The following is a 72089-nucleotide window of genomic DNA, read 5'->3' as shown; positions in this document are numbered from 1 at the left end:
GCATTGTGGTGTTTTTGTTTTTTGTTTCATTTTGACCAGTGGAGTCATTTTTTTGGACTCTAGCCTGCTGCTCAAGGAGACTTGAAGGGCCTTGATTGACCGCACTGCCAGTTAACGTTGCATTCAGAGACATAAACTGTCACACACTGCACAGGAGAGCACCAGGGTTCAGTAAATGTTGCATAAGTATGCAGTGTTTAACCTTTCTGCTAGATGCTGAGTAATGTCTGAGACCATTCTATGTCTTTCTCAAACAGTTCAAACAAACAGAGCTTTAATGGCATCTGATGGAACAATGTGGCAGCTACATTTGATAATCACAGGTTTCCTGTTCTGACTGTAATGTTGATTTGTACAAAATGCATTGAAGTGTGAGGAACCCCCTTGACACGTCCACGACCCCTCACCCTCTTGTGTTGTTGTTGCCCCCTGAATGTCTGTTTTTATACATATATAAATATATTTTTATTTGAGGATGTGTAAAATAATTTTAAGGATGGAATATTTATTTAAAATGTGTAAATGTACATTAAAAGACAGATATTAAACTCTTGTTTGGTACATTCTTGTTTCGGCCCTATCTGTGAAACCCCGAAAAGACACACACAAATTTGCTGACCAGCCTTATCCTCTATGCATATGTACTTAGCTGTATGTAAATACATTTTAGCTTAGTGTTGCTTTGATAGCACTATAAGAGCCTGTAAGATGTATAAAATAAACACAATACATTTGTGCGCAGAAATTACTTATTTTGCTTATTGTTTGTATCAGCTTAATATGAAATAAATGACCATGGACAGTCTCATCTAAATAAGATGCTTGGATTTAATAATAAAATGTTTAAAGCTATGTTCTGTTAATTTCTGTGCACAAATGATTAATCCAAAGACACCACTCACTAATTATCTGTATATATGTATCTGTGTATCTGTGCACACTAATTATTAAATAGAGAGATTTGTTAATTTGTGTGCACATATTTTTCTTCCTGCCTGCCAGGCTCCTTACCTGTGCTCCAATTGCTTTGTGTGTTTTTATACCTGTTTTTAGTATAAAAAAGTTTATCTTGACACAGAGGCAAGAAACTGTTAGGGAAAAACTAAAAATCATTGTGAAATTAATTTCAATTACTATACCATTTCTTGACTATTTCTTGACAAACAACATCCATCCACCCAGTACTTATGCATGCAGAGTCTCCAGCGAAAAAGAAAGTTGCCAGATATGGCTGCTGAGCACAGGTTTTTGTCCACAGGCAATGACACCTATAATCAATCAAATGTCTGACGGCAATGGTACCTTGAAGGTATCAGTCCAGATACTGTGATGCGTTGAGGTACGAGATGCTGGCAGCAACACAAAGGACTGTTGTGTTTTTGGTGTTGTGCAATGTGCAGGGCAGTTAAATAAATGCGGCTGAGTGTTCAGCACTTTCCCAGTTGCTCCTCTTAGTTTGATGTCACGCAGACATTATATGGAGTCAGAACTGTTGCAGGTAACTGTAATGCATTGTCCAGGCCTGCTCACTCATTTATGCCATGGGCAGCAAAAATGAAAACATATTCAGCTCCTTGACGTTTTAAGAGGAGGAACAAAAGAAAGACTGCATTTAAGGAACCCTCCAGAATGATGAGCAAGATAAGGAAGGAGTGGTGTGTTTTTGGTGTTGGCACCAAACCTGGCACCTTATTTGTAATGACAAGACTTCAAACAGCTGTCTTGTCTGTCAATGCAGCCCCCCTTAAACAACAAAATATTGATTTTACATTTCCTCTTTAGTACAGATTAAACAAATAGACATGTTAATTAGTGATTTTTAGAGGTGTTCATGCAGTAGCTGGATCTTTGAACTTTGGGCAGGCTAGCTGTTTCCCCCTGCTTCCAGTCCTTCCGCTAAGCTAGACTAATTACATCCTGACTGCAGCTCTGTGTTTAGCACACACTGAAACCATCTTGTCATCTTCGCTCATTTTCATTCATCCAAAACATTGAATAATTGTGAAGACGGATAGCTGCAACTTTTTTCTAAACACACTTTTGTGACATGTGGATAAGTAGAACTGGGGACCAAACCCCCAAACCTGTGATCAGTGGATGACCTGTTTCTGAGCCACAGCTGCCCTATTATTATGCACTGAAAGCAAGTGATCAAATCAAAATAAAACATGAATACTTATCTATTCTGTGTAAATGAATAGATACGATTAACGCATTTATAGAATTTTTACATGTGTAGCTTTATGCTACCTTCTACCCTCTACCTATACCAACCCTAAGTCATGACATCTGTGTACAAGGCAATAGCAGGTTCACTGCTAGCAATGCTAACTATGCAAGTCTTAGCTGTTAAATAGTGCTGCATGCAGGCAACCCCTGCAAATTTGACACCACAGCGATCTACATCATGGCTAATTTATTTAGTGTTTACACAATGTCAGCATGATTGTTAGTTAGCTGTATGTGGTCAGCTATCCATCACTGTCTTCCTGTCTTCAGAAGTTGTAGTAGAAGACAGGAGCGGTGTATGCGCATTCTCATTAGAAGTCTTCACAGGTCTGAACATTTGTTCCAGGCTTGTAAATATTGTATCTGAAACAGAAGTAGTATAAAGATACAAGCCAAACTTGAACAGAGCAACAAGTAGACCACATCCTGGGGGCCACATGGATTCACTAGGACCATGTGACATTAAATTTCACCATCTGCCCATATCCATGAGTGTGTACATGCTGACAAACATATGTGTAAGCATGCATGTTTACACAGAAACCCAATGTGGTAAAGCAAAACCACATCTGTATTGCTGGACTATTACTGTTTTTGGCATACAACATTACAAAATGTTGATAATGAATGTATCAGCAAAATGTCCACTGAAAACATATTTCACTTGTTTTCTTACAATCAACCCTTGCAATGCCATATCCGCTCATACTGCACAAATGTTCAAAAAAGGTTTACCATGAAATTGTCTGAAAGTGGCTAATTCTTGGAAAGCAACCTCCAGACCAAATCAATCAGTAATTTCTTGCATTTTGCCTGAAGATGGAGTAGGTGTTGCTCATGTCAACCTCTTCACATCTCCAATCAAAATTTTGTACAGGCCCTGGACAGATGGCAATTCAAGTCTGCAATTGACTTTATTTCAAAACCCATTCTAAACCCCATCTTTCTACTAACTTCCTTAGAACATTATTGATAGGATTTTTTCAAGTTTTGTATTTTGTCTGGAGGTTTGCTAAGAAATAAACATGTGCTTCTTCTCTAGTGTTAACCTTCTTAAACCAGTACCTCTTAACTGAACAGAAAGGAAACACTATGGCCTTTGGTTTCTCCCCACATGAAATCTGACCAGGGAAAGCTAATAGGGAGGGTATTCTTAGTCTGATCCCAACAGGGATAACAAGGTCATTTGAAGTCATGAAGAAGACACCTCCCTCCCTTTTCAGGAGATAGCAGCATGTCAGTGTCAGAGTGCTTTGCTGTTGTGGGGATGATACCACTGTGTTTGTTTTTAAGCTTTAGCTTCCTTCAGGTTCTGTAACTCTCAGTATCTCCACTGTTATTCTTTCATCACCCACCTTTTAACACCCCAGCATTTAATCTGATTGGACAATCCCAGCAGGACATATTGACCTCTTTGTGGTCCAGTTAGTGTCATTATTCAACATTCATCATACTTTAACCTGAAATAATAACAGTCAGTCCAAGAAACAGCAGTTCTGTTGAGGAAAACCTCTGCTGAATCACTCTGTCTCTGTGTGTGTGTGTGTGTGTGTGTGTGTGTGTGTGTGTGTGTGTGTGTGTGTTTGTTTGTTTGTCTGACTTGTGTATGAGAGGGTCAGTTTTTCTGTCAGCTTTTCTGTTTGTTTGCCAGCAGGAGAGCAAATAGTTCCAGCACTGCTGATTGAAAGTTGGCCATAAATTTCCTTCAAGAGGACATTTGTTGCAAACTATCATTCTCCTATCTCAAACTGACCACATCGGAGCTCTAAGGAACCCCAGACTGGTAACTTATATGCTTGATTTTTGGTCAATTTTGGTGTTGATTACAGATCACGATTCCAAATCAAAAATCAATCAAACTATACTTTCAGCTTCTATAACTGAAATCAATCTTAGTATGGTACATTTCAGAAAAATAAATATGCCAGTGTTATATCATGTTTGATACTATGTCACTTATCTATCTTAAGAAGAATATGAAAAAAAAAAAAAATGGAAATGACAGTTGTCAGGGCATAAGACCAATCAAAACTCACATCGAATCATGGATGTGGAGAGTCATGACAATGAAAATTTGTCTGGCATTCATCTGTGATTATCTCCAAAGACTCTACTATCCAGGAGTTCATCAGTGTCCATCTGCAGACAGTCTCCTCTCGAGCTCCAACTCCAGCTCAAACAGTATCTATCTCTCCCAGCCCAGAGAGTCATTCAAACACAGCTTCCAAACCACAGCTGCCACTTCCAGAACATTATTCGGGGTCCTCAGGTGCCTGCCAATCCTTCCTCATCCAGTGCTCCCTTAACTTCTTGCTGCAGCCCTCTTTCTTCCCTACGGAACAGTCACAAGTAGTATACTTCATCTTGATTCATGGTCAATGCTATAAGTATCCTGATGGACCCTTCCAAGTAAGGGTAAGAGTGGCCTGTCCCTGACACCTGCAAGGACCTCCTGAAATTCCTGGGCTTTACCAACCTCTACCACTGTTTCATCTGGAACTACAGCTCAGCAGGAAATTGACAGGGTGAAAACATGCCATGCTGATTATCCTGCCTCCAGTGCCTGTCCTAATAATAATTTGTTTGTTCCTGCTAAACTCAGCTCTCACGTCCTTCAATGGGGGCACTCCTCACACCTTGCTTGCCACGGCAGACTCCCGGGCCTCATTCAAACCTTACCTGTTCCACACCATCTGTAGTCCCATAAATCGTTGCAGCTCATGACTGGACATTAACAAGTACACCAGCAAAGTTAACCCAAATAAGATTGAAAAGGTAGTTTTTAATTTCATTTGAAAAATTCTAAAGGAGCTAGCTGCTCTAAGAATTAAGAGAAAAAAAAAATCTTGTGGGACACTTTAGGAACTTCTAAAACAGCAGTGGAAAACCTGAGTCAGTGGTCCTCAGATGAAAAGAATTATGTCTTTGCAACCTTGTTGAAATGGCTAATGAAACTGACATTGGTGTTAAAACCCTCTTTATATGTTACATAAGACAAAGACCAGGCCAGAACATCAAATTCCATAGTCCTTGAGTCAGTAGTGTGACTGACATGAAAATACAATAGCCTTATCATAACTGGTAAGAACAAATGACATAAAATCAGAAAACTCAGATAAAGACTGTTGTGCTTAGGAGGTTGATAGATAGTCACAGTTAGTACAGACCGCTGAGCTTTAATAACCAAAGCTACATATTTTAAGCTTAAAAAAAGAACACCTGTCCTCACTGTTGCAATAGGTAATAATGGGAATTTGGATAAGTGATACTCACAAGTTGACTGACTATAGGAACCAACAGTAAAATCTGTGGATTGACTTACCCCTTTAAGACGGTAATGTGGTGGTGGATCATTCTTTCAAGTCTGCTCAGTTTATACCTTTGCTCAAGTTACCCTCTGCCAAAGAAACAAGAAATATCATGTAAAATCATGTGTTTTAACAGCACATGCTGCCCAGTGACATTGCTTCTGACTAGGGAGAGTCACAATCAATTATGATGACAATTAGTCATTTGGCAGATGCTTTTATCCAAAGCAATGTACTTATCCAAAGCAACATACTGGCATCAGCCTGTACTGGCATCAGCCTGTCCTCTGGATTCCATCCCCCATTCCAATGGGCAAACAGAACACAAGAACCAGAAGATGGAGACTACTATGTGCTGTCTCATGCAACTCCTAGTTCTGGTCCAAACAACTCCTCCAAATGAAGTACACAAACAGCATAGTTCAGCTGCTAGCCTCTCACCTTTCGAGCCACAACTGTTTCTGGAGCAGGAACGTGAAGCCAGTGTCTCATCTGTCCAGGCCTGCACACTTGAATGCAGGCCCGCTCAATTCTCCTGCACTCCTTTGACTGCTACCTACAAGGATCCAACCAACATCACCTTCTGGTACTTCCTTACACCCCTGGACAGAGCGTCTGGCTCTGAAGCTGGCTCAGGCGTTCATTGGTCTATTTCCCATCTCCAAGGTCATCAACCTCATGGCTGTCCTGCTCCATATTCTGTAACTCATGGAGGACCACCCTACCCTCCACCTCTCTCAAACCATGGGAGTCGGGGTACTGTCAAAACCATGGCCAGCTCTTAGTTTTGTTATTCATGTTTCTGTCTTCATGTCATATCACTAACTTTCCTGTCATTTTGATCCTGCCTGTCCACCTCATTCCCCTCACCTGGTTTTCTCACGCGTCTACTCACCTGCAGTTCACCTCAGTAGCATCTGTTTATATAGCCATTCAGTTAATTCACTCCCCGCCAGACTGTCTGTAGTGTTTTGTCTAGCTTTCCAGTGGTCATGTATTCAGTTCAATTAAATTTTATTTATATAGTACCAAATGACAACAAAAGTTATCTCATGACAGTTTTCATACAGAGAGCGGGGGGGGGGGGGGGGGGGGGGGAGAGACAGAGAGAGAGAGAGAGAGAGAGAGAGAGAGAGAGAGCTGCACAGCAATGGCAATAACAAGAACAACTACAATAATAATAATAATAATAATAATAATAATAATAACATATGTACATGTATGCGTTTGATAGTATATCAGTGTACTTATGTGTGATATATGTGTGTATAATAAATAATATGTATATAATAATAGATATATGACTAATAATAATAACAGCAGCAGTTGGCATCAAGCAGGACCATGGCACTAGCACAATCATGATCCATATTCCTGGCAACATCACAATCCTTGAAAATCTACAAGATAAGAAAGCACCAGGACTCAGGCGAAGAGGCCAAGTTAGTAACGTGTTCAAGGGACATGAATGCATACAGATGAAGAGGGAGAGGAGGAGAGAGGAGCCCATTGTATCATGGGAAGTCCCCCAGCAGTCCAAGCCTATAGCAGCATAGCTGCGGGCTGGTCCAAGGCAAGCCTGAGCCAATCCTGTTACTAAGTTACTAAGTTATCAAAAAGGAAAATTAAACCTAAAAAGGGTGTCTGCCTCCCGGACTGAAAATGGAAGATGGTTCCACAGGGGAAAAGCTTGATAGCTAAAGGCTCTGGCTACCATTCTACTTCATTCTGTTCTGCCTGACCTACGTGTTTGGAGCTCTGCTGATTACCCTGACTTCTGATTCCTCTTCCTGCTCTTTCTTGGATTTTTTAAAAATTTTTTTTAAAAGTAAACTGAACTTCCTTTGTGCATTAATCACTTTCTGTGTTTTGTTTTTGGGTTCTATTCTGCCATCTATCCTGAGACTTTACAGGTTTTGGCGAATAGATTCTGAAAGTAAAACACTGGTTTATGGTAACTGTAAAATTGAAGTTAGGCATCTCAACTAATGTTATGGAGGGGTCATGACAATGGAAAAAACCAAAATAAATGTAGCTCTGTAAAAGGACACTTTTCTGGTCTCTTTACTGTCTGCTTCACCAATTAAAGGACACTTCCTGTACTGACAATAAATGTTTTACCCAAAAGGAATCCAAAATGAATAGAACAAAACTAGAACAAAAAAAACAAAAAACAAAACAAAACAAAACAAAACAAAAAAAAAACAAGGAAAAAACAACGTAATAGAGCCCTTTGGCACTGGGGCATTTTTTTTTCTTTTTGTTTTTGCCTATCCTCCTCCATTGTTGCCATGTGTAGTTATATTTAGATTATGCAAAACTGGAAATCCTCCATATTACTGATATTTATGTACTGTATATAAGCAGTCTGGTACCATTCCTATGATGCACTCAGACTGAAAATCCTCATCTTCCCGTATTCATACATTGGCCTGTGTTTGCAATCTGTGGTCATTAGCCACAAACATCCAATGGATGTCAAAGTAATATTTGCTGTCCGACAAACATGATATGACTCCAGAGGCCAAATGTGTAAAACTATGTATATATTCAGGTCTATAAATCTATGCACACACAAAACAGAAAACATGCACACGCAGTCTTTTCATCAGATTTGTAAAACCCCACATACATCTATTCCTACAGGCTTGGTGTTATACATCTCAATCATCCTGAAATTGTGCACATAGGCACAAGCCTTCTGACCATCCCAACAATTTACTATAAATGGCTACCAAAACACCCCCACTTGCCTGGTTTGCATATAACGGCCCAGCATTTAATTTAATTTTGAGGGAAAATGGTGGAATAATTTAAGAAGAAATATTCTCAATACTCTGAGGGGGAATTAAAAAACATGGTCTGATTTCAAGTGTGAGGCCAAGAAATGCACTACTGTGCACAGTGATAGTGTGCTAGCCACATACTGTCATTTTAATGACCTGTTAATTGGTCACACTTGAAGGTGGTTATTCTTACTACCCAACTGGATAATAGTCCCTGTATTATTTATATAAAAGTCATTTATGTATTTATTTGTTTATTTATACATAGATTGTTATAATTCTAATTATTATAATGCATAGTAACAAATATATTTACTCAAGATATAACAAAATTACAGCTTGCCAAAAGGCTGTTAACCACTCACACATCACTATGCAATCATAGTGAATGTTTTGTAAACTATAGATTATACCCTAATGCAGTGTAGTGAAAAAAAGTTCTAAATAAAATCAGAACCAAATCTACACTTTTATAATCTTTTTTGTTGTAACATTATGCAAATTGGCATACAGGCTAAGCATGGTGTGAAAGATGTTTACCAGTGTGCACATTCTCGCCACCTGTGGATTTCTACATATTCAGAAACCTGTGTGGACAGTGGCATATGTACACTTTTCATGTCTGCACATGGTTTATACATTTGGCCCCAGGTGTGTGGAGAGTGACTGAGTTTATAGACTCTGTATGGGTTCTACTTGTGTACAGTCTGAACACACCTCTCAGTGGTCGTGGGATATTTGTCCTAAGGGTGGCACTTGAAAAAGCTATGGAATTATTCACTTCAAAAAGAGTTTTATCTTCTTGGACATATAAATGTCCTCAGCAAAGTTCAAATCATCCAAGTAGATTATGAGATCGTCAACAACTCCAGAGGACAAGGGGCAATCAAAGCTAATGCATCAAAGCAATTAGGAATCATGTTCTTTGATCCATGAATATCTCCAGCACACAACTTGGCAGTGTGGCCCTTAGTACAGGTACCTTGCTGTGGACCAAAGTGTTGGACATAGTGTACATACCAATATACTTAGACTGCTGTTCTTCAGCCCCATCACTAGAGGGACAAAAAGTGAATGCTGAGTAATCAGCCCATTACCAGATAGTAACACTTGAGGTAACTGTGTTATCAGCCCTAACTAGAAGAATTCAGAGCTCATCAATATGCAGAACCAAACAGACTTACAGTACAAAAAAAAAAAAAATCCCCATTCAAGTCAGTACTCTCCAACGACCCAGATACATGGAGCATGTTTTTTGATGTTTAACTGACCTAAGCATGTAGACCTGATTAGGGCTACAACTAATGATTCTTTTCATTATCATTTAATCCCAATTCTTTTCTTGATTAATTAATTGTTGGACTATTAAAAAATTCATATTAATTTTACAAAACCCAAGGTGACATCTTCAAACATCTTGTTTTGTCTGATATTCAGTTTGCTGGGGGAAAAAAAGAGAAACTATTCATGTTCGGGAAGACGAACCCAAAGAATGTCAGCAAAAAAACATGCTGACATTCTCTGGGTCCATCTAAAATTCAAATTCAAAGTCAAAATTGATCGTCAAAATAGCTGATAAAAACAGTTATTTTTCAATCGATCAACTAATTGATTAATCAACTAACTCACATAATGTATGAAATGCATAAGCAGCTCTACAGCTGATAACCCATTTGGATTTCTTCGGTCCATCATGCTGTTCTTTTATAAATGCAACAATTTGTTTGTCTGGTGCAAGATGGCGAATTTCAGCTTCCACCAAAATGATTATTAAACCTCTATGAGATTTTATCACAGTAAGAAAAATACAAAATAAAACAGACTGGTTTCCTAGAAACTCTACTATCTATAATGTCTTCTTGTATAGTTACAGTATGCTAAGGACTGGGGTTATCATAACCCAGTGTTTCAACAGCTTTACAAAAGACAGAGGACTGGTAGGTATTTGTAGCTTTGGGGTATTAAAGTTTTAACATCTAGTGCTGATTTTTTTTTTTTTTTTTTTTGCCTCATCCCTTGTTCTTAATGAAAGGTAACTGGGTACTTTCAGGTTTTTGGACATGACACTCTTAAATGTTGAAATTAAAAATTTGGAAGACTCATTGGTGCTCTTGTAATGTCTTCTGATATAGGAAATGATCGTCTTACCAACTGCATGCTACTCTTCATAGTTCATATATTATCATGGAAATCCAACTTCATCTAATCTCCATTAATGATCTTTGACATGATGAGAACATTTCGTAACCCCGCCCTTCTTTCCTGCTGAGAGGACACAGCTGAAAAATGGACGACTTCCTTCACTGGTTAATCCTGACGTATGAAAGGCTGTCTAACCCAAAGCACTGAATTAACTAGTCTTGACAATACTAGACAATAATCTGCTTAACTCCCTTCCCTCCACAGTGGATTAACAGAGGGATGTTTCCCTTAGGACTTCCTATGGAAACTCACAGACACCAGATCAATCAATTAAAGCCAGTGCTTTATGATAACTCAATGATGTAACCTGATAACAATAGAAAAATAGTGATAAAGTGTAGTTTGGGTATTTTTGCAGACCCTCTGGAAGGCCAGTAGACTTTGTGTAAATTAATTAAATTAGGGTCCAAGTCTGCCCTCTCCATTACACCCCCAACCCTCCAGTGTCTGTAAAGTCAAAACTGGCTTGTGGGAAAAGTCACACCTTTTGTGTCGCCAATGCTACCATGCAAATGTGGAGCAATTCCAGTGCAGAAAAACGGGGGTAACGCTTTCATCCATTTTATTGAGCCTCGACCATCATCCTTAACCCCGGATAAACAAACAGAGCTACCTTCTTCATTTGCTTAGGGAGCAATTTAACCCCTGCCTCGACCCCCCCGTGGAGGCCATAGAATAGCAGGGGTGACCAGAGAACGCGACCCTGCCTCACTAAGCAGCCTTGAATGCCACAAGCCAACACAGAAGCTGTCCCCATCAAAAAGCACTTACAACCTCCAGCCACTTGTGTATGCTCTGAAATATTCAGTAAGACAAGGATTTTCCAAGGGAGCAAACATCCCTGTTAACCCTGACAGACTGAGGTTTATGACTTGTTGATGCTGGGAGAGTCATATAGTAATCTGAATATCCCTAAGGATGTTTGTCAAGAATATTACTTGTCAGTTCATCAGTTATGGAGATACCTCCAAATTAAGTGCATCTGGAATTAATGTTTCCCCTTCAGATATAAAGTTATTGATCAATTACTAGCAATACGAGCACTCAGTCTTTGTGAATTTCCCTTGGGGATGAATAAAGTATCTATCTATCTATCTATCTATCTATCTATCTATCTATCTATCTATCTATCTATTACCAAGACGTTATTTTCTTTAACTAAACAAGTCTTTTTAAGTCTATTATTTCTTCAGAAAATAGATTTGCCAAACTGGTGTCAAGGGAAGTAGAGACTAACAGGTATTCACTGTGAAATTGGACTTTCTCAAAAGTATTTAGTCTTGAGCTGAGAAAAATCTCCAAATGTTGGGACTGCTGTTTGGAGGGCTGTGGAATCAAAGACAGGCTGTTATAATTTCAATTTGAAAAGAAACTGAACATGTAATTGTTAAATTGAATCACTAGTGAATACTTAAGGTTGAAATTTGAATATCAGTGGATTTATGTTAACATGTTTTACTTATCTGTCTGAATGTATGTGTTATGAATCTTCATCTGAACCTCTCTTTCTTGAATAATGCAGCAGACAGGACCTGATAGGACAGAGGATGGATCAGTTCAGTTCCTTGGTCGTCAAAGATGGTCAAATTTTTTTGATCCAAAAATTGACTTGAATTCTTTTTGGAATATTGGACACTTGACATGTGAAGTGTTTCTTTTTTTCCTCTTAAATTTCACAAAGAGTTTGCTGTATTGCTCATCTTCTTATTTTTTCTGCCCCTGTTGTTGATATAGTATTAGTTTTCTTTTTCTTTCTGTCTTTCTATCATATGTTCGTTAGTTTGTTGTACAGCTACTTCTTATATACATTTACACAGTGTGGGTTAAAGATCTCTGTGTGTGCATCATTGGTAACACTTCATTTCCAAATAAACTGCTCAATTATGACAAAAAAACATATTCTGTATGTAGTCTGAGGTGTTGAAAGGTTTTCTCATGCATCTCATTAGTCATGTAGTCTTGTCATTAGCAGCTTAAGTGTATGGTAGGTTTGTCTCAGCCCAGTACTTTTTTCATGTGTTAGTTTGCAAAACATAAAAAATGCACCCTCACAAAGCACACATGATATGAAAATAAAATCTAAAAATAAAAAAGGAATTTTTGTCCTATTTTTTCCACAAGAAATGTAATTCTGGTAGTGTAGAAAATACTTTGAAAGAACCATTAGACCGTCACACAGGGAGAAAAAACTTATAGGCTGGTGGCAAACTTTTCTCAGAGGGACTACGATTCCACTTAGGGCTCCTGTCCTGAACTCATGATTTTTAAAACCTGGCTAGACCAATGAATACTACAGCCACAATTCAGCATGTACTCAATATTGGCATTCCATACCCAACCCTTATGTTCTGAAGGGACAGTTATTGGGAATCATACAGACACTGTTCATTATGGCTAATCTAATATCATTATTCTATGCCCATGACTCACCTCACACATTTAACAGTAAGGAACTACAATTACTTGATATTAGTATTAATGAAAAAACAAATTTGCACAGTAATAGTAAAATTGGAAAATGAAAAGAGTAAATCCAGTATAAAAATAGTTTAACATTGGATTTGTCTTTCTGTAAGTGTGACCACCAGCAGTGACTTCATACTGTACCAACTGTCTGAGGATGTTCAGATGTACTGAGTATGAACACAGTAAGGTGGATGGATTCTCTATCAAAAATGACAGGCAGCCCATTAAATGCAAGCCCCTATTCAGCAGTATTAACAAAAGCCACCAGTCCAACCAGGCTGGATAATTGAAACGCAAACAACTGATCAAAGTGAAGTTCCAGCTCGACAGTTTCATTGTTTATGTACGGGCCTTATGCGAGACCTGTTGACTTTTCCAATTGGAGCTGTAAACTTCTGTTTGTCCATGCATTTCGAAGACTGATTGTCAGTCTGATCTGAACAATTACCAGCTAAATGTGTTTGCCAGCTCAGGCAGAGCCCCCTCCCTCTTTGCTGCCCTAAAAAGATCAAACGGAAAGACCCCCGTACCCCTCCCGCCCGCTTCATAGCTCCCTTGAAAACACCCCTGCCACAACCCCCAAACATCCCCTCTACTCCCCGTATCCCTCCTCCCAACCTCTTCATTTCCTTTTAGCCATGACAGTTCAGCTGGAAAGCCAACCATAAATGATTTTTTTCGACAGCCCAGTGTTTGGGACATGGCCTTGTAGAGAGAACAGCTTTCAACAAGGGGACATGTCTTTTAAAAAAAGAAAAAAAGAAAAACGATCTGCATATTTCAATTATGTGCAGCTGCGCTCAGCTGATCAAAGAGCTGCAGGGATGCTACTCGTAACTGAAGACTTGAGGACCCTCATGATGTGAATGAGCACAAACTGATGCTACTGATGCTAAATGGTTAAGCGCCTCACAAAATGTTATAAGGTCAATCAACTTTTGGTAGTCATTTGACCGTGACACAACCTTGGCAGTTTTAGTGGCTAAACAGGCCACAGGGCTGTGCTGGGCTGGTTTCCACTTTCCTTCTATTGCACATTGTCTGTAAAACGACATTCTGATCACACTCAACCTTGTGTCATTGTCTACTGAAATTATTCTCTGGGTTGTCATACACTGTAAAACATCATACTGGATTTTAGTTAAAATCAACTGAACTGTAAATAGATCAGCCAAATCAACTGAATGTAAACAGAGAAGCTGTGTAAATTTAAAGGATGACCTACTAGGATTGTCTGGAGCTTCCAACAACATGTCATGGTCTTCCTCAGAAAATAAAGTTTACTCAGTTGAATAGTGTGACAGTGCATGAGTGTAGTTGAAAGCCATGGAAATAGCAGACCCTTGAGTTAAGATGTTATTGCTTCTCACACTCACACTAACAACAACATTCTTTAGATTTGGGTGAGATGACCCTTTAAAACTTTTTCTCTTTCCAGAGCCATTATAGAATTTGAAATGATGAGTGAGTATCCTGCTTAGCATTCACAAAACTCAGTGTCTGTACAGTGTCTATAATAGTGAGTCTGAGAGTATGTGTGTCTTTCATATCGAAGACACTGAGCTTGATCCAGTTCTCCTCCTCCAGAGATCACAAAGTATTTGTTTGATGATTGTGTCTCTGTCAATTACAGTCTGTTGTGGCATCTGTTTTTCCACAATTTTAAATATACAATGCTGATTATTAGTTGGAATAGTCCTTTATGTGTGGAGGGCATCTTCTCTTCCAGTGGTCCATATTATGACTATTATGAGTTGTAGCTCACACTGAATGTGATTCCAAGGCCTTTAGATTTAATCCAGACCTCTTGTGATCTCTATTAGTCCATTAAAATTTGCTGCTGTGATTCATCTTCATTATAATAAATCACTAGACATTTTTGTTATTACATTACAGCTCCATGAAACTACAGCTCTCACAGGAAGTCTGCTAACAAATGTAAGCCACCAAACATCTCTAATGCTATTTTTTTTAATAATTTTATCACATCTGTGCCTTACATATCAGTTAAGTTTATATCCTTTTTTATATTTAAACCCCCAATGCTGAACTTTTGTCTCCCCCTTCTGGCTGTGTCAGTAATTACACAAACACAGTAAATGCGCTTATTATGCCATAGGCTCCGCCTTGTTCCTAGTTGCAGTAGCCTACTCCGTCACTGTGACTGCTCCCTCCTTCACCGCTGGCAAAGCAATCTTTGCTGGTTGGCGTAAGACATATTGCTACCGCCACAAACTCAGGCTTGATAGGCTTAATCAGCATTGTGTGAACTCATTTGGCAAGGGCTTGAATGTAATGGACCTTCATTTATATGTAAAAGTCCTGCACTGCAGGTTTACAATAATTACAAAAAAAACTTATTTTGCCAGTTAAATCACACCAGTTTATCTGTAGCTGTTGGTGTTCTGTAATAAAAAGCTCCATATAATAATTTAGAATAAGGGCCTTGTCTTGCTTTGCCTGTTTGTTTTCGCCATATGCTGACATGCTTAATCTATCACCATGTTCTACCACTCCTAATCCCCTATAGAACATAGAATTCTTTGCTTTAAGTCTCTTTGAGTTGCTTCCCTGGTTGTACCCCTTGGAAAGTGGACACACCTTTCAGTTTGATTATCGTTTTGTTGAGTGGAGGAAGAATGTTGACTATTAAAAAGGAGTTTGGATAGAATGATAGGATTGTTTTGTAATTAGCGTCTTTGTTTTTTGGGTTGTTTTTTTTTTTTACCACAGTTTGTTCCTGGTTCCACTTGCCTGCCCCTTGCCTGCTTTGTCCTCAGCGATTATCTTTCACCAAGCTCTGCCTTGAACTTCTTATCAAGAAACTGTATTTTCAATTGCTCTGCCTCTGAGTCCTGCTTTTGAGTCCGTGCGTCTATGGGTACGACCATTCAATTCGGCCAGTTTTGACTCCCCAGACCCCAACCCAGGTTCTTGGAAGTGCTCAAGGAGTAATAACTCAAGGGACACAAGGAGTGCTATTCACAGACACAGGCAGCAACTCATCTTGATCACAGATTGCCTCAGGAGATCTCTGCCATGATCATTTCCAGGAATCATCCACCTCCCACTCTCTCAACTCAAGGTACAGAACCACATCTCTTCAACCCTCTCAGTGTTTCTCCAAGGACTCTGGCTCTGCATTGACATCCAGAGAGTGACAGAGAGAGGAGGGGTCCAGTCAGGTGCCAAAGGGCAACCATCACCCATCTCCCTTCTTAAGCACTGTAGTTCCCTCACCTGGACCTGATCAATGCCTGCCTCCAAGACCTCTGGTGGCATAGGGAAATGCCAGGGCTGTCTCACAGGAGGTGTCTCTACTGTGGCCAGGTGGCGACTTCATCGTAGCCTTTCCAGTATAATGAGGGGATCACAGGCAAGAGGGCACTGGTGCACCAAACTCTCAGCCCCGAGTTCACCCTAAGTTAATTCTGTCTGGTCAACCCCTCACCATCTCTGTGTTCATGACAGTGTTTCATAGATAATGTGTTGGCAGAGCAGTTGGAAGTCCCTTCAAAGTCAGTGAAGTGGATGGATGAACAAACTGTTTGTTAAGGCCAAGAAGTGCGAGTTCCAAGTCCAAACAGTCTCCTCCCAATTCAAAGAGACTCCACCAAGGTCAGCACTGTCATCAAGTGGTGCCAGCAAGTGGCCTGCACCCAACAACAGCAAGCAGCTGCAGTGGTTCCTGGGGTTTGCTAATTTCTATAGACAATTCATCCATAACTACAGTTTCTTGCTACCCCACTGCATTCCCTTACCTCTTGTAGTTTGCTTTTCAGTGGTCCCAAGCTGACCATGCTTTCCAGACTCTCAAGTGGCACTTTACATCAGCTTCTATCCCAATCCTCCCAGATCCCAACTGGTAGTTCATTGTCAAGGTTGACACTTCTGAGGGAGTAGGAGCTGTGCTGCCCCAGCACTTGGCCACAGACCAAAAACTAAACCCCTGCCCATTAGGGTTAGGGTTAGCCTTTTCCGATGGTTTGACTGAGAGAGTGCTTTGAAAGACAACTGCGAAATCCTGCCTGTGTTCTGTGTCATCAGTACCATCCCTTGGGAAAACCAAGGGAAAGTTAAAGCAGCCCATAAATTATACCCCTGGCCCACCTAACTGCCTTTTTGCTCCAGTGTCCCTCCACTCCCCCGTCTTCCAGTGGGATTACTCCACCTGTCTCGCCTGTCATCCAGTGTATTCTGGCGTGTCTGAAACAGATAACACCAGGACTTTGGTTTTCTATCTGCTTTATAATTTTCTTATTGTCAATTCCATAAAAAGACCAAAACTAACAATGCTGTTAACAAATGTTACCCAAAGAGGAGTTGATAGAACATTTGTTGGGGACTATTTGTTGGGGATTATCTACATTTGGTGCTCCAGTGAGCATTTGGGCCTGTAGGATGGTGCATGTGGGATTGACTCAAAATAAATAGTGTGCATTCATGGTAATAAAGGAACATATCACCCACTGCAACAGTGTGGTTCACTAATGTGTTTTGATAGTTTTGGGTTGACAATGAAACTCTATGGCATAGAGGAAAAAGATATATCAGACTTTGATACACACACAATACTTATTAGCAGCATTTATTAACTGTTGGTTTGAATTTACACATGGGCTTTAATGACAAGAAGAAAAATGTAGAATATCAGCAGACATATTTGTTAAAGAATGTGGAACCTTGCTTATGATAAGCTGTAAACAGGACTGTTGGTTCTTCAGACTGTTGGTACTCAACAGGTCCATGGGAAGCTCTGTTCTCACACACAGCTCTGTTTCTCTGAGCACCACAGTCAGTTTGTTGAATAGGATGGGGTCACACAGCTACTTTGGCCTAAACCAAAAGCGTCACCTAGGAGTTGTATATTTATCAATCATAAAACCATAACCCTGATTAAATGAACAATCACACACTTCTCTAATCTACATCTCTTTATCCCTGTGTTTGTCCCACAAGCACCAGCTGTGTGTTTAAACTTCTTTCCACTCTCTGGTTTCTCTGTGCTGGACCATCGGCCATCCAACGACCTCTCCCTCCCCGTGCTGCTAGTGCCTCTTTCCAGATGTTTAGGATCTGGATCTTTGTCCTCAAGAGTCCAGAAGATTCACCCTCTCCTCCCTTGTTCTGTGTGTTTCTGTTCCATTTTGCTATGTGGATAAATGTTGTACTTGAGTTTTGGTTTTGTTTGTTTGTGTAGTCTGTAATCCAGGTTCCATGGTGGATAGGAAGTCATGTGGTTCAGGTCCTATCTGTTTGGTGACACCTGAAATTGCTCAATGTCCTCCCGCATCCACACTGTAATTTTACTATGTTTTCTGTACATGCAACATCTATTGCATATCTGTCTATCCTGGCAGAGGGATCCCTCCTCTGGTGCTCTTCCTGAGGTTTCTTCCTTAAAACGGTTTTTGGTGAGTGTTTCCCCAACCTAATTGAGGGCTTAAGGATAGAGGGTGTCATGTACTGTACAGATTGTATAGCCCCTTGTGGCAAATTTTGAGTTAATCCGAATATACTCCTTCAGATTTTAATCCTTATTCTACTCAGATTTTTAATCTACATTTTAATATTTTATTGTGTGATTTTATGCATCATCTTTATTTTTATTGTCATCCTTATCTCCATCTTATTTTACATTCATTTTTTTAGTAGTTTTTATGTCCATTCTGTTTTTTCTAGGTAAAGCACTCACTTTCTTTCTTGTAAAGCACGTTGAGCTGCAATTCCTATATGAAAGGTGCTATACAAATAAAGTTTCTTCTTCTTCTAATCATTATTATTATCATTTTTAGAATACTGTATGAAGAATGTGACAGTCTACAGGGTTTTAATAGAAGCAAGAACAGGCTACACTCTCTACCCAATATACAGCCACCTGCTGTCACATGACCAAAGTTCCATATATACTGTACATCATATGATAACACCTGAGCAATTTCCATCCACTAAGGACAGCCATGAGATGTAATTGGAAGTTCTGATAAAAGGTCACCTGTCATGTCTTTGCTCGATTTCATGTCTTTACTTAAAATAAAGGAGTCTGCTCACAATAAGCCGGTTAATATCTGACTCCAGCCTATCATGTGATAAGCTGTCTGAGGTAGTAAAATCACCCTTCAGCACAGGACATTAGTTAAAATTAAATCATTTTTGACAGGTTCTTATCTTTACAAAGTAGTCTTCATCTCTTCTCACTTGGATTACTGCCACTCTTTACTCTGTCCTCCAGCTCGTCCAAACTGCTGCTGCAAGGCAGTACAGTGACTCTCATTCTTGCGTCTTTACACGGCTCTGTAGTATCAGTAATAGACTGATTTAAATGCTGAAGCTTTTTTAGGCATTGATCAACTTCTGACGTACAGTGTTGAAAAGTTCATCTCCTGTGCAGTACAGTGCAGCCTGAGACATCAGGTCTCCAGTTGTTTAAACGGGCTGAGGGTAACAGCTTTGGAGCCAGGGCTAGTCAAATCTGTCTCAACCACCTGTGACAACCAACATTTTTCCTTTTTTAAAACTGTTTTGTTTTTATCTTGCTCTACTCTGGCTTGCTCTCACCGTATGTCATCATTTTAGTATGTTTCTTTGTTTCACTGTATTGTTTTATTGTGAAGTACTTTGTAACTTTGCTATTTATTGAAATAAGTGTTAAATGAATCGTTATTGTAACTACTTTTATTACTGAGAGCAAATCAGTTTGTGTGTGGGCACGCATGTGTGTTGTATAAGCTATAATGTGTTGGTTTTACCGTGTAGGTAGAAATAAGGCTTGCTCACAACTGATAAATTCATTAAAGACTCACCTCTTCATAATGAGGCTTCTCTGTTGAGCTATCTTTAAGCATTACGTGCCCTGGAATTAGTTTGCTCATACGTCATCACGTCCAGGTTCGTAGCGTCGTCGTCATCCGCTGTCAATTCTTTAGTGGAATGGCTTCCTGTTTCCTGTGTCCCGCTCTTCTCTGAAAGATGGAATATTGTTTACTTTCTTTAACACCCGTCTTTTCAAAGTTTCACCTCGTGCGGGGCAACACGCCGCCGAGACCCGGAGATAGAGAGTACGAGAAGGGCACAGCGGTGCTGTCAGGGCGCCCACCATGCTGTTAGCCCAGCTGCCAGAGGATGTTCTCTACCACATATTATCTTATTTGGACTACAAATCTCTCAGTCGTCTCTCTCAAGTTTGTAAAACCATTTACCACTTTGTAAATCGGGACGCTGTGTGGAGGAAGATTGCTAAGGAGTTTTTAAACACTGGAATTACTCGGAATGGGACGGACATGTAAGATAACAGTCGCACAGTGATTAGAGAGCTGCGGTGTATTTTTAGCTTAGCGTTAGCCTGACGGTGCTGTGCAGGGGCGGTCTGCGCTGAGCGCTGCTCTGTTCGGCCACATGCTGTGCGTGGGCCATTAGTGCCTAGTCGGTTTACATTCCCGAGTAAAGCCACAGGGTACTGGAGGAGACCCACCTGCAGTAGCACTGGCTTTACACCTGTGGCTTAGGCTCCATGAAATTTCGCTACAGGCAGTCTGAACAACACTCCCCTGGTAGTTGTATGTCAGTTTACAAGAACCAGTGAATATTGCTCATTTTAATTCAATCAAGAATTACTTTATAGACCAGATTTCCACATCATGAATAGTGACTGTGAGTAGGATCAAGTGGAGTATGAATATGTTGTTCGTTTCATCATGAGTGTTAGCTTTCAGGCTTCTCAACTTCTCAAAGGAATAATATACGTTGTGGAGCAGAGTTAATTAACTAATCTGTTAAAGGAAACCTGGGTTTATTATGACTTGGGTATAGTATTTGTAGATTTGTCACATCTGTCAGGTGTAGCATCTCATTCATCAACTTAATTTTAGAGATCTGAGAATGCACGGCTAAAAGAAGTCAGGATCAGAAACACAAGAAGCAGTCAGACAGTCACAGGTTTCTAAACAAAGCTCCAGGTTAGTCAGACTTATTTAGAAGATATAATGATGATCAGTAAAACTATTATCCAGACTGTCTATGAATTGTGATGAATGTTGTATAAACAGACCAATATTTCCGGTCCACTCACTTTCAGTTTGACCTCCAAATAAAATGGTCTACATAGTGTGGGTAAATAGTGGTCTTGTTTCGAGTCTGTCTGATTGTCTGACTGCTTGTGTTTCTTGACTTGGCGGAGCTGGTTTGGTCATGCCAACCAAATGATAGCAGTTAACCTGGTGGTTACTTTGTTGTTGTTTTTAAGGCATTTTATGACTTCATTAGAGAGCTGACAGTAGAGAGATGCTTGGAAATGAGGGGAGATAGAGACGTGGCAATGAAAATAAGAGCTATGTTGTTATAAACTGTTATCAATCCTTTATGTGTACTGAGCAGCTTGTGTGGGAATCATCCCTTTATATGTGGATGTGTCTTGACTCACACAGTCCAACCTGAGTCACACTGGCATCCCAGTTTCCTCCCTCAGGCCTCTCCTCCACCAGGTCAGACCTACGCTGGTTGCTCTTGTTGCAGTGTAATGGTAGTTGTCAACCTTGCAACGATCATGAGGGTTAGAAAATGAATAGAGGCAAAACTTCATAATATGTGACAGGTCCTATAACAAGCTGTGAGGCTTTTAGAGAACATGTCCAATGTCCTAAAACACTAAAGCAGCCTTGTATTGTACCACTACAACAAAGCTTCCATCTGACGCACAATAAATATAAATATATGTATGTGTGCTTGATCCAAACAGTTCTGAAGTTACGGTTTTGAAATATCTGCCGCTACTCCAATACAATTGAGCATTTAAGAGTGACATCGCGAAATGTGTGCGGACTACTGATTTGTTTGGGAATCCAGATTGTTCTTAAATTGGATATGAGTCATTAGAATAAGGAAACATCAGGCCTCAAAGTCAGGTATAAATGATATGATATCTGTGAAATCTCACATAACGAACAAATAAAACCTGAAGTGTCTGCATGGAGAGATATGACAAGAGGAAATGAGAAGATATGTTGCTCTGTTAATCAACCTGCCACATGTTTTCTGACATTGTAACACTTATTTCTGTGACTGATACATAATCCTTCAAAATTCCCCAATTTAACTAGGTTGAATACATAAGAGCCACTAACTACACATTCACACATGACTCCAATTTTTGGCTTTCCATCATTTCATAAACATGGATTCTAGGATTGGTCTGTTACATATTCATACTATAATCAATGCTCCTCCATAGCTGTGTCAAGACTGTCTAAAACTGTTTATTCACCATATCAGATTTTTCATTTAATCCTCATGAATTAATTCATACTTTAAAGAATTTGTTTCAGTTTGCCCTCTACCATTGAAACACTGAAGCTTTCATCCTAACTAACACTATGACATCCAGTCTTCAACATCCAGAGTTATCAAAGTAAAGTTATGTTAAACTGTCACTGTAATTGCAGATATCGTCACATCCCTCTGAAGGAGAGAGTGAAGATAGCACAAAACTGGTATGATGGGGTCTGCAAAAGGGCTGTTCCTCTCAAATGGAAAACAAAGTAAGTGAGTCAATTGTCTATACACTGGTTTAAAAGCAGACACACTTTGACCTCTTTTTACTCTGTCATCCAGACAATTTACAGTGTAATGTATGTGTGTTGTGCCCAAGGGCTTTGTGTATAGCTAGGTTAGCCATGGCCTGACTTCAACTTCATACTTGACGCACATACATGAGATTGATATCCATCTCTTTCTCTGTCTCATGGAAAAGAAAGCAAATAGGTGTATTTCCTCCAATGTTGAACTAAATTTATTTTTCTTCATCATGATAGTTTTATTGCAATAATTTTGCCATCACTTACATTTCTCTTAAATTACATATCTTGTCTTCAGACTACTGCCATGGTTGCAGCTGGATGGAGACAAACTCTTTCTGTCTCAGGCTGCTGATATTGGAGCGTACCGTCTGCACCAAGACTCTGGGAGGCTTCACTGTAAACCATTCGAAATCTACTCGGGGCACAAGGGTGATGTCTGTCGCTTTGTTGTGATGGACTCTCACCTGATCAGTGGTGGAAGGTAGTTCATACCCTGTTTGTTCTCCTTGTGACTTAATTTGGCATTGACAACAATATGTAACAATCAGGGATACTAAAGTAATAGATACCATTTGTGTCTTACTTATTGTCAAACAGCCTATAATCTCCACTGGCATCCTGAAGTCGTAGGAGAAATCAAAGCAGTCATTCACGGTTCTTGTGGTCCCCACACATGTAGCTACATTCTTTAGAAGGCTCATGTCATTTATGGCATAACGTACAGCGTTGTTTAGGTGGCTACAGAGTGTGTCAGCTCTGTAGCTACAACATAACTCCTAACTAACCTAACATAACAACCTCCAACTAGAAATCAACCTTGTGTTTGAAGCATACTGAGTGTGTTTGAAGGCATTGTTCAGACCGATACAGCGTTCTGACACAGAGGGATCAGGCAGTAAAACAGTCATTGAGCAAACAAGTTGAACCTGGCTCAACTTTTGTCACAATGTGATGCAGTGTTTCCAATAACATGTGTTGGTCAGTCAGTTAGATGTAAATGCACATTCCTGGTCCATTTCTTTGGAACATAAACGAATCATTTCTGCTGTTTGCCATGTGGCCATCAATCGTTGCTGTAATAACACCATTCCAGAATACTGTCATATAATATTATAAATTTGCTGGACAGTGTCTTGGTGTCTTATAAGCCTTCAGCCTCATGCATCCATTACTTAAACTGGACTTCCTGAGGCTGACAGGAGCATAGTCTGTAGATTGTAAGCATTCTTCATAAAAACCAATAGGAAGTGTTTGCTCAAGTTTGTTGGGTAACTCATAAGTGAAGATGATCCCGCTAAATGAAATTGCTAAACAATCAATTTAATAAAAATAATTCCAAGTTCCTTGTTGAGCAGTGGTTGACAAAATAATCTTAACTCAAAGTCCACTTACTTGCTTTTTGTGGGGATTTCAACCACATTGATCATCACAGTGATCATCAGTGAATTGAGTTTCCTCAGTTGTTGGTTCACTTGTCATCTTGTGACCTAGTAAGTATTGGACTTGTGTCTTATTAAATGATGATGAACTTAATTTGCAGATGAAGGTCATGAATTGTAGTTGACAGTTGGAATAGGCTGGTTATTTTGGCAAATTTTAACTGTGCTTTATTTGTCCCAGCCTATCTTACGAGGATTCCAGCAAATGGAGAAGCTTCCACGTGCTGATCACAGCTAAATATCTTCCATCATAGCGTTTGAAGATAGTAATGCTGTTTACATTGTTCATTGCTGTGCATGAAATTGCTGTGTAAGCAAGACTAGTTTTGGTCAAGGGAGAAGAGCAAGGACAAGACAGAGGAGAAGTCCTGATGATACTACAACTTATTTTTAAGGAAGGTTTACATCCTCCTCATATTTTGGACAGCTAAGATATCAGGCTGTTCCTAAAAATAACTCCCCTTTTTCTTTGTCAGTGATGGCAAGATCCTGGTCCACAGCAGGAGGAGTGACGTGTCGATGGAGTTATCAGGTCATGACCAGGAAGTCAACTGCCTGGATTCTAAAGATGGACTCATCATCAGTGGATCAAGAGACCGAACAACGCGGGTCAGAAGACCCCTACAAATCAAATTTATTAATGTGATGCACAGTGCCATGGTGTTTACAATCAACATTTTTTTTCACAAAGAATAAGACTGAAGAAGATAAACAGCATTACTTTCAGACATTTACAATTCTTCAGAACAAGAAAATGTTACATTTCCCTCCACATTCAGCTCTTTGTAAGCTTCACTGATGTTTCAGCAGCATGTCATATGTCATGTCTATATCATAGTATGTCTATTTATGCATACACTACAGAATAAGCTTACTGGTTACTTTTGTTTCTCTAGATTTGGACTTTGACTTCCAGCTGCCCGAGACACACCATTCCCATGTTCGATAGAGTATGGTCTGTTGCTATTAGTCCCACCTTGAGGTAAGCATTTGATCCGGGTCACTCCCAAAGTTAAGTTAACAAGAGCAACAAAGAGGTTGACTAATGTAGCTGTGATTAGTCACTCAGTTAAATTGGCTTTTCCCCAAGAAGAACTCTATTGGGTCAAGTGTGTGGATGGCGATTGTCAAACTTGAGCCTGATGTTGGATCTGTCTTGTGTCAAAGTCTATTTGAATAATGGTTCTTGTGGAGCTAACCTCTGAAGTTGGGGTTAGGGCTGAGGTTAGGTTGAGATTAAGATGAGGTGAAACACGAATTGATTGAGCATTAGACAAACAAACACACATCTCCTGCTGAATACTGACTATACGGTTTGTGTCTACTTTTACCAACTTGTGTAAACTCTGAAGATATTTTTTTTCTAACATTGCATTATGCTTGCTCTGATGTGATCACAGGGCAAACATATAATGTGATTGATCAAAGTCTCACATGCTGAGCTGAATCAGACAGATCCTGACATATCTCTTCTCTTAATCAATCTAATATTTCGATGATGGCATAAATTGTAGCCTCACTCATTATATATGTGGGCTTGGCTCGATGATATAGCACTTGCTGGTTCAGCTTTCCCTTTCTTGCAATTTTCTTGCAATTTTCCATACTGCTATGCCGCTGCGCCAGCTGTGGTGGAAGACGTTATGTTCTCGGCTTATCCCTTCATCCACACATCCATCCTGTTCTTGTGAACATGATTTTGGTGGTCAAAGGTCAAGGTCACTGTAACCTAATTATGACAAAATTTCACACCTATCTCTAATTCATGGATGAACTGATTAGATTTTGGTGGTCAAAGGTCCACACAAAACACATTTGTGGCCATAACTCAAGAATTCATAGGCTAATTATTTCTCATAGGATAAAATGATGAAGTGATGACATTTTATATCCAAAAGATCAAAGGTCAACTTCACTATGACATCATAATTCTGCAAAAACACTTTTCTGTCCATTGTCCAACACAATAACTCAGGAGCAGAAGGGCAGACTGTGACCATATTTCACATTTGGTCAGATACTGAATTGATGACACTAGTCTTGGGTGTCACCTTGAACCTGGGCTGATTTTACAGATCTTCTGTGTTACCAGGTTGAAGATGTGTGTGAAGCATCCATGTTTGAAGAGTTGTAGTCCACCATTAGCTGATTGGTTGTGCTCATATTGAGCTTCAGGTGATTGTCGTTGCACCATGTGATGAAGCTCTCTGTTAATCCTCTGGAAAAATAGTCTCCAAGTGAAGACAGCATGTCTCTCACTGGAAATGATTCACTGGAATCATACATGTCAATATAGTGAGAACCTCCATTTTGCCAAAAAATAAACTTAAATACATTTTATTATATTCCTTCCAAGTCTGTATATATTGTTTGAGTCTGGACAAACATGGATGTAAACTGTATCTTGACTGTTTGGCAAACGCATACAACAGCGAGGCTGTTCACCTTTGGTTTTCTATTTTTTTCATTTATTCTTTATTCTGGTTTGTAACACAGCATTTCTAGCAGGACCACTTGGTGGAATGTTAAGCCATATAAGTAGACTTTGTTCAATTTCGAGAAATAGAGTCCACATTTACAGAAAATAGTAGAGATTTTCATTACATTCTCAAATTATAACTAGTGAGAGATGTTGAAATATCAATGAAAGTGCTGACTGTAATTGAAAAATTGGCTTGGGAGAGCAGAGCATAGAGGTTGTAGGAGTGATTTAGAAATGCCTTTGATTTTTCAGCCATGTTTACACTCAGGCACTTAATAACACACACTTACACTCACTCACAGCATTGATGACATGCTGGCAGACAGATGCAGAGTGCTGTAACAGTATCCTGACTTGTCCAGCAGAGAGGCAGGTGATCATCCATCTGGCTGCAGAGTGGAAACATCACAGGTCCGGGGTTTCCCATCTCATTAAAAAAATGCCTGCTCTGTATACAGCTTCAAGATTAATTAAAACAAAGAGTTTAGCTCCTGTGGGTTCAGCATCATGGAACACTGACTTTATCTGTTTTATCTTTCATCTGTACACAAACACTACTTCCCGCACTGGAACCCAGTGTAAATTGTGTGGTATAGAGTCAATCCAAGTCCAATATGAACACAATTTCACACACCCTTGTACAAAAGATCTTAAAAACTTTTAACAGCATTCATTCCTAAACCCCTAAAATTGCAATAGTATAATTTTGAGCCTTAAAAACCAATCTTAGTCCAGTCATTACTTGGCCTGTAAGACCTGTGAATAAGTGAGAAGATAAATTTCCTCATTTTCAGTCTAAAACTGACTGATCACACAAGAAAATAAGAAGCAGTATATCAGCATACATGCATGGTGGCCTTGTGTGTCTGATACAGGCCTTGGAGCATCTCTCTGATCTGAGAGGAACAGGCAGATTATCCACATCATTAATTCTCCAATTTGCTGGTTGAAATAGCAGACCATGCCTCAGCCTGCCGCCCACTCATAATGGAAACCTTCTCCCTACCTCTCACTGACCAGCGGCCTGGTTAATTAAAACCCTTCGGGTACCCAGGTGTCAGCTCACTGATAAACCTATTAAATCCACTTCTGCCCCATACACCAAGTAACTAAATCTAGTTCCTGAAAGGAAAATTGACTGTTTTTCACCTCAGTTGTTTAAGCATAAGATTAGCTAAAAGTCACAAAGGCTGTGAAACACCAAACCATACATAATCAAACTGTTGAGACAGTACAGTAGAGCTAGCCCTGCGCAGCACAGCAACTGATAATTAATTCTGCACTAAAACAGTAGGCATGCATGTGCGTGGGCCAAAGTAAAACACACGTAGCTAGTTCAAGTTGAAGATACATTTCATTCAACAAGTGTGACGTTTACATGATGATAAAACATTTAAAAAAGGGATCTGATTTTTCAGCTTTTTGAAGCTTGCAAACACACTGTGTGCGCACTTGCACAGCAATTGGTAATGTCCACAATGAAGGCTAAATCACACAGACACTTGCGATCACTGAGTTTCCACATCAGGTTTTCCTCGTCTCTATGAATTATTCCAGACAAACTGACACTTTTGAACAGTTTTACTTTGTTTGGTGCTGGCACAACACACAACAGCAACAAATCACTCCTTCACACATTCTCCTGCTGAATTAGGTTTCTTATTAGCTAATAACTTATTAGCTAATATACAAACTAATATCTTATTAGATATTAGCCAAGATCTTTTTAGCTATTTGCTTACTCACCACAAAACTGTGGCTGTGGCTCAGGAGGTAGAGCGGTCATCCACCAATCAGGAGGTTGGTGGTGTGATTCCTGGCCTCGGCAGTCCACATGCCGAAGTATCCTGCCCCTGATGCTGTGCCATCGGGGGTGTGGATTCATATGTACGTTGCTTTGAATAAAAGTGTCTGCCAAAATGACTAATTGTAATTGTAACTTGCCAGCATAACACTGTCTCAGTCAGTATGTAGTCTGCTTGCAAGCTACTTGTTGAGCATCCAAACTTGTATTTATGAATTGCCTCATGGGCCGGATCATATATGTCTTGGAGACCAGAGGTTCCCCACCACTGGTCTAAACTAGTGACTTGAAGTCAATATAGATAACAACTCTAAGTCATATCAGCTGTCATTAAATTCTGGAATATTGCAACAAACGAAGAGAATGAATTATGTGTTAGTCTTGCCATTAAACTCAGAAATAAAATCTGTTTCATCCATCTGGGATGCAATAACCTTTTCTGTAGGAATACCAAACCCACATATTCTATCCTGATATGCACACATACTTTTGAAGTAGTTCAAATTAAGATATGATTGTTTGTTTCATCTTGTCTGGTCTCAGTGGGGAGATTTAGTGGCCAATGACTGAGCACTTTACATTGTCCATATGACAACATTCTGAGGAGACTACTAAATAATTGTTGTTTTGTAATGTAATTTAATTGTAAAATTACTTTTTTAACCATCTGCTATATATAGTGTTGATTCTTACATTGCCTTCAAAAATATGTGAGTGTGAATAGGTCTGCAGCAGCCTGTGTGGTTTCCAGTTAGGAGGCTGATTCTCTTCCCAGATGTAAGACTCAAGACAGGTGTCATAATTCACTCTCCTTAACAGTTAGTGGCATTTGTTTGTGCCATGTGCCACTTTGACAGAGATTGTGAGGTGCTTAGAGGTTAGTTTAGAGTGAACGAGGTGAATGGTAGCTGCCTTCAAAGCATGCCTTCCACAGAACAAGAGGGAAGAGAGGGAGAGGAACTTGTGTTAGAAATTTAATTGTTCCTACTTTACACTCAAAAAATCCTTTGATCACAGAGACACAATTTTATTAGATTTTTCAATTTGTGGAAAGTGTGAACACAGTCATTCCAAATCCATCCCATTCTATTCAATTTTAACCAAGCAATTTATAGCACTTCATGTGCACTGAAATTTACACAACCAATTTGTAATTATATAAAAAGAGTGATGACGCTTTAACTGTCTTTCTGTTTTCTGTTTTGGTCAAATAAACCAAACCAAAGCTTAAAGAAATCTTCCAGTGATTTAGTATTCCACTTCCCTAAAGTTGGGAAAGTTGTTAGAGACAGATCCTCTTTTAATTCCGTGTATGGGTAAAGCTCCAAACACACTGGAGCCTACATTTTCCATAAAATAACTTGTTAGTGTCTTTGGTTAGATCCTCTTTTCCTGGTAAACACCTACGTTTCAAGCTCCGTTTCCCAGCATCAGTGCACAACAACTCTCCAGAAAAGCATCACCACATTCCTCCCCAGAACATCACATCCCAGCTACTGTACTCAGATAACTCCTTTTGTCTGTACAGATCATCCAGAGTATGCTGCAAGTGTCAATTCATGCGCACCAAATGACGTTGATTACATACAATATATCGTCAACCAACTTGAGGATAATACGTTTTTGTAGATCTGATAATCTCTAGACTTAACACTGCTCTTTCTGCCACACACATGCACACACACAACCCAACCTCTGTTTCCATCCTTGTGTTTTTGTTGTTCCACTGGATATCATCTCAAGGTCTTTTAGTGAGGATTATTGTGGCTGCAGTGAAATGCCAAGGCTAGCACAGGACAGCTGCTCTCGTCCACAGTCCTTGCTACCTCGGAAAAGATATTGATCCCATCAGTGACTGTTGACCTTGCCTTTTTTTTCTTACATATTACTTTTCTTACTCATATTCCTTTTTTCACACCATATTGTGTGCTCACAGTCTCCAATCAAACTCATGACAGGGTTAATGATATATGATGAGGAACTACAGAAGATTGCATGGATAAAATAGCGTCAGATAAGATTTTCTCACATTGTCATCTGTGTTGATTTTGTCTGTTTTGGTCTCTGTGTGAATAAATCTCTACATGGTTTTCAGTGATTTCCTCTACCAAAATGTTGAGAGACTCTGACCATGCCAGAAAATTAAATGATTACATCAGTTTCAGTTTGATTTAGAATTCTGATACATAGTTTGTCTCACCCTACCATTTGTATTGCCATTTTTGCAGCAAAAATAGTGACGCTTCTAATTTTCCTTTGTTCTGTAAGTAATAAAAAATAAAACTCCTCCATTTTTACTTTTGTTTTATTCAATTCTGTATAATGTACATTTCCATAGCACCAATTCCACATCATACTCACTGATCTGCTGCTTTCACTTTCACTTTTTAACACAAATACTATTTTCATTCAGTAATTATTTTCTGTCCATTCCACTGACATTGGACATTACTACATTAGTTGATGAATAAGAAAATACATCCGCTGAGGCTTTTGGACACATGTTAAGTGATGTTCATTGAATCATCTGGTGTTTTGGGTCTTTCAACATTATACACTATCCTTAAGGTGACACACCTTTGGCTGGTAAGACCTGTGTCCACATGGCTGCCCAACTGCTTGCCCCATGGTTATTCTCTCTTGTGCCACAGCCACCTTGAGGTCCTCTCTGCCACATCTATGGTGTGTCTTTTGGTCAATATCCAAGGTACTGTAGGCTTTGGCAATTTGGAAACATCATCTAGAGTCATGGTAGTGATTCCTTTGCAAGGGCCAAGGTTCCTAGCTGAGTGTCATGGCTGCACCCCTCTCTGGGTGCTGCCATGGCTGTAGGGTCCACATTTGGAGCACAGCAGGCATGCTAGTGTCTTAGCTTTGTCCCATGTATGGAGATTTGACAGCCTGGAAACCATGTCATACACCTCCAAGACAAGTAACTTGATCCAGTGGGCCTCAGCTTTCTGCAGCTTAGCCCATGTCACCTTCTTCTCCAGTGCATTGTCCCACCTTGTGCAGTCATCTAGCTGCCACCATCCTGCATGACCTCTCTTCTATTGCTACTGTCATGTCATCCTGAACAACACAGCTTCTCTCATTCCTCTTGTGTCAGTCTGTAAAGTTGGAAAAGATCGCATCCCTACTTTACCTTGTGTCACCACTCTCAACAGCTTGCTTTGTTGCAGCCTTGTCTCTGCCTGTTGAATGCCTTCAACTACTTGCCATCTCCTCCCAGTCCTCAACTTGATTCCAACTTTGGCCACCTTCGGGTCAGTCAAGTCCCTGTACTAACACCTCTCTTGTTCTCGTCACCTTAAACTCTTCCTCCTCTTTCTTGCCCAAACCATCTTTTGAGGTGAGAACTTATTTTCCCTTCCAAGGCCTCAACTGTTGAGACTGGAACCTCATACACCAGGAGTGGCCACAAGATTCTGGGCAGAATGCCATGCTGGTACAGCCATGCTTTAAACTTGTGATGAGTGTCTTGCTTGTTTATACCTCTTTGTCTCTCCTCCCTGTCTCCCACTCCTTCTCTCTGCTTTCTCTCTCTTGCTGTATACCTGTTGTGTGTGAGTCCAGGCAATAGGAAGTGGGGCAAGTGATTAGCTTATCGTTGACCAAGATGTTTCCTGTAGACCTTGCTCTCATTCGAACAAGACCCAACAGGTTTAAGTGTGGGCTGGGCAGCTGCAGATGTGTAGCAGCAAGTCAGCTCTCATACTGAGTCACGGCTGATAGGGTTTCTTGGACAAGGCTATGCTTGTCCAGCTTATAGTTAACTTCTTTGGACACAAGGTTTAGATATGAATTGGGATATCTCTTATTAGCTTCTTCGTCCAGATTGTCAGTGCTTTCATGGTTTTGCTACCTGCTGTGAAGTATATCAGTGTACCAGTGAAGGAGATGAGTTTTTTACAAATACAGTTCTGTGAAATAAGAAAAGGTGCAGTCCTTCTCACCACAATGAAGCAAGTATTTGCATATTAATGTAGCTTTAATGGTCCCTGATGCCAAAGAGCAAACAGCCAGCAATGAGTATGTTTCCATGAACATTATTACTCTATTTTAACCCTGTTCTTATGGCATTCTGGATATGGTTTCTAGTTGGAACATATAAAAACCTGGTTATTCATAAGCTTGAATATAGGATCATAACAGGTTTCTGATTGTCTGGGTTCGGCTTAATTTCTGTACCAATTTCTAGACTGAGTTTGAAACACCATGTAAATCATGAGGAGTGCAGTCTTTTTTTATTGCACTGTACCACTGCATTTAGAAGTCTTCAGGATTACTGAAGATACTGGACATATTTCTGTTTTTTTCTGGCAAGTCAATGTTATGGCCATTTTACACGTTGCTGTCATGTCTGAATATTTGCCTGAGTCATTTTTATGTAAAAGTCTTCTGTAATACTTCAACACAACTTAAGTCTCAACAGAATGCTGACAGACTAATATAAAGACCACAGCGGCACAAGGGTCAATACACATAGTAATTAAAAGTTGCTTCAGTAAAAATAAACAATTGTAAAAATTGTAAATTGTAAAAATGCTGTATATCCTGCATTGAAAAACTGCACTCAAGTAAAAGTAAAAAGTAAAGTATTATCATCAAAGTAATTGAAGAATCAATGTAAAAGTACTCAATTTACAGCCAAATGGCCCCTGTCAGTGTTATGGTAATAAATGTTGTATTATTTGAGTAAACTTGAGTAAAATGTACTTATTTACTATCCACAACAGCAAAACACTGCAAATAAGGCAATTTTAAGTTGTTCATTAGATTCCTCAAATTTCTTCTAATCTTTTCTAATTTCTACTAATCAAATAATTTGGAAAAGTAGAAATATTCTTTCCTTTAGATGTGGCTGGATGACATTTGGCAATACTAAGCCTGTTGTAAATTACTGTGAATGATGCAGAACTTTCTGCCTAACCTAGCGGGGTGTTTTCTAAGACTCCAGATAAAAGTGAGCCCGGCCGCAGTTTTGCATGAAGTGTTGTTAAATAGAATCTGATTTGGGGCTGTTATGGGCACATTGCACATGTCTGAAAAGTAATGTAGCACAAACAAAAGTGCTTTCTGCCACTGACCTGTAGAAGAAGTGTGTATTCATCTCTCAAGAGAAATGGTATTTGTGGGGAAATAGTAGTTAATTAAGTTTTCAGCTCCATAAAAAAATCGGTGATTGAAAGAGTAATGAAAAGTCTTTAGAGATTTTTGGTTAATTTTAAAAATCTCCTTTTGTAAATGGTTTGGTAAAATGATGTAATGCAAAAAAAAAACCACACACACACGCCTTTTCCCACACGCACTTCAGACCAGGCGTAGACACAGTTTCAGCATGAAAAGTAAGGTGAGATGTAACCTTTTTGTAAAACATTTTACAGATTGTGTTATTATTTTGAACTTAAATTAAGAGTGACAAATTCTATTATTTTTATCATTATTATCTATTTTTATTTGCATGTAATTAGCTTTTCATTTGGTCTTGTATTGCGAAGCACTTTATAAAGTCTTTTTCAGTACCAACGCTATTACTTAATCATGGATCATCCTTCTTACATTCAGTAATGATTATCACCACAACGATGCTTTACAGATATAGTAGTATGTGTGCTATAAATAGCCACAGACATGTATGATGGTCGTGCATAATGACATTTGACAGGCCCAATGAGTGGTACAGCAGTCACTGTCAAACAGATATTTAAGGGTGTTGTAATTGTGGGAGTAGAAATGAGGCTTATGCATGTGCACCCAATACCACAGTGAGTGAGATTTATAAAACAGAATCAGTTGTACATGCAGCTTTAAGTCAGATGAAAGAATGTGTATGTATAATTCTGTCTGAGTTTTAGTTGTGAATCGACAGAGTTTTAAGCATCTGGCCCCAGGTGCCAAATATGGTGCAAGCATTGTGCCGCTTTTTAACAGTCTGTTCCAATTCGAGATGTGCTTGTCAGGAGTCCATCACTGGATATGCAATTATTTCCTGTTTTTGAATGAATCCAAGATTTAAATGTTTTGTTTTGTTTTGTTTTGTTTTGTTTTGTTTTGTTTTGTTTTGTTTTGTTTTGTTTTGTCTAGTTGGTTCCATATTTGTCTAGCTCATTCCACATTCCTTACAGTTAAGAATCTGGAAATATTAATTGATCCCTCTCTTACATTTCAGCCACACATCAAATGTGTAACAGGAACTGCCTTTTTTCACCTTCATAAGATAGCCAGGTTTTACCAAAATCAGGTGCTGAAATCACATGCAAGCACATGCCTTCATACATTATTATTATTATTATTATTATTATTATTGTTATTATTATTATTATTATTATTATTATTATCAGCTCTTTGTCAATTTAATAAGAACTCCTTCGGTGGTCAAGCCTTTGTCTGCCGAGCTCTGCTTCTCTGGAATAATCAACCACAGTGCATTCAGGAGGCAAGCTGTGTTGATACTTTCAAGTCCAGGCTGAAAACATACCTTTTTCTGTTCGCTATCACCTGTCTTAATTTCATAGGCCAGGAACCCACTCCTATCACAGTTAAACTATATGATCACTGGTTTTAAAATTACTAGCCTCAGCCTTGTCATATTAACATTATTACCTGTACATGTGTGTGTGTCAGTTGATGAGTTTATGTGTGTGCTTTTCATGTAATATTGTGCATTTTCTGCCGTTGCTTTTTACACATTTGTAAAATGTACAATGTATGTGCACTTCAAAGTTGTCACCACACCCCACTGTTCAAAAGTTTGCAAACGTCATGTTGATGTTTTTCTTCTTCACTTCAATAATGGCTATTTTAACATAGATAAAAACAGTATAATTCAGACACCATATGTATTTTTTACATGTGAAATAGTTTTGACCCCAAAGGAAGAATTATTAAATTTGCAGAGCTTCTCAAAGTCCAGACTGAACGATAAGTCAATCCAGACCCAGCACATATCGTCAGCTAGTGGCCTGCGATTACATCTGGCCTGCCAAACCTTCCAGCCTGCTGAATATGAATGAGTGTAGAAAATGTGTGTATCAAACATTACTCACCAGTGGAAGAGGTCCAGTCCATCCTCAGAGTGTTTGGCGATTAGGTTGCCAACCCCTGGCAGCAAGCCAAAAGGTCCACCGCTCTACGGACAGTCACAGAGACTAATTGATTTATTGGATTCAAGAGGCATCACTTTTTGTTTATTTTCGTTGGCCACCTGTTGTATTGTGTCTCAAAATTAGTATTTTTATTTGTTTCCTTGGATCCTGAGGAGGAGTTTAGAGTTGTGATAAAGACTTTCATTGGTAGCTGAACTGTGGGTTTTGTATTGAGCACTGACTGCCTCTTGGTATAGGTCTGAGAGCATTTTCTAGTTTAGTATCTGGTTTCCATTATGGATTTTCCATGTGTTTTAGGGGGATTTCACACTCATGAAGATAACAGTAATTTTGTCAGACAGTGAAAATAGTAAATAGGCTAATTTGTCTGGCCCCCACGAGTCTGCTTAGAAAGATTTTGGCCTTTGGACCAATGCAGTTCAGGACCCCTGCCATACCTCATGTTCTGAACAGACAAAGATACATTATGACGTGTAATGTTTTCTATTTTGAAATAAATTTATGATTGATCAATGAATTGTTAGTGATGGTGGATATACAGTGTAGCTGCAGATCGTTCATAGTGATCAGGTCCCCAGATGAATGTGGTTTTAATTTGGCTTGTTTCCGTAAGGTTGACGTTATTGTCATGGCAACGTTAACTGCTGCAGAGAGTGTTTGGTGTTGGTGCTGCTTAGTTCACACATTAACATTACAGCAGAAAATTTGCTATAAGATCGTAAATCACAGATACAGAATATGTTTCTTTTTCCTCAAGGACACAATTACTACATTTAGTATAAATGTAGTGACAAGAATATGTCTGAGTCAGAATTAAATATAGATGCCTCGCATTCATGCTGGCAGTCCAATCACATGAGATGTTACTTTAAAAAAGTGATTAAATGTTATTTTGTCATTTCCAATCGGACCTCTGCCCTTGAATAGAAATCAGATGCAGACCTTTGAGTCAATGGTTTGAGAACCCTTGCCCTAGATTAATCTTCTATTTCTATTTTGGAGTTTTAAGAGTAGCTTTTCTAAAGCAACACACCTGTTAATTCCAGACTGTTAAAGGCTGTCCTCTTGACACTGAAACAGGAAGCCGTTCCTATTTAAATCTGTACAGATTTTGATGCGAAGCTTCCAGTTTCTTTTATCAGTAACTGCTGCTGTTGGTTCCCTTTTTGTCCTCTGTCACTGTCTGTGTGACCATGACGGGTGATTTCTTATATTCTTATTTAATTGTTTCTCAGAGGTATCTGTATCTCTTCTTGCCCTTTCAGTTGTCAGTCTGGTTAAACTATTGTACAGCATTTTGTTCCCCATGTAAAAAACGTCACTGCAAACCCTTCATACAAAATAGCATCTATTTGTAAAAAACATTTTCTACAACCTGCAAGCGTGAAAGACCATTCAGAAATAAGAGTATCCCCCTCAGCCATGTGACTGGACCGAATCAAGCTTTTGTGGCAGGCAATTCCAAACTGTTGAACAGTCATGTATGTCAGTATGACAAGAAGCAATCACTTAAGCAGACAGATAAAGCCAGCTGTGTTATAGATTTCATTCCTGAGAAGAGCATATCAGTGCATAGATTTTTGCTTTACAATTACAGTCATGTGAAAAAAAAAGGGAAAATTGAAACACAATAAGAAAGTTAATTTGACTTTGATCCCTTGTGCCATGTAGAATAGAGTCTGTAATGTCTGCATATTGCCCTCTGCCAATTTCCTGCGGGACTAGGTGGGTATCCTGACTTGGAACTGGGGTGGGGTTTGGCATGGGGGTATGCTACACTGACCACTAGTGTAGAGAAGGGGGGCTGGCAGAAGCCAGTGAAGGGAGAAGCTACCCTGAAGAGAGGTGAGAACGGGGTGGGGGGGTTACAATTGTTTTGTCTAGAGTTCCTCAAGCACAACTACAAAGATGTTGCAGGGGCCAAAAGCGCTTTTGAAAGTTTCCAAAAGAAGAAATTTATTGTTGGATAAACCATCCCCAATTCGCTACTTTCTCACCACTGCTGGGGGAGGTTGACCTTTGACCTCCAGTATCAAAGTACAGGGTGACGCCACAGCAGCCACCCAGCCAGCCAGAGCCGTCCCTCTCTGACTGCACTCCCATTACCACCACCACCCAACCTCACACACTCCAATTCCAGCCCCCACTGCTCTGCCCCACTCAACCGCAAGAAAAAGCCTGAAATTCATGTCTTTCTCTTTGGTCTCTCCCGAGCCGTCCCTGTGGCTCAGGAGTCAAGAATTCAATTAGTTAAAAAAAGAGAAGAAAAGAGCGAGGCTGCAACAATGCAGCAATAAGGGGGCAGAATGTGCGTTCCCACACGCTAAATACAGGGCGCTTTCCCTGGGGCCCACAGAGCCAGAGGACCCACACCGCAGGAGGTGAGAATAATCACAGCTCCCTCTGAACCCCCTCATTACACACACACACACACACACACACGCACACACACACACCTTACATTCCTTACACACACAGATAGCTTCATGCAGACACACATTACAGGCAGACATTCTCTTGAAGAGAGAGACACACCTTGCAAACGCCCCACACTTACTACATACATAAACACAAACTGAGAGAAACTTCAAGCACACATGCACACACACACACACACACACGCAGACACACAGCACATCAAGACCTCTCATTATATGCTGGCCTCATACAGGTGTTCTCAGGTCTCAGGTTTACAAGGGAAGAGTGTTTTCACATTTTCGCTTTGCCAGACACACTCTGCCATATGTGAAACATGATAAAAACATGAGAGACAAACAACCTTCCAAGTGTGTTTCCAAATGTTCAAACTCATATCTGCACAATCCTATACAATAGAGACACATTTTTCTGTCCTCCATTGTCTTAAATTATACATATATACACAAAACTATGCAGAAAACATGCCCACTGAGCTTTCAACTTGTCAAACTTGAGCCAATCAAGTAAACCCTGAAAAGAGGGAAAATATCAATTGGTCAATATCTGTTGATTTGTTTTTTTCTTCAGATTAATTGTTTTGTCTATAAGATGGGACTTGGTGTAATGGTTCAAATCAATATCACGCTTAGGGCTGAAACAGTTGATGAGCCATTTGAGAGAAAATCATCCATTTTAATAATCAGTTAATCATTCAGTCATTTATTAAGCAAAAATGCCAAACACTTTTCTGTTTACTGCTGTAAATTGAAAATCTGTGCTTTTAACTCTTGTTTGGACAAAACAAGACATCTGAATGGCTGACGTTTTCTTGGACTACATGATTAATTAACTAAGAATATATGTAAAATATAGGTGTTATTAAAGGAAAGTGTTACCATATTTGATTAGAATTTACTTGGAATCATTGTAACCGAGTGTTGTTATTTCTCAGAGCCGTGTCGTGTATTTATTTGTTTCTTCAGACCCGCAGTCAAATACCCAAAGATATTCAGTTCACAATACTGTCCTGACAGAAGTGAGGCTGGAAAAAGAGAGTGGTGTTTTCACTAAATGATTTAAATGATTATTGAATTATGACATTTGTTTTTAATTCATTTTCTGACGAAAGTGTAATCAGTTAGTTGTTTCCACCCCAGACTTTTGTCAAAAGTCGTTCTTTAGTGATAGTGACAGATAAAACTTTTTAGATGTTGAGTTTTGGGTTAAGGCAGCACGTCCGATTGGTCACCTTTCTTATGGAACTTATTGAAAGATCTCTTCCATTTGTTTAACGTGTATTTAGTTGAGCCACGTTTTACATTTTGAATTATGACCAAAACTCTCTGGAACCAAAGTGTTAAAGTAGACATGTATTGATCCAGGCACCATGGAGCCCAAACAGCGTGGGAGTGTGTGATAGGTACTGGCAGCAGTGTTATTCATACAGCACATTATCCTAATGAGCGTCACTCCCACCACATTTTGAGCAGGACAAAGCTCTGTGATCACTGAAGCTCTGCTTCTAGTGGTTCCCAATTTAAAACTTGTCAGTCGCGCTCCTCGCTGACCCCTACCATACAAACACTTGTCACAGAGACCGCCTTTCACTGACTCGCACCAAAAATGTCAGCATGTTATTGTGGATTGTGACTTTCACTTGCGGCATAAAAGTGCTGTTTTCTCTTGTGCTTTACATGGTCTTTGGTTTTTCAAACCAAATCTCGATACATTCATTAAATTGCTTGTTCAAAAGTCCTAAGTCCAAATATTTTTGCTGTGCTCTAGAAGTGAAGTGTGGTACCTTACAATGAAGGCCTCAGGTCTTTTCTAAGTATGCACCAATTAGTAAACATTAATCCATCAATCAATCAAACCATTATATAGCTAAGGACAAAGTAGAAAATTCACACCAACAAATTAGACATTAGTTTTACATGAAGAAAAGCAGTTCCAAAGCAGATACTTGAGCATTGTCTTATAGTTTTTTGCAGCTCATTCCATTTGTACGGAGCACAGTAGTTGAAACCAGTTCCCCTAAGCTCAGTTTGGACGTGTGGTACAGCTAATGTTAAAATATCCAGTGACCTGGCATTGCACAATAAATACTGTATTTATATGAGACTAGAGAGTGGAGTGAAAGTGTTTGTAGTAAACCGTCATAGGTAATATACAGTACAATGTAGTTCCCCTCTGTTGGTTAAAGAGGACCATCTCACCTTTTCTTATAAGATGCAATGGTGAGTGAGGAAAATATCAAACATATACACATTACACCCTCAAAATGCAAAAACTAATACCCTAGTCCACATAAAACAAAAGAAATGAAATGAAAAGTACACCATGTAGTAATGGTGTATTTGTAGAAGTGTAATAGCTAGGCATTTAAACACTTTAACATAGATGTTTTCATATTGATGATTATATTTTGATAGACCACAATGCTCATGTCATGATGTCAGGGTCATAATTTCAAATAATAATAACAATTATAATAATGTCTACAAATAATATCATCAAGTCCTTTTATCATGCACTAGCCTGACGAAGTGGCATTATAGAGATCCGTACTGCATTCATGATTTAACAAAAAAATCAAATTAAGATGTGTAATTCCATCCTGACTGCCAAGAATGAAGTTCTTTTCTGCCATAAATGTATGTGATACCACTAATTAAAGATATCTATAAATCAGTTTTGACGTCTGGAATGTAAAATCCATGTGTCACTTTAATTGTGACTAATTATGACAATGACTTCAAGATGTTTCTGATTCACTTCTGACTTGTAGATATCTTTAGGTTTAGGTGTAAAACATCAACCAGCTTTGTTGACCAAGTATGTGTGCACTTACAGGGAATTTGACACCAGTTTTGAAGATGATCTCAATGTACTCAATGTACACAGAACAATTTACAGGATGATAGGCACACAGCTAAAAGCAAGGACAACGAAGCTGAACAAAGATGAAAAATGCACAAAGAACTATTATGTCCATCCAGTTGAGTGAGGAGATGTCGTGCATGCATACATGTTAGAGTACTAAGTTTTTTAAACTGTAAATATATCGTATATAATTTGTGGATGTTTTAGTGTTACAGGATTATTGACACTAGGATTGATTTGAGCGTTCATCACGGTGGTGGCCTGTGGGAAGAAACTATTCTTGTGTGCGGTTGTTTTGGTGTACAGTGTTCTGCAGCACCTACCAGAGGGGAAAAGTTGGAAGAGTTTGTTTTTAGAGTGTAATGGATCGGCAGTGATGTCTCCTGCCCGTCTCCTGACTCTGGAGATGTACAAAGATCTGAATGGGGTTCAGGTTGGCACCAATGATTTGCTCTGCAGTCCTGTCTGTTGCAGTGTGTTCCTGTCCTGTTTGGTGGTCAACCCAAACCAGACAGTGACGGTTGTACAAAGACAGACTGGATGATTGCAGTGTAGAACTGGATCAGCAACACCTGAAGCAGGTTAACCTTCGTATGCTTCATCCTCTGCTGGCCTTTTTGATGATTGCGCCAATGTTGGATGCCCGCTTAAGGTCATGGGAGATAGTGACAGCAGTTACAGTGCTTCTGCGTATGGGGTGGGGAGGCTCTTCCTGAAGTCCTCTGTCATCTCCACAGTTTTGAGCATGTTCAGCTCCTGGTGGTTGTGACTGCACCAGAAGGTCGTCTGTATGCAGACTCATCACCGTCTCAGGTGAGACCGATGACCGTTGCATCGTCTGCAAATTTCAGGATTTAAACAGACAGCTCTCATGAGCAGTCATTTGTGTAGGAGAAGAGCAGTGGGGAGAGCACATATCCTTGGGAGGCTCCAGTGTTTATGGTCCAGGTGTTGGATGTGATTTCCCCCAGCCTCATCTGCTGCCTCCAGTTCTTTTCGGAAGTTTGTGATGCACTGAGGTGGGGGTTGTCACACTGAGCTAATTTAATGGCAATAGGAATGTCAGTCTTGCCAGTTAGAATACAGTTTCAGATATCTTAAACTAATGCTTTCATAAATCAATTGTGGATAGCGGTATGTAAATCTGTGTATTCTAATAAGTGATCATTGGGCTTGGTGTATGCCTGCTATTCATGCAATAAGCGCTCATTGCATCTCATGACAAAGAGACTTGCCAAGTTATCAAAATGTCTCACCAAATGGTTTGAAAATGTCATTTAGATGTTAAATACAGGAATTTCTCAGATAATCTAAAAATATCACATTACATTGAACTGTGTAAAATCACTAACTACAGTTAGTATATTGCAATCAAATAAAGTATCCAGTCTCTGAAGCTGTTATCTCATTATTATGTCATTAGCCAACATATTACACCCCTTACCAATTCACAATTGACAGGTTATCACATCTTTTGACGTTTTTATATTATTGAGCAGTGTGTTGCATTAATGCGACACCAAGTAACATTTAAGAAAAGAAACAACAAATCTTTTTTTTTCTTTTTACAAATGAAAGGTGTAAAAAAAAAAAAAAAAAAAATGCAGTCAGTGCATTCTTACTTCAGTACTTCAGTAATGGAGTTCAGTACTTGGGTTAGGGCTCAACAGCTTTTTACTGTGTCTGAAGCCAGTACTGAGTATGCTCATAAATTCCAAATCTTTTGGAATCCCTCACTGAATCTAATAATAGGTAGAACATAGTTCAGACGGATAGTTTGTTGGTCCAGATTTTAAATGGGAACTTTCTGAACCTCATGCCTCAACAATACACAGTGGCTACAGCATTAATTGGTCTGATATGACCAGTAGTTTATGACGGCTAATAGTTCATTTTAGATGAAAGGTAGGTATTACTGTGTAACTGACATTACTGCATCAGTTCACTTACTTTATAACTGTCACATTATCCTGACATTTGTTCACCAGAAGTTGCATATTCTCACTTCAACAGATTTTTTTGTATTTTTACAACACTTACAGGCACTTTGTTACATTTTGGACAGTTATTATTGCTGTTATGAAGTTATGACCACATGTGCTTCCTGAATCAGCTAGCTAACATGAGCACGTTGTTGTGTCTGCTGTGTGAGTTCAGTGTGACGGTGTGTTGGGTCCCGGTCTGTTCCAGCTAGATGAACAGAGCCGAGGGGCCGGCTGAGGAATGTCCTGGTGACCCTACACGCAGGAGACACAAACAGAAGCCAAAAGGACCACAGGGGGGTGGGGTTGGGACAACAAGGTCTGGGCCTACGTGTATGCGTGTGTGTGTGTCCATGCATATCGATGCGTAAGAAAGGGCTAGAGGAGCAAGGGAGAGGAGGCTGGGAGTGAAAGTGAGAGGGAGAGTGTGTGTGTGTGTGTGTGTGTACGTACGTGCATGTGTGTCAGCAGGGGTCAGCACTTGCAAAGCACCCTTTGACCATTGTCTCCCTCCCTGACCAATATAAAAGCATCATAACCCTTTGAGCTCAGACATATTTAGAAAGCAGATAAAAGCACTTTTTACAAACAAGATACACGTCAGGCACAAAGCCCGGGGTCAAGCGCAACAAATTAACAACCCTCTTTCTGACGGGAGGTGGGGGTGGTGGGTGACTAGGCAAAGCTAAACCGTCCCTGGAGTCCAGAGCCAAATGCCTCCACATTCCCAGAGCCGGAATGTGGGCTGTTCTCTTGCATTCATGTGTAATTGGTTCTTGGGGCAGAGGCTGAGATAAATACTGACTTACTTTTTGTGTTTGTATTATGTCCCCTTAATAGAAGACTTGTCTGGAATTCCCTAATTCCTACAAAAGTCGAGATGGCCATTATAAAAGGCAAGAATTGAAATCATTTGTCACTCAGGGTGACGAGTGCCGTCATAGCCAGGCTACACACATTGAAATCCCAACCTTTTAAATTTTGAGCTGTTTAAGTAAGCTTTACATGTGGAAAATATATGGTATATACTTAAAATAAGATGTGATTAGCTGCATATGCACAATTGTACACTTACACAGGCTCAAACTGGAATTCATCATCAAAGAACCACAACTATGACCACAGCCACAGGATAAATCTATGGAAGTGTTGATGGGTTTATTTCTCCTTTCTTCCTCTTTTTATGAGGGTTACATCTCATACACTGGGTGAATTAGTCCGTAAATCAACAAATACGTATTTTAATTAATTGTCATTATCATGTATTTAGCAAAAATACCAGACGTTCCCTGGTTCAAGCTTCTCCAATGTTGAGGATTTGCATAATTTTTTACATGTTTTTTCAGTAAACCTCTTTGAGTTTTGGACTGTTGGTCACACAGATCGAGCCATCGTGTTATTTACCTCTTTGAAAATTGTGGCATGGATTTAATGCTATTTTCTATACTAAAACAGGAGTGTCAAACTCAATCACTGAAGGGGCTGTCTTAAGAAATACAAGTGAGTTTGTAGTCCTGATAAGCAGGGGCATAGCCAGAACCTTTCTACTGGGGTGACCAGGTGAGACCCAGTCATCCTCTTAGGATAGCCAAAAATAGCTGCTTCTTATATGCAGAAAACTGAAATAATTAACTACGCTTGTGAAATCTCCTCACATGCCTAATGTAACGCTTGATGTTACTCTTTCTGTAACAAACTGTTGCATGGGTAGAGAAAACCTCAAAAATCACAGTCATATCACAGACTGGAAAAATTTGGGTTAATTGAAAGAATTCAGTTCACAACTTGTGATGGGATCACACCAGCCGAAAAACCCGTCAACATGTTGATGTACTCAGTCATTACTACACTATTACATGACTGCTTGCTTCTCACGGGTCAGACGACACCCTCCGTCTTTTCACTCGACCTTCAGTTTGATCTCAGTTACACACCTGTAGTTGTTTTTTAACTGCATCTGGCACGGTTGGGATGCTGTACTTTCTTTGTATCAAACAAGGGACTCACATAGTTTAAAAGCTGACCATGCAAGGATGGATAGGAATATTGAAGTTCACCTGTTCTGTCCTTTTTTCATGTCATGTGTTACAGTGCACTACACACACAGCGTCACGACTGGTGTGATCCCATCGCAAGAGGGTCTCTAGTCATACCTAACATCTTAGAGTGGATGGGAGTGATTGGAACAGGGATACAGTGATCTGCGACTTAAGACAAATGTGGGCCACGGGCATAATGTGGGGGGCCAGTGGCCCCTTCCCCACTTCTTACCCCCTACTTCTAGCACCCTTGCTCAGACCACACCCATCTTCGACATCGGCCTTCATTTTAATCTCAAAAACACACCTGCTATGTTAGGCAGCTCACAAGGTAAAAACAATACAAAATAATGAAAAAAGGAGATTTATGAAAGCAAGTATTTATAGTCCTAGTTTAATCATTTTCACATCCTTAAAATCTCCAATTTGGTAAAAAAGAAAAATAAATGTGATATTATAGCTATCTAGCAAGCTATCATCTGTTTCAATGAACTGAACACACAGTTCAGGTGTTCTCACTCACTGCTCATTGCAGAACAGCTGCATCAGTATAAAATAACAACTAAGAGTCATAAACTCGATCTATTGAGCAAGTCTATGCAATGTTGCTGCTACCCGAGTCCTACTCCCTGTCTGTGCACACCGTTAATCATTCTTCAGAATTTCTCTGCACTTCAAAGCAAACCATGTTTTAAACGTTTGCTCACTGCAGATTTTCAAAAAGCATTTGAAACAAACACGTCTTCTGGAAGGCCAGAGCAATGAGACAAAAGATGCTTTTCAACCACTGTGTAGGAAAAGGACAGAAATGAGGCCGTTACCGAGTTCCATTACTGTGGAAGTTAATTCAAATTTAATTTGGGTTTTTCAAAACATTGAAACATGACATTTGACAAACTTAGCAGCACTGTCTTTTCAGAAAGTGTCTTTGTTGGTCAGGATAATCTACAGAGCTCACTGTGTACAGTTTTCATGGAAACTTTTTTTTTAGTTTTGTTTTTTTTTGTGTGTGTGTGTGTTTTGTTTTTCATTTTTGTGGTGCAGAATTCTGTTTTGTCCTGAAAAATCATTGTCATATTTTTGTATTTTTCTTTCCTGGGTAATGAAGTCTCAGTCAGGATGGCTGAGGTAGCCGGCAGCTGAAAGAGGACCAGATAAGTTTAAAATAATATTTAATGCTTATGTCCAACAAACTTGACCTGTTTACACCTTGGGTTGTGAACAGGGCAGCTCACACATGCAACAGAACAGCACGTGGTGGATATAAACTATCTAGCATCAGGAGACACACTTTTCATGTCTGACAGTGTGAAAATCGGACATTTTCGCACATCATCACAGATGATGGTAAAACGTCAGTCTTGACATGTAGGCTGAGCTCTGGAGCAGTTGCGGGTGTGCTGGGCTGTAGTGTAATTGTGCAGAGACAGTGTATTATATTGTATTTGTTGTAGTTCTAGGTAAAATGTATTGATAATGTAATAATGTATGAGTATTTTTTGAAACAAAAGTACCCATGCAACCCAGTAGTTGAAAGCCCAAACTGGCGAACGAGATTTAACTTGGACTATTGTGATTCAGGTACAGTGCCAGTAGTCTGTGTATGGTTTCTGTGCCGAGACTTTGGAAAGTCATCTCACAAGTCAGTCTCCAGAGTTAGGTTTTAGTAGCAGCTCAAACTCCCCCAGACTTGGAGATAAAAACATGTATTGTATTGCAAGGGTCCCTGTCCTGTACAAGACGTCATTGGTGTGTACTGAGCTGGGATCAGTGAATGGTGGCAGTCTGGACAGCAGCAGTGAGTTGGTGGTGGTCTTGTGAAAGCGTGGTACTCTCTGTGCGGTCAGTGTGTTGATTTGGAGCTAACAATGTTGGTACTGTTGGATTCAACCCCCAGCAGGGGCTCTCACACTTTGTATATGTGTGTGTATATATATGTGTGCGTGTGTTACTACTGCCCATGTCTGTGTTTCAGCCTGTATGAATCAGTGTGTGTTTGCACACATGATAATGTGTGTATATGTGCGTTTACATATCTGTGATTTGTGCTTCTGTGTGTGTGTGTGTGTGTGTGTGTGTGTGTGTGTGTGTGTGTGTGTGTGTTTGTGTGTGTGTGGGGGGGGGGGGGGGGGGCTGTGTTCCCACTGAGAACTCAGTTAGTTTGTGTGACCCTGTCACACAGGCCCTTAGATAATACAGCCAGCTGATGAGGTTACCCAAACGGCAGCGGAGGCCCAGCATGCTGCTAATGATGAGAGGAGGAGGAGAGGGGAGGCACAGATTGGGCAGAGGAGGGTGACTCAGTTTGGTTGGGGAGATATGACTCTGTGTGTGTGTGTGTGTGTGTGTGTGTATATGTGTGTGTGTGTGTGTGTGTGTGTGCATGCATATCTGTGTTTAGGGGGGATACTTGTCCCACATTAGGCGAGAGAGGCTCTGACCTTAGCAGCTATAATATCAGTGCAAGCTCTGACCCCAGATCAGGCCTGTTTGGTGCTTCAGAAGGGGTGAGAGAGCTAGGGGAGACAAGGGGGGAGTCGTTCTTTCATTGTATGGCCGGTGTCCCCTGCCCTGCCTCTGCCAGCGTCATGGCCCAGTGAGGGGTGAGTAATGTGAGTAATGGAGAGTAATAGGGTCCAGATAGCGAGTGTGACCGTAACCCTATTGTATCCTGTGTCAGCGGGGTCAGAGGTCATCCGCCGTGCATACTGGTCCTGGCCCTGTCCGACCCATTTGGACCATAAATGAGTTTACCCAACACTAATTACTGGGGGCCTGCCAATCGGCCATGCTGCTTAATGGGCCTGACAGCTGCCTGTCAGGCCCATTAAGCTGCTCCCACCCTCCATCCCTGTCCTATCCTGCTACCTCTTTAACCCACCCCCCATCCCAAACACATCCCACTCCTCACCCCTGTGTGTTGATGCCAAGAGCATCCCTCAGTCACAGCTCTGTTTGGCACTGTCTGGACTGCTACATAGACTTTTTACCTAACAGTCCTGAGAAAACTCCTGTGCAGCCCAGCTGGATGAACCTCATCTGAATTCACAGTTGTCTCTCAGACGTTGGTGGAGTAATGAACAATGATAACTACAAAAGGAACATGTCAAATAGAAAGTGTGCACAAAATACTGTCCAGTCTGCATCTCCAACCATTAGTGTCAAAGGCATAGGGTTTGTTATGTATTTTAGAAGTGATGGGACAAAATGATGGTAGTGGTTCTTGCATTCATCTAAAAATAGCATGGAAATTGTGGTTTTGTGACTCCTGTCCATCTTCAGTGCATCTGCCTTGGCGCTTAGAGTGGATGGGAATAATCTGACCATCAAAATATTTGTTTTCACAAACAAGTGTATGGATGTTTTTGCAATTTGAATTTAGAACATTGGTTGACAGCCCTGCTGTCCAGGCGTAATGTGAAATACACTTAAAGATACCAAAAATGTGCATTCCTGTCAAATGGTAGTCCAACAAACCTTAGAAAAGTAATTAAAATCACACATTAGTTTCATTGAGACCTTGTAATAGATGATGTATTTGCATGTTTATTAAAAAGAGCACTCTCCTCCACTATCCCTCTGTCGTTTAGGAAAATAGCAAATAGAAATGGAAATACACATTCATGAGGTATAAGATTTTACATATTCAAATTTCCATCGTTTTTTGGAGGCCAGAAACACTTCCTTCCATACAGGCAATGAAAAGACCCCTTCCAGGCACAATTCAAGTGGCCATTTCAGTGTCAGTGTTTGAATCTGCTGCAGTGTTTGTCTTAATGATATCTGTCAGTGTTTGTTCCTGGTTATACTCAAGTTACCAAATGTCACCCTGAGCCAATCATGACTCAATTAAGTGTGTCATTGTTCCGATATGTATGAGGGGTCCACCCTGTCAGCAAGTAAAAGTGCAGTACTGGTAATACAAGCTGCATTTTTCATTCTGATGAAGTAAATTATCACCATTATCCAGGTACTCTGAACATAATACACAGCATCCGTGAATCAGAAACCTTTTCCAAAGCTGATAGGATTTTGTTTTTGAGATACAGCTGTCTGTTTTTCCAATGAAATTCATTGTCATTGCTTAAGCTTCGTGTCAGGATCATGGCACAGTTTCCACACACAGATGAAGAAGAGATACAGTGTGACAAAAGGATAGTCCCACGCGTTGTCTTGTTCGAGCAGTTAAAGGTAGTGACACATTCTGACAGTGTTCCTGACCTATGCTCCGCCACAGCTGGAGCTAATAGCTTCCTTCCCTTCAGTGTGGTTTACAGGCGTGGAGTTAACCTTGGGGTCAACATAAATGTGGTTTCTGGTTTGAATATACATACAGTCAGTCCCTGAAACAATCTCTGGAATTTTTTGTATATAAGGCCATCTGGTTTGTCTGCAGGCTGCAAATGACTTGTTAGCAAGGTTGTCAATCCTTTGTTTTTGGGTGTCTACAAAAAAATGTTTACATGCTTTAATGTTCAAAAACACTTCCGCCACTTGCTGTAATTCTACTCACCTCTGAAACGCTCTGTTTTAGTGTCTGTCTCTGTAAGGCCTCCATCCTGAAAAGCCCAGTCTACTCTGATTGGTCAGTTTCCACGGGGCTGAGCAGGCTCTGGCCACCGACTTCCAATCACTGTAACTGAGTGAATGTAAAAACCGTGAATGCCACATTAATAACTGCTTCTAAACCATAAACTTCACAGCGTAACATGTTTGAGCGGGAATCTGATCTGAAATCATGGAGAAATGAACAACATCAAGAATCAGGATTACTGGTTTTCCTCAGGTACACACTGCTCATTTCTGTCTCTGTCACATGCTGTTAGCTTAGTGTTTATGCTTAAATAAACCCTCATACACTCTGTTTTACGTTACAGGTACATTTCTGAGAGGTGATCTGCAGAGACCAGTGAAGTAGACAGAGAGAGATACAGAGGTAACGTGTTAGCATGTAACGTTACATATAGCATAGTAACTGATGAAACACTTCCAGTAATTATGAGGATGTGGGGACTGAAAGTACAATATGAAACAAATGGAAGGTGTGACACATTAGTTAAGTAATTATTTCTGGTAGAAAGCACAGCCAATAAATGTACAAAAGTTATCGCAGTAATAGCGTCGTGATTCACCGTAAACGCATCAGACCAGTGACAGTTACCATGATGAGGCAGAAATTTGCCTGAAATAGACTTTATCCTGAACCATGTCAACATAAATGAAGGTGGAATAACTGATCTTACAAAGCAGTTTGTCTATGTTCTTGAAAAAGTGCTGAGATAAGAAGCTGTGTTTCTTTAGAGCCATAACTTCATAACACATGTCAGACAGGCAGATAACCACAAACTGATGCACCGTAGATTCAACTCATACAGAGACCATCCAGCTCACTCAATGAAGTCCTCTCCTCTGTAGTGTCTGTGCTGCTATTTACATTGTGAATTGTAATTAAACTTGCTCTAAATCAGTTTCAGGCCACTTCAAATGTAACACATTTTAACTTCTGTAATGTTACCTTGAATCTTTTCCTGCATAATAAAAATGAAATGAAACTGAGGACTGAACTGGGTCACTGAGTGATTTGGGTCTTTTCACAAGACAGGTTTTAACTTGGCAGACATTTATCACCACGTTTATGCTTCATAATGTTTGTCGAAGCTGCAGATTGTCTGTTTGATGCCCGAAATACTGTAGAGCATACTGTATAATTTATACTGAGTCACTATTTGCTGCTTGTAGTAAAGGATTACAAAAACGCTCATTTTCTGACATTTTCATAGTCAGGATTTGAAATGGACCAGGTTTTTGACCCTTCTACATACATGGAAATAATTTAAGAGTTTTATAAATGCTTTGTGAAAGAACATGAAGTATTTCTCTAATAACACTTGACCCTCCTTAAAAATAAAGCACTTTTTCGAAATAGAAATTGGGTATATATAATGCATAAAGAAGCATAACATTAATGTGAACTGTGCAGATCACATCCTGCATCAGTTTGAAGGGTTTCTGGGATACTGAAGTGTCAGCTGGCCCTGGAGCTCTCAGGTCACAGTGGACATCCTGACATGTCCTGTGGATGGTCCATGAGACTTCGTGATGCTGCTGGCTTCTGCGTTGTGCTCAGGTCATCGTTTGACTGAGGCACAGCACTTGCAGAGCAAGAACTTCCTCCTCTGATGGTTTCTCATACTGTGAGGAAAGTCTTGAGGGTCCAGGAACACCTCACCCAGGATGAGCTTCATCGGCTCACTCTGTCAAAATGGCAGATTCAGTGTTATTTTCATTCTACTGTCATGTTTGTCACGTAGGCCTACACATGAAGAGAAATCTGGTCTTGAATGAAGGAGAAGGACGTAGGTGTGTGGTGGTCACAGTATGATCACAGAGGAAACCAAAATGGCAGAACAGAATGTGTGAAGTGACCAACATCTTTCACAATTACAGAATTCTTGAGTCCTTGTTTGAGTCTAGCATGCTGTTTCATCCATTTCTAGGTGATCTGCCCTTCATTTAAACATTTTTCTTCTGTCACTGGTTTTCTCTAAGGATCACTTCCAGATATGATCATTTTTTTTACATTATCATTTTCTGTTTGAGTGATGATTAATTCACATAAATCAAGCCCTCAATGCTCTTTATGTAGAATGATAGGATTACACTGTGGGAGGCCTCAGTGGTGATGTCTCCACATCACTGAAGACTGTAAATCACATGTCTGTCAACTCTGTCAAAGCATGCTATGACAGAGTCTGCATTCTCCATGACATCAACCCATAGGTTTCTCAAGAGCCAGTGTGAAGCTCCTGGGCAGTGGCTCCAGCATCGCCGTTTTGGCAGTGCCTGACCTCATCTAACTCCCGGCTAATGCAAAAAATGGGCGAAGAGGTGGAGCTGAGGCAGGCTGAATGAAGCCTGGTTGCTGAAACCTCACGTCTAGCTGTCAAAGTGGTTATGGCCATAATTATGCATAACTTCAAGCCTAAACATAATTTAAATGAGTGAATTTTCTGAAAATTCACTTCCTGTACCATTATCATGAACAGGGAAATTAGCTATAAAATGTTTTTTTGTTTTTTATTGTTTTGATTTTTTTATTTTTTTTTTTTACCAGGCAGCAAACATATTTATTTCTGCTGTAAAGTTGGGCATTTTAATATGGGGAATTAATATGGGCCATCTGAGGGCCGTGAGCTTTAAGAACTAATAATAGGTATTTTCAGAATTTATGATATATCATATGTTAGTTAATTAATCTACAGAATAATTTGGGTTTCAGGTTAATGAAATGATCAATTTAATGAGGTTAATTCATAAGGAGTTGCAGCCTTAATATGCCAGCGTGTTTCTTATCTAATGTCAGTCACATCAGTAAAGAGAAAAAGTGAAGAACTACTTTTGTAGTTTTGTTCAAACCATCTTTTCTGAACCGGGCTTATATTTTCAGTTCCACAGCTTTTGTACGCATTTTTGTTTTTTGTCTTAGTTAGTGTCAATGTCCCTTTTGTATTTAGAGCACTTCCCTTGGCTTCCCAACACATGGGGCTGATGGGACCTCATCTTGAAAATGGAACATCAGCCTGGCAGTGTTCTCCATGCTGGAAGTTATAGCTAGTATATTCACTGGCTTCAGAGGTGTCGGTGTGGAGAGACTGCCCTCAGAGCTTCCCAACCACCTGCAAGAATTCGACATGTATGACTTTAAGTGGGTAGTGTGGAGTGATTTTATTTCTCTCTCAGAATCTGTCTCTGTATCTCCATCTACAGTGTTCTCGTCCAGGCAGCAGCATTTGTCAGTAACTGTCTCTGTGTGAAAAAGGCGGGTCCTCCCCCCTGTCTGTCAACCCTGTAGGAGGGCACTAAGCCCTGAGACTCTGGCCCGGCCCAACAGAAGCCCCCCTACCACCAGCTCCCCTGGTCACCACCCCACCCTCTACATAGCTTCTAACACCCAAACACACCTCGACAGCCCACTCCCACAGCGCTCCTCCCCTCTCCTTTCACAGCTCCCCCACCTCTCCACATGCATGGCATTCACTGTGCATACCTAGGCTGCTAATACCAACCTGCCACTCCAATCAAAGGATCACAACTGTTGTAGTTTCTTCTCTTTTCTTCTGCTAGAAAACAATGTGTGGTGGATGGAGGCAGGGGCAAAGGAGTGTGTGTGTGTGTGTGTGTGTGTGTGTGTGTGTGTGTGTGTGTGTGAATGCGTGCATGCGTGCATGCTGCTATGTGACAGCAAATAGAATCATTTTTTTAACACACCATTTAAATTTGTCATGATAAACAGTTTCCTAAGAGAAGAACAGACTGTAGTTGCAGTGTTTTTGTCCTACTGTCCCTGTCTTTGTATTATTTCTGTATAGTACTTTCTGAAACTCATCCTGCTCCCAGAGTGATAGACAAGCCCACCAGTGCGTATTCTGTCTCCTCAGCAGACATCTGAGTGCCACAACTGAAGTATATGTTTACTGTGCACTCATCCTTGCACTTTGATGGAAAGAGTCGACAACAGTGAAAGAAACTCTTCCATGATAACATAAAGATCATCTTTTCCCATTTTGTATAATATTAACTATTGATAAGTAAAGTCAATAAAGTAAATGCTTGAATACATAATAAATCTTAATAAATGAAAAAGAGACGAATCTTTCAAAATAGTATTTCTAACAGTAAGCATGAATAAATATTTGAATACAAGTCAATATATAGTTATATGAAGTTTGAAGCTGTTAGTGGTGAAGGAATGTTTTCAGTTTCTGTCAGTGTCATTCTTTCAGTAATTTTAGGTCTCCTCAGAATCAATTCATTCTATGTTTCTATAATTTAAAATTGAATATAAACAAGGCATTTGGAAATGTCACCTTGGGCTGTCTAAACCAAGAAAATAATTGGCAAATGAATCAATAATAAAATCAATGTGCCAAAACACGAGTAAAGAATACCACACACAAACTTCTGCAAAGGAGAAATTCAGCAGCCAAGAGAGTAAAGTAGACACAGCCAGTCCACATGATATTGTTAATCAGTTGTTGGTGATGGTTTATTGGTTGGTGGGAAATGAGGCTGTTTGGTAGTTGACACCTGTGTCTGTTTTTATAGCCACTGTTTGGCCATTATCAACATATCATATTTGATTTTGTTTGTGGCGCTGTGAGTTGAAGTGCCAGCTATGCTGACAACTGCGATATACTGACTGATATACTGTATTTGTTAGCCAGTACATGGGGCTGGCATTGTCTGAATGACATCATTTTCAGTCAGTATGAGCTGCCTGAAATGTGAACAATAAGGTCCAGATGATGTGTATTTATTCTGCTGTTGTCATTCACACAGTTCCACAGGTTTAAATACTCTTTGTGAGACATTTCATTTCCCTGTCTGTCTGTCTCCCCTTGTCCCTCTCTATGTGCAGCTCCTTTGTGACAGGCACTGCGTGCTGTGAGACCTACTCCCCTCTTCGCATCTGGGATGTTGAGCGGTAAGTGATGAAGCCACTCTTACATGCTACAGCATTGCTGTACATTGTAACACAAACAAATGTTTTGTGTTAGACTGTTCAGATGTTTTTTCATCCCTCATGCTTCTGCAAGCATGCGCTGTAATCCTGCTGAATGATACATCACAGTCTTTTTTATTCTTTGCAGCAACTCTCTTTGCAAAGCTACTTCTTCCATTTTTTACCTGGCAACAAGCAGTGCATAGCAAATGGAAATGCAAATTTAAGTTGTTATTTGCCTCAGATGGCCTAAAATGATCAAATTAGATATTTCTGATGAAGAAATGAACAAAGAGCACTGGTTTGAACCCACAGCTGATCCCTTTAAGTATTTTGCAGAGAGGACTAAAGCCTAGATAAGCCAAACTACTTGGCTAGGTTTTGGAAAAAAAAAAAAAAAAAAAAGAACTACTTGGTTTGGTATTGGAAAACATTGTTCCATCCCACCATCTTCCATTTGTGGACTTTTTTGTTCTTTATAATACCACTGCTGCAACTACTCAGCCACAGGCACTGACTTTAGAAGGCGTTGCTGAAATGCTAACTTAGCAGCAAAGACTAGCTGCTCTTCCCCCTCAGAACATTAAGGGCGACCTCCTAGAATATCGGCTGTTCATCAGGGCATTCGAACATTGAGTAGAGGATAAGACAAAGTGCAGCAAAGAATTGTCCTTTATGGAGCAATACACCAACAGACAGCCCAAGGAGTTGATAAGGAGCTGCCTCCATTTGGAACACAAGCATGGCTTTTGTAACATGGCCCTGAACAGGCCTATCATCGAGGGAAAAGCTCTACATTCATCATTGGATCATTGTGGTTAAGATTACGATGCTTTGTCGGTTTAGGTAAAACTACTTCTGGAGAGACAAGTGCTGAGAACATAGAGCACATCTTAGCAATAATTCCAGTTCAAGTCAAGAGAAATAAGGGCCAAAATGTGACAAGGACTTACACTCTCCTTGACCCTGGCAGTATTGCCTGCTTCTGTACTGAGGAGCTAAACAAAGAGCTCAACCTCACACGCAGAAGGACACATATCTTACCAAAAACCATGGGGAAGAAAAAGATCATTAGCAGTCACATGGTGTTTGGCTTGAAAGTGAGCTTTAGCCTTAGACTACAAAAATTTTCCAGGTCTCCCAGATACATACACCCTGAAGACCATGCCTCCAACTACAGATAACATTCTCTAAAAAGAGGATGTTGACAAGTGGCCTCACTTGCAGGTGTTACTCCCGAAGATAAATACAGAGATAGGACTTCTCATTGGAACTAATGTGCCCCCAGGCTATGGAACCCAGTCCATATCCTGTAAGAACAGGGATTGGCTGGACCATCATGGACCTTTCCAGTAAGACACTGGCATCTGTGCAACAGACAGGCTGATAGAGGTTTCAGCAACCGTATATCAGTTGACTGTATGAACTCTAGAGTCTAGCAGTTTACAAGTGTTAGTAAGATGAGAAGCTGTAGATGTCCAGAGAAGATCTTCAGTTCCTTGACATGGCTTCACAGTCAGCTAGACTTTTAGGGGGACATTACAGCATCACCCTGTCACTGAGGGAAAAGGACATCAGGCAACATCAGTCAGGAAATGTATGAGTACAAGATGGTAGTGGTTGTAGAATCTGCAGAGGACAGCAGAGATCAGTGGACTGCTACTACGTAGATGACTGTGTTAGAGCAGTTTTCTCATAATAAGTGGCAGTGTTTTTGTACCCCACCTTGTGGAATGGGCAGATTCAAACTATCCATATGGACAAGCAACAGCAGGGTTGTGCTGTCTGCTATCCTGGAAGAGGAGAGGACAACAGATGTTAAAGACCTTGACCTGGATTGGGATGTATTTCCCACAGAGAGAGCTTTTGGAGTTCACTGGTGTACCCAGTCCCACAGCTTCTGCGCTTTTTTCATGGGAAAGACTTTAGTGGCTCCATTCAAGCCCATGACAATCCCTCACATGGAGCTCATCACAGCTACTATGGCTGCCTGTATGGACAAGATGTTGAGATCAGAACTGCACCTGCAGCTCAAGAGTTACTATTCTGGTCAGACTCGTCAGTGCTGCTGTGCTTAAATTTATAAGCAACAGAACATACAGACTCTGCACTGTCATCACTAAGTGAGTAGAGACCATCTTAAAGATCTCTGGAAGCTGTCAGTGAAGATATGTTAATTCCTCACTGAACTCCTGTAGACTGCACATCAAGGTGACTCAAGGCAGAGAAATTCATCCAAAGCCACACTTGGTTACAGGGGCTGAACTTTCTCTCCAAACCTATGGAAGTCTGGCCAGAGAACCCAGACCACCATGGGGACCTAACAATGGAAGACCCAGAGGTAAGGAATGCCATGGTCAGTGCTACCACAGCTGAAGATCAAAGGGATGCAGTACTGGACTTCATGCAGTATTTCTCTTCCTTTGGATCCACCTTAGGAAGGGAGTCACTTGGATGCTTAAGGTTAGGAGGACTCTGCTGAGCCTATGTCATAAGAAGAAAGAGCTGAATGTTACTCAGTCTCTACCTGAGGTTGATAAGGAGATGAGGAACTTCAAGGCAGGCCTCTTGGTGAGAACTTTGGTCACAGTTGTCGCAATCATGTGTTCTCCAAGTTGCAAAGCATGTAGTGGATCCCTGGCACCAACTTGGCAATAAAGGAGAATCCTATCCAAGTGCTGTGGGTGTCACATGGAGTTGCAGTGCAGATGACCAACCTACCTTGAGACAAGTCTCTGTTTACTAACACTGAAGTGGAAATCAGCCCCTTCAAAGTAAAAAATGGGGAAAGTAAGGTGAAAAAGCATGGCGTCATTTTTACATGCTTGACAATATACTTACAGGTAGCATCTTCATTCAGTACAGACTCCTTCATAAGTTTGTCGCTTCATAGCTAGAAGAGGTCAGGGGAAAATCCTCTGCTCAGACAATAGAGCAAACTTTGTTGGAGCTGAGTGTGAGGTGAAGAGGCACTGAAGAGTGGAATTACTCCAAGATCGAGAACACTCTACATCAGAGTGGCATTCAGTGGATGTCTAATCATCCCACTGGCTCCCACCACAGAGCAGTCTGGGAGAGATTTATCAAGTCTGTAAGGAAGATCCCGAGCGCCACCCTGACGCTACAGACACTTGACAAGGTGAGACTACACACCCTGCTATGTGAGGTAGAAGCAATTAATCATCAGTTGGCCTCTACTGAAGGCTTCCAGGGATCCAAATGATCTGGAAATGCTTACACCTAATCCCCTCTTGCAACAATAAGCCGTATCCATCTCCGGGTCTGTTCAATAAGCAGGATCTCTTTGCACAAAGGAGGTGGAAACAGATCCAGTATATTGTAGACATGTTCTACAAGCAATGGACAAGAGAATATCTACCACCGCTGCAAGAGCACCACAAGTGGTCCCACCTATCTCACAACTTTGCCATTAGAGACATTGGTCATTGACGACTCAGCACTATGCAAGTCCTGGATCATGGGAAAGACCATCCAGACAGTCCCAGATAAATCTCGACTGGTACACCAGGTCCAGATCAAGACCAAGACAGAAAACACAATACTGTCAGGCAATTTCTTGTAATATGTATTGTGAAAATAAATCATATCAAAAATTTTTATTGCTAATTTTTAAGATTTATGTTAACAAAATGAAATCTAAATATCCATATAAGATCATATGGTGCATGCTCTGTTTTAAGCAAGTTATATAAGCACATGTATACTGAATGAAGTAAATGTTTTGCAGGCTGTATGAAAGAGAAAAGAGTTAGGCTACTGAGCAAGTATACGCATGCACCATTTTTACTTGCCCCTCACAAAATGCTAAAACCAAACCTAAGCTTTTGCTCTCACTGTCTCATCTTGCTGGTTTCTTTGTAGAGTGACCACCCTCCTCTTTCTTGTCCTCTTCCTCCTCTTTCATTCTGTCATTTAGACCACACCTTGTCACAATACTCTCAGCATGAGCACTCATGATTCTCATCAACTTTTGTTAGAGTGCTTCTCTGTCTCTCTATAGGTGCATGTGCATTTATATATGTATGTACTATGTACTCTGGTTTCAGTGTTTTCACACCTAATTAAAGATTAAATAAAGATTGTGGACCCCAGTTCTACTGCGTCCATTACATCACGGTTTCAATAGACTGTGATTATCAGTTACGTTCCACTACCAAGAAATGCCCTCTTATATACCTAATTTACCAGTTTAATGTTGCCACACGCTTCCATTGATGTGAATTTTCCATGTAAAACATCTGCAACTGCATCTGTGCATGAATGCAGAAACAGTGTGGCCCGTTATTGATACAAAAAGCAAGTGAAGCACAGGTTTGAAAACACCATGGAACATGCTAGTCTTGAGCAAAGAGCAGCTCAAAATGAGGGGCCTCTGAAAATTCCTGTCTCTGAAAGGAGAGGCTTAAACCTCATACATCCCTGCCAAGGCTGCTGTAATTCCCAGCTTTACCTGGGCCAATTAAAACAGGCCGACGCGACACAACACAAGGCCAGACACAAAAAGCTGATTCCTTCTCCCAAATGGTCAGGAAATCTGAGGAGGGGAGAAGACAGGAGACACACAGGGAGAGTGACGGAAGAGATGGGTGGGCAGGCTATTCTGCAGGTTGCAGGTGGTCAGGAAAATTGACATGGCTACCAGGTGTAACAGATAATGCATGTGTCCTCTAAGTCTGAGTGATTTGTTTTTTTCCCTGGCCAGATGTGGAAAAACTGTCCCCTATGACATGGAAATATACATATTTATGATGGAACAAGATGTTCACAAAACTATCCACAAATCCACAGTGAAGTTTTGAAAAAATCAAAGTCAAAGTCAGCTTTATTGTCAATTCTTCACGTGCCAGACATACAAAGGAATCGAAATTACGTTTCCCACTGTCCCATAGTGAGACAAGACAAGACATTTCTGACACTAAAGTATATATAAGTTAGAGGTTGTAATAGTGCAAAGACAGTCATTAATAGCAGCAGAAGTTGTCTGTTTGACATAAGTGTGCGAGTAAATATCCATGCTATAATCACTTTGCCGGATAAGACACGCTGAAGAGAGTAGATAATAAGGTTAAAATCAATACAATTTAATTAGAATTCAAGTTAGGTCAGATTTTCTTTTCATGGCCTAATATCACAAATTTGCTGGAAGGGGTTACTCAATTTGTTCAGTATATGACACCCTCTATCCTTAGACCCTCAATTTGGATAAGGAGACGTTCCCCAAATAAACCCCTTTAATGAGGAAAAAATGGAAGAAACCTCAGGAAGGGTCACAGAGGAGGGATTCCCCCCCCCCCCCCAAGGACAGACAGACATACAATAGATGTTGTGTCTGCAGAAGATACCAACAGAGTAGAATTACAGTATGGACAGTTAGGATGGCAAAGTTACACATGGATCGTAGACATACAGTGTAGGAAGAATACACACAGTCATCTGTATCTGAATGCCATGAAGACATTTCTGTAGCAGATAGATGTTTCCGCCAGGCACTGGCTCTCAATCAGCCACAACAGCAATAGTGAGGTGCAATACTGATGCTGGCTGATAAGGCCTGGCACGCACTTGCAGACATACAAATTCTACAAATCAATACAAACTTGTACAAATTAAAACCACCAATGTAGTCCAGCATCAGCTTCTCAACAAACCTTAAAATGTTATCTATATTATAATATAAAATATCTTTCATACATTAGTGGCATTATTCTACTTTTAAATCCAGCGCTGCATTTTTTTAGTTACCAGCATTCACACCACAATTTCCTTCTGCAGTCCTACATTGAGATTGTAATTTGACTGAGTGCAATTTTCAAATCAGAAGATGCGCTCTGAACCTTAATGTCTTAATAAGCTGTAATAAGTAAACTAAAAGTTTAGACAACAACCATCAACTTCACTGACTATTAGAACAACTTCAGTTGTGCCAGTATTAGCTTTTCTTCAAACAACTTTTTTTTTCTTTTCTTTTTTTGATAGTTGCAATTTAGATCACAATCACAATATTGGTCAGAAAAAATGCAAGTAGAAATTTTTCTCAATTTGTTCAGTCCTATTTGATGCTTAGCCTTACCATTTTACACTTGTACCATCATTTTCCTTTGGTTGGCACCAATAGGCTAACTGCAGGTTGTAAAACTTGTATGGTAGCACTTAGAAAGGATGGGGGGGGGGTCATAAAGCCCAGGCTCCCATTGAGCGCTGGTGCCTTTGATTTTAATTTCATTTAACACTTTATCTTTTTTCCCTCTATTGCAATTAATTCTGGTCTCTTTTTTTCCCATCTCGGCTGTACAAAGACTTCTTATGATCAGCCATATAGAGGGGGATCCCACACAAGTGGCGCCATTGGAGCAGTACCCAAACTTTTCACAGTGTCTTCGCTCATGGCTAAACACAGAGGGGGAAAAAGCATCAAAGAGAAAGGACCCTGACCATCACTCCCAACTCCCAAGATTCCCCTCTGTTCCTTTAGAAAGGGAGCCATCCTTTTTTCTTTTTTTTTCTTTTTTTTTTTTTTTTTTACAATCAAATGGCCAGGCAAGGATTCCTGACATTCCTGAAACTGAAAAGAGTGGGGTGAAATGTCTGCGTCGACGCTCTGTTAAACAAATTGCAGCGGTATTGTCTTTGCAGTGCACACATGTATGTGACATTTTGAAGGTGGTCATTGTTGATGGGTCCCGGCAGCCAGCGCCCCTCCTCTCCACTGTCTTACATTCCTCCTGCTGCAGCGAGCTCAGAGGTGTGGGCTAAATTGGGTGGACATGCAGCAGGTTGCGTGGCTCCCCTGTTTGTTTTAGGTTTAGTAAAAGCCTCAGCAGGGCTTCTTTTCTCTACCTGTCTGATGGCTTTTGACAAGAGGACCTGTTCCCAGTGCGTCCCCAGGCTCCTGTTTAGAGCTCAGACTTAATTTTACAAGAGCCTCCAACCACGTCTGTCACAAACACACACACTGCTTTTCTTTAACTGTCCCCACACTAAAGGATAATTCGCTGTGCTTCTTCTATTTTTTTTAGCATTGTCAATTCATTAATGATTCCTTTCACTTACTTGTGTGTGTGTGGCCCCTAAAGCCAACCTGACTCCTGCAGTGAGACCAGACAGGCTGAAATCAGGACTTAGACCCTGTATGTCACACAGCCAGTAGCCCCTTCATAACAATCACTAAGTCTGTGCCCCCTAGGGCCAACAGTCTGCCCATCTCAGCTACCACACTGCAGCGTAAACTGCTTTGTTCTCAATCAGCAAGATTATTTCTCTCAATAAAACAATGATTTCCATTTGAATCATTGTCATTTTAATGACTTTTTTTTTTTTTTGCATCAGGCTTAAAGGATAATTCTCATTTTGGTTGGGGCTAGGGTTACAACCTGGATTTTATTTCTTCTAGTTTTGACCATTTGGTTATTATGATTATATTGTCAATCTAAATTAAAAAATTAGATTGAAGTGTTAAATTGCATAATTTCTTTTTTTCTACCATACTTTAGTTCCCAAAACATTTTATCTATCTTGTCCTCGTCAGGGTGGTCTGATCTATCTGACTTTCTTAGTTGATCATTTAGGAATGTGACCTATGATTGTAATGTTTTGTGTATCAAGTATTTTGCGTGATTTGTAAGTCACATGACTTATAGATCATCATGGACCTCTGCAGCTGTTCCACAATGCTGCACACATTTAGTTCAAGACTCTGGCCTGCAAACACCATTGATTTGGATATAGACAGTCAGTGCTGGGAAGTCAACATTCATCTGGATTGAATTGTCCCAAATATTTTGAAGCCCATGTCATTTTAAATCTATAAATGGAACATGAAAAGCGTTAACTACACTGCAGGATTTAACACTTAATGGACGGGTTTTATATATTTTTTTATTTTATTTTATTTTTTTAGATTTTTAAATTCAACTTTACTGTCATCGTCGGGGTGCAACACAGAGACAACGAAGTGACAGTTTTTACTTACCTCATATTTGAGAACATGCATTTTTAAGTCTTTTAGTACTCATGGAGGATTACTGACACGTTGACATTAATGGGTTCTTTTGAGAACAGTAACCTTTACTGAGATAATCATTTAGACCAGCCTCTGGCAGCTCTGACTAGTATACATCCACCAGACAGAAAAGAGTATACAGCTCCTCATTTTGCACATCATTTTCAAGCATATGCATCTACTGCTTTCATTCATAGCGTGACATTTTTTAAAACATAGAATCAACTTGGGGAAAGGTAGTTATGATATGATGCACTGTTAGTATGTATATTTTTCTTTTTTTAACCACCAAGCACGCACAGTGCCGTGCTTGTGAAGATATGTGTAATTTGACATTATGTAGCAGCACTTTCCTCCCGGGCTTTTCTCCTTTTAAAGCGCTCCCTCTCAGTTCTACCTTTTCTCTGTCTCCCATTCCCCTTTTGTCAGTTGCTGTCCATTTTTCGCCACACTGCTTAGCCACGCCCTCCCGACGCACTAACTGAACATTGTGTTGATGTGTATGTGCCTGTGACTGACAGATAGAGATCATACCATCAGGTTAAAAGCGGGTGGACTGTGGACTCTGAAGGACTGTAGCTGCCCTGTGTTGGTTTCTCTTTGATTTCCCCATTTCATTTAGCATTTTTAACTCTGGCCTGACACTGCAGGCAAGTCAGCTCAACAGACCACTGGGAATTCTCCTGGTGCTGTCAATGGCCAGTCCACGTCTGGCCTCATGAGACACCATTTAATGTATGCATTTTTCAAAATACGTAACAATTTTTTTTTTTTTTACTTGTAATGCCCCTACTTCTAACATGAGCCATATGCAGTATAGCATTAGTACATTTCCACTAATTTGGGGTTGATGACCTTAACAGTATGTGACAGAAGCCACCCTGTGATTTTCACATCTTACAGCCTATGATGGTGTGTTCTCCTGAGCACATCACTCACCCTTTGAGGGCAGACTGTGTGTGATGGTTATGACTCAGCCAGTCAGCTATGTTTTAGAGCCTGCCATGTGACACTTTCCAGTCAGGCATGCTTGAGGCCACACTCAGATATTCAACATTATGGACCTAGACAAGCAACAGAAAGGATGGTCAGATCAGAACACCGTGCCGCTGTTCACTAACAGATACAGTCATTTTGACAGATTATATGCTTATGCCTCCATCCTGTAATCACACGCGGCCCATAAAAGCCAGTGACCTACCAATTTGAGAATCCCTGCTGTTTTGCACTGTGCACCAGCTCATCGCATGGTGCTATTACTGACTTTAAGATCCATGCACAGATGTTAGGTCCATTTTATGGAAACCTAGTTTTTATTTTCCTCTCGCATTTTGGTTTGTTTTTGCCGTTTTTTCAGAGCAGCGTAGGATTCTAATCATCTACTTTGAAGGATTTCAGATGGTAGGGTTATGAATTGATGATTCCATTTTAGTTAGAATGGTGGTGCTGTGATGGAGACATCATTATTTAGTTATGAATGAACAGGCTCGTATCCCTTTGGCTTGAATGAGTTTCTTTTTGTGTGGCATGTGCTAAGCTCCTTGGTTTTAGTGGTAAGGGGAAAACGAGGGGTCACCACCCCACACAGACACAAACTCAGCCTCATCACAGACTCCCCATTGGCCCAGGCTTAGTCATGAGACCCTGGCAATGAGAAAGCTCTCACCCAATAAGGCAACCTGTGGGGAAAGCCCTGGTCCAATAAGAAGGCCCCCTGGGGTAAGACTGGGGGATTACCAGCCCGAGCCTGCGGATTGAGCTCCAGGGCGAGGGAGGGGGCACGAGTCGAAGCACAGGGCTGCTCGGTCGCCAAGGATAGCGGCCTCCTTTAAATGGTTGCTATGGGGCAGGTATCAAACGTGTGAGAGTCGCACACAGTCACGGTCATGGAGGGTATTAAATGGCAACAAAGAGACAGTTATTCTGCAATAATCCACCCTGCTGAGTGCAAGTTATTCTCCAATAATCAAGAGGCGAGGAGCAAGCGGGACAGCGCTGTGATCACAAGAGCATGGTGCTGCATGGAGCTCGACTTGCATGCACGCACGCATACACACACACACACACACACACACACACACACACACACACACAGACAGGTCACACTACATCAACCCAGACACACAAACTTTATTTATAACTTGTACACACACAATTTCTGTGTATCCCTAGTCACACATTCAAAGCCGTGCTTACTAATCCAGGCTCAGTGACACACAGACAACACTCTGTAAGTGCTGATTCCAAGTCCAAGTAACCATTCTTGTTGAAGATGGAAATTGTAACTTGAAATGTTGTTATAAAGAAACTAAAAACAATCATGGAAACAATGACAATAAGATAATAATAGAAGAGTAATAACATGACAAAATTCTGCTTATCTCAAATGCACTTGTGCAGGCTTTTACCCAGTATTTGGTGGGATAGGGTCCAATATGTGTGCCTGACAGGAAGAAGCATGGACTATTTGGTCTATTCTTCAATACAGTATATACCAGGGTACTCAAAAATAATTGCCTTCAATGAACTGAAATTTCTTGATTTGTCAATTATTTGATTCACTGCAAGGACAAAATCTTCAGTCAGACCTGATCCATCCTGTAGCCTACTCTATCCACACTTAAGTTAAACCTTAGCTTTACTTTATTTGTAGATTGTTATTATATGTACGTGCATTATTAACATTAAAATAAGCTCTGCTCCCAACAGTCTTTCGAGTGGACAGACTGTTAAAACGGAACTCCATTTTAAAAGCAAGTGTTTTAAACTAGGGCCTTATTTTTTCACAGTAAAGATTTAGTTATATCATTACTATAACTCTTTTCTCATTCACTTTCACATTAGCTCCATGCTAAGTTAAAAAAAAACAAAAAAAAACCTTAATACTTAATAGGAGGGCAGCTGGAGCAAACTACTGTTGGTTTTGATTCATTTTGATTTATTTTAGAAGGTCTGGATGGAAGGATGACTAGAGAGAAGTTAAGGATGTTTTCAGTGGGTGCTGGGCTCTGCCAGGGACGTTCCTTGTCACAGATCCTGTTTGTGATCGTCGTGAAGACAGTCTCAAGGCACAGCCAGGAAGGGGAGAGTGTCCAGTTTGCTCTGTGCAGATGATGTGGTTCTGCTGGCTTCAGACTGTGACCTTCAGTATACACTGGAGCACTTTGCAGCTGAGTGTGAAGTAGTCAGGATGAGACTTGGCACCTTCAAGTCTGAGGCAGTGGTTCTCTCCCGGAAAATGGGAAATTGCTTTCGCTGGGTCACCGCCCCAACTGAGGGAGCTCCAGTATCTCAGGGTCTTGTTCATAAGTGATGGTAAATAGAGATAGGGGAGTTCAGACATCCAGAAGGAGCTCGGACATGGCTTCGTGACATCATGTCAGATCCATATAATACTCAGTAGTTGTTATAACTTCCACTTATTTGTAGTTCATCGCCCACAAAGAACCTCATCAATAAAATAGGTATGTTTGGTTTTATGTTAAAGATATTCAAAGGTTGAGGCAAATATAGTGAAGTCCTCAAGGGTCATTAATAATCAATCCTGCTGTGGGAAAATACCAGTCATCTTCAACCAGGCATTGCCAAGCGTTTTACATACGGCACAAAACGAAACGAAATAGTCGGTAAATGATCACATTGAAGGCCAAGCTGCAGATTGATGTATGTATTTCATCATGTATTCATTTATTTTACTGATGATTAATGAAAGGAAAATCATTTTGTCACATTTATATTTAAATCATCAACATGCAAGTGATAAATTCACGTAAAGGCATATGTGTTTTTCTGACACAAAACACAGATTTCACATGTTGATTTCTCTTCTGCGTTCCTCTCTCCTCCACCAGGTTGGAGTGTGTGTGCAATCTGGGCTCACAGTTTCGTCGTGGGGCTGGTGTGTTGGACATGGTGTTTGAGTCTCCATTCCAGCTCTTTACCTGCGGCTATGATACCTTCATTCGACTGTGGGACCTACGCCTCAGCCCACGGTACGCCACCGTGTCTCTTTGTCAGGCTCAACTTTAACGGTGTAACAGTCGGTGCTCCTTTAGATTTTATCTTGAGACCATAAAACACATTACATTCTGTAGGTATGCAGCAATAAAACAATTGTATGTAAGTGAATGTGGGATCTGTCTGTGCTTTAGACCTTTACCACAACATTCTTGGGACCAAAGGTACCATTGGAAAAAAAATGACTGAAGTAGAGATTATGATTGTGGGATTTTGTTTTGGATTGCAATTGAAGTTGAAGCACTTAAAGCAGTTGTAGTATAAGTGTTTAAAAGTGGTTGAGGTGTCATCTGAAGTATAATCACTGTCTGCTGATATCACTGAAGAATAATGCAAACTCACTGAGACAGACCCCCATGTTCTGGTTCACTGTTCCTGCAATCATGAAGAGCTGGATTGACAGGGTGCTCACACTGGGCCTTGCCTTCTCACTAGAGGAGCAATGCGGCCAGTGAATCTTACAGGAAGAGAAAGGCATGCTGTTCTTCACCACTGAGTCACATGAGTCCATGTTCAGCGCAAATGACACACAAGAAATAACATTTACATGCAGAATGTAGACTGATGACTTCATGAATCCTTCTGCTCTTTTGATCTTGGGCCTGAAGTAGATATGTTAGTTAAACTTGCAGTGTGCAAGATTTAGTGCCATCTAGCAGTGAGGTTGCAGATTGCAACCAACTGAATAACTTAACTCTCCCCTACGGTGACCGCGAGGATCAGAGATAAAAGTGACTGAAATGTTAGCTGAATTACAAAAGATAAAAGCGTTTAAAAATGACAGCAGTATATCTAAAATCCTGTCTACAGTGGGGCTTCAGATCACCATGCAGTCCACCTTAACTCCAAACACTTCAGCGTATCATTGTGATGATTTCATAGACAGCTTCTTAGTTCCCTTCCTTTGGCCTTCTCGTCAGGATGGAAAAGCTTCATTGATAACTTTCAGACCGTGGTCTAAAAATCATTCCAAGCTTACAGTTTTATTTCAAGCTGTGCGAGCACAGGGAGCTAGCCTACTGTGGTGTCCATATTAATGCAGCAGCCCTCACTTCAATATATGGACACCAGCAGGGTCCCTAACATGATTGGAAAGGGCAGCATTTATTTTGGGGTGAGGGGTTTCAGGCTGTATTTCTGGGAGGTCAGTCAAGTAAGACAAATCAGATCTGATTGTCAGATCGCTCAGGGGACTTTGAAAGCGGTTGGGTTGGGGTGAAGGTTGGCAGAGGGGGGTCCCTCTTTAGATATCCATAATTCATACAGTCAAATCTCACTGGCCTCAGAAGGCTCCAAGGGTCATCCAGGAGGTTCAGGTTGTCTGGAATTTGGGGCTCACCAGTGAAGAGAAATACACCGTGACAGACAAAAAACAAATGCAGACTCTATATGTCCCATGATGCTTCATAGAGCCAATGAGCCTAGTTGTCCTCATCTCTTCTATAGGAACGATTCTGTTAAAATTCTCAATCACAAATAAATGTCATTTTATATTGCGATATCAATATGTTCTACTATGTTGTGATATAGTACATTTTTGGAAAATTCACTGGAGAAATCGATACATAGATAAACTAACTGTGAATGATGGTCTATAGTTAATCCTGCTAATCAAATACTTGGCAGTATTTCGTCACATTAATTCACTAATTAATGGAAACATATTATATTCTGTTAAATTAGTCCAGTCACTGATTTGCACCACTGGTCTGATACAACCAGATATATGAAAGGGTTTCCATGGTATAAACAGTATGTCCACACAAAAAAATCACATGATATTGTGCCACAGTATAGATCATATAACCCAAAACATGATGGGTATTTGGTTATGAATATCAGATATAGTGTTACATAATTTGTAATTAAAGTTACATCTTCACAAATCGCAGCTTTTGATAATAGGAACACTGCTCAATGGAGGAGAGAAATAACTTCAGGAGTATCGAGATATGGAGGAATGATGGCTGGCGAATAATTCAGAACTGAATGACTGATATTTTGACTTTCAGCTGAATGACACTTTGACAATATGAGATAATTTATAGCAGGATATGATGTTATATCCTGCTACAAATTACCGATGGCCAGATGAGTGACTCCAACCATGCTTCACACAGGGCTTTGCATTGCTGTGGAACATGGCTTATTGCTTTGAATATTAGTTTGATAGCTTTATGTTCTTATTTTCATACTCTTAGCATACTTTCACCTATTACCCAACCATACCTCTGAGATTATTGTCTCTCCATTCAGTTTGAGTTTATATGCAATTTGAATATGCAAGTATGATGTAATGAAAACTTCAAGGAAAGTAAGTGTGACCAGGTATTTATCACGTTGTGTGGACAAAAATCTGTTTACACAGTCACATTGTGGGGACTCACCTGCCTTGTGAGGACAAAATGCAGGTCCCCTTAATGTAAATCATTAAATTTTAGGGTGAAGACTGAGGATAGAGTTACAGGTTTGGTAAGGTTAGGTTAGGTATAGGGTTAGGAATAGGCAAATAGTGGTTAGGGTTAGGGTAAGGCTCCAGGAAATGAATGTAAGTCTATGTAATGTCCCCACAAGTGATAAAAACACAGTGTGTGTGTGTGTGTGTTTGTTTGTGTGTGTGTGTGTGTGTGTGTGTGTGTGTATGTGTATATGAACTGTATATCAGGGACTTTAGTAGCTGTGCACTGTTTGTGTTTTTCACTTTCAGGATGCAATGACAATGAGTGACCTCCCCCATAGAGGTTTGCTAGAATTAGAATGTGCATTTGTATGCACTACCTTTGTGTGTGTGTGTGTGTGTGTGTGTGTGTGAGAGAGAGAGAGAGAGAGAGAGAGAGGGAGACCTCCAGACATCTCTGCTGCCCCATTGTCTGCCGGGGGGCAGACAATCACTTATTGATGAGGCTGCACTAATGGAGGATCGATGTCTATTGGCAGAAAATACTTATCCCCAAAATACTTCCCCTCTCCTAACCACAGCCACCACCTCCCTGCTCTGCTGCTCGCTCAGCCACACACGCACTCACCTCCTTGTTAACTACCGTATAGAGATTTCCTATAAACAAGAGATGGAGTTTCAGCATTGTCTCCAAACCTCCACAACATGCACACAGAGATGTAATCTCACCTGTATTGTTGCAGCTCAGATTGTTTGAAACTTTTATTTTCAGTGATTTCTGTGGGTTTGACCTCTTCAGTAATCTCAGTTTGCAGATTTTTGATTAGTATATTTTTAGCAATTTTTCTATTTTCCCCAGCAACCCAGGCGTATGTGATTTGATACTGATTTTAGGGGAAATGGAGACAATGTTCAGTTCAGTGCAAAGGATTTCAAATATTTACTTTGTCTGAATTGCTCTTAATTTCTCCAATATATTTTGGTCCCTTGCAATTGGGAAACTATCTATAAAAAGGTCTCCAAAGAAATGTCCTAATGGTGTCTGGCTAAGGTTCATACTTTGTATCAGAACCTCCCTGGTTTGCCTGTGTCTACTGTCACCTTTGATAATGGGCCAGAAAAACAAACACACACATACCAATGGCAGCGACTTAGCACACAGAGTCCTGACATGACCATTAGTAGCAATTTGGAGGTCACTGTCTTGCCCTGGGGCACTTCAACTTGTGGACACGGGGAGGTGAGGATCAAACTGCCAACCCTGTGATCAGTGGACAACCCACTCTATCTCCAGAGCCAAAGCCGCCCTGCTCAGCTCCTAAAAAATACATTCCTATACTTGTGAGAAGCGCTACTACATAGACACTAAATGATCGACAGTCTGCAAAAAAGCGTCAATGCCTCCTGAAAAAAAAACAGTAAAACCCCAGACACACTGCTGTCTGTCCAGTACATGTGTGAAGATTCTTCCAGTGAAGCCCAGTTGCCTGATTTTGCGCTCCTACATATCTTTTCAGAACTTTTTCAAGTTGAAAACATTCAAGAATCAGGCATTATGTGGCGCTGCTACATCAAAAAACAAAACAAAAAAAATGATGTTCATCTCAACTCATGTGTGTCTACTCTCCCGTCCTTCCCAACAGGAAGTGTGTGATGGAGTGGGAGGAGCCTCATGACAGCGCTCTGTACTGCATCCAAACAGACGGAAATCACATGATAGCCAGCGGCTCCTCATACTATGGTGTCGTACGACTTTGGGACAAGCGGCAGACTGAATGCCTGCAGGTTTGTACAGAATGTCCTCAGGATGAGAAAAATGACAGTGACTTATACACTGTGAATTAGCTACGGTACGCCACATGCTTTAAAACGGCCCTTCATCCAGATGTGAAACAATAAAGTTCATGCTGTTGTAATGTGATTTCATGTTGTTGTTTGTTGTGCAGTTCTTCCAGCTGAGCTCAGACCCAGTGAGCAGCCCAGTGTACTGCCTGAGGTTCAGCAGCTCTCACCTGTATGCAGCCCTGGCCACTGCCCTGCACTCATTGGACTTCAGCCAGAACCCCATCTACATCAGATGATACACACACACCCAAAAACTGTCCATAATGAGGTGTTTAATAAAGCTATGTATTTTCACAATAAATGTTTTCACATTTTCAAAGGAACTGCTTATTCTGATCCAGCAATCAATTCTGTGCACTGCGTTTGGTTTTGAGTGAACTGAACATTTTGACATGTCAAACAATGTGTTTTAAGGGACCTTCTGGTCATGTAGTGCTCCATAATAGTCAGGGGACTGATAAGAGACTGAACAGCCAAACAGGCGGAGATATCCAGACTCCGTAGTGTGATTTAAGTTCCAAAATTGGATCCTACATTTCCCATAATGCATCTTTCATTGGCTCCAAGTTTGTATTGCAGGTTTTCTATATAGGTTGGATGAAAGGAGAGATAATTAAATGTCATTCCTTTTGATATTTAAATAAATCCATCCAAAGTCTGACTAAAACTGACAGTCGCCTGCACAAGTTTAAAAAAAAAAAGAAAAGGTTTCTCAGCAGAAAATGTGACTGTTTTTTAAATTCAGACACTTTGGTGCTGTGAGAAAAGCTGTGCTCTGTGTATCTGTCTGTCTGTCTGTCTGTCTGTCTGTCTGTCTGTCCCCTCACAGCGCCTACAATTGAAATAATTAAGAAATGCTCCCAAAATACGGATTGAAGTAAATAATAAATCTGATTACTGATCTGCTGGATAAATACACACATAAAAGCAACATGTAGGCACCTTCTCTTATCCCGTGTTACTTGGTTTCTTGAGTTCATGTAAACACAGTGAATGTGACAGAGCCAACATGAACAATAGCAGGACCCTGACACTGAAGCAGCTCAATGGAATTCAGCTAGCATTTCTTTTATTATTTACACCTTTCCTGCTGTGACATGGACTGTGTCCATACTGTGTCCAAAAGGCCTATTAATGTCCATTTTCATCATCAGGTCATCAAAGATTTGCATTTGCTGTTTAAAACAAGTTTGATGCTGTGGAATGACAAATTCATTCTGGGAGGTGCAGTGCTGAAAGACCACAGATATGACTGCTAAATTCCACAAATGAAAAATAATAATAATCTTTCATCTAACATAAAATGACAGGAATAAAAATCCCTCGTGGCTCATTAAAAGGTTCCTCTAATAGTGTTTACAACACCGTGAGGGTTTTATATCATGAAGCATTTTGGAATGGTCTGAAGAGTCCCATTCATCAGTTCCTCTGAAATAGTTCAATCAGTTTGCATCTACATTCCAGGCAAATGAGTATCTACAGAATTAGAATCCTTTGTGACCATGTAAATTAAACAACAATTCATTTGTTAGCATTCAAAAACTGTCACTTCTGCTTGGACAAATACCAAGATGCATTTTCATGTGGG

The 72089-nt window shown here is 40.3% G+C and overlaps 2 protein-coding genes across 2 annotated transcripts in view; both read left to right on the top strand.

Annotated features, from left to right (window-relative positions):
- fgf8a (fibroblast growth factor 8a) overlaps positions 1–562 on the top strand; it is a 7870-nt gene extending 7308 nt beyond the window's left edge. The window contains exon 5 of the mRNA XM_076743767.1: positions 1–562. This exon is cut by the window's left edge and continues 622 nt beyond it. The gene's annotated coding sequence lies outside the window, so the exon portion shown is untranslated.
- Positions 563–19891: 19329 nt separating this feature from the next.
- On the top strand, positions 19892–71736 carry fbxw4 (F-box and WD repeat domain containing 4). The gene is made up of 9 exons (XM_076742817.1): positions 19892–20273; positions 22429–22524; positions 22859–23044; positions 24479–24611; positions 24899–24984; positions 54138–54203; positions 66093–66233; positions 70300–70441; positions 70603–71736. The coding sequence occupies exons 1-9, from the start codon at positions 20089–20091 to the stop codon at positions 70735–70737; spliced, it is 1170 nt and encodes a 389-aa protein (XP_076598932.1). The 5' UTR covers positions 19892–20088; the 3' UTR covers positions 70738–71736.
- Positions 71737–72089: the final 353 nt, after the last annotated feature.

The sequence above is a fragment of the Chaetodon auriga genome, chromosome 11 (assembly GCF_051107435.1).
Source record: "Chaetodon auriga isolate fChaAug3 chromosome 11, fChaAug3.hap1, whole genome shotgun sequence".
NCBI lineage: Eukaryota > Metazoa > Chordata > Actinopteri > Chaetodontiformes > Chaetodontidae > Chaetodon > Chaetodon auriga.
Note: the sequence above shows the minus strand (reverse complement) of the source record. Positions and strands in the feature narration are given on the sequence as shown.

Bases quoted from the DNA above. Each gene is read 5' to 3' on its own strand.
- fbxw4 (XM_076742817.1), top strand. From the start codon at position 20,089: ATGCTGTTAGCCCAGCTGCCAGAGGATGTTCTCTACCACATATTATCT. The intron at 22,525-22,858 runs GTAAGTGAGTCA...TCTTGTCTTCAG, and splicing joins CCTCTCAAATGGAAAACAAA to ACTACTGCCATGGTTGCAGC. The intron at 70,442-70,602 runs GTTTGTACAGAA...TTTGTTGTGCAG, and splicing joins GGCAGACTGAATGCCTGCAG to TTCTTCCAGCTGAGCTCAGA.